Source organism: Dryas octopetala, chromosome 2 (genome assembly GCF_963921425.1).
Source record: "Dryas octopetala chromosome 2, drDryOcto1.1, whole genome shotgun sequence".
Taxonomy (NCBI): domain Eukaryota; kingdom Viridiplantae; phylum Streptophyta; class Magnoliopsida; order Rosales; family Rosaceae; genus Dryas; species Dryas octopetala.
In genome coordinates this window covers 17,630,735-17,701,275 of record NC_141367.1, presented here as the reverse complement: position 1 = coordinate 17,701,275, position 70,541 = coordinate 17,630,735, and the positions used below count along the sequence as shown (strand labels likewise).

The 70,541-nt window shown below is 35.7% G+C and overlaps 7 protein-coding genes and 2 pseudogenes across 11 annotated transcripts; 5 read left to right on the top strand and 4 right to left on the bottom strand.

Moving 5' to 3' along the window:
- Window positions 1-6,193: 6,193 nt before the first annotated feature.
- Window positions 6,194-8,151, top strand: LOC147293611 (Glutaredoxin family protein). The gene is made up of 4 exons (XM_086232555.1): window positions 6,194-6,462; window positions 6,851-6,924; window positions 7,647-7,745; window positions 7,849-8,151. The coding sequence occupies exons 1-4, from the start codon at window positions 6,293-6,295 to the stop codon at window positions 7,926-7,928; spliced, it is 423 nt and encodes a 140-aa protein (XP_086088681.1). The 5' UTR covers window positions 6,194-6,292; the 3' UTR covers window positions 7,929-8,151.
- A 1,157-nt stretch (window positions 8,152-9,308) lies between these two features.
- Window positions 9,309-15,620, top strand: LOC147293609 (uncharacterized). Of its 2 annotated transcripts, none has more exons than XM_086232867.1 (4): window positions 9,309-9,782; window positions 10,082-11,350; window positions 13,926-14,735; window positions 15,488-15,620. In XM_086232867.1, the coding sequence occupies exons 1-3, from the start codon at window positions 9,340-9,342 to the stop codon at window positions 14,527-14,529; spliced, it is 2,316 nt and encodes a 771-aa protein (XP_086088993.1). In that variant the 5' UTR covers window positions 9,309-9,339; the 3' UTR covers window positions 14,530-14,735; window positions 15,488-15,620. The 2 variants fall into 2 exon arrangements, with proteins under 2 accessions (XP_086088993.1, XP_086088992.1); XM_086232866.1 differs by having other exon boundaries at window positions 15,483-15,620.
- LOC147293610 (uncharacterized) lies at window positions 14,804-15,569 on the bottom strand. Its single transcript, XM_086232868.1, has 2 exons — window positions 15,408-15,569; window positions 14,804-15,118 (listed from the first exon to the last, which is right to left on the bottom strand). The coding sequence occupies exons 1-2, from the start codon at window positions 15,567-15,569 to the stop codon at window positions 14,960-14,962; spliced, it is 321 nt and encodes a 106-aa protein (XP_086088994.1). The 3' UTR covers window positions 14,804-14,959.
- An 8,037-nt stretch (window positions 15,621-23,657) lies between the features above and the next one.
- LOC147293608 (defensin-like protein 183) lies at window positions 23,658-24,568 on the top strand. Its single transcript, XM_086231094.1, has 2 exons — window positions 23,658-23,730; window positions 24,240-24,568. Exons 1-2 carry the CDS (start codon window positions 23,658-23,660, stop codon window positions 24,566-24,568), a joined length of 402 nt encoding a protein of 133 aa, XP_086087220.1.
- Window positions 24,569-32,026: 7,458 nt separating this feature from the next.
- LOC147293607 (uncharacterized) lies at window positions 32,027-33,647 on the top strand (annotated as a pseudogene).
- A 5,805-nt stretch (window positions 33,648-39,452) lies between these two features.
- Window positions 39,453-44,772, bottom strand: TBL5 (TRICHOME BIREFRINGENCE-LIKE 5). Of its 2 annotated transcripts, none has more exons than XM_086232478.1 (5): window positions 44,072-44,772; window positions 41,685-41,877; window positions 40,864-41,099; window positions 40,296-40,454; window positions 39,453-39,940 (listed from the first exon to the last, which is right to left on the bottom strand). In XM_086232478.1, exons 1-5 carry the CDS (start codon window positions 44,704-44,706, stop codon window positions 39,598-39,600), a joined length of 1,566 nt encoding a protein of 521 aa, XP_086088604.1. In that variant the 5' UTR covers window positions 44,707-44,772; the 3' UTR covers window positions 39,453-39,597. The 2 variants fall into 2 exon arrangements, with proteins under 2 accessions (XP_086088604.1, XP_086088605.1); XM_086232479.1 differs by having other exon boundaries at window positions 40,864-41,057.
- Window positions 44,773-50,801: 6,029 nt separating this feature from the next.
- LOC147293605 (putative LRR receptor-like serine/threonine-protein kinase At1g56140) lies at window positions 50,802-53,637 on the bottom strand. 2 transcript variants are annotated; one of them, XM_086234167.1, is made up of 6 exons: window positions 53,461-53,637; window positions 53,242-53,372; window positions 52,704-52,917; window positions 52,234-52,465; window positions 51,387-51,537; window positions 50,802-51,284 (listed from the first exon to the last, which is right to left on the bottom strand). In XM_086234167.1, the coding sequence occupies exons 1-6, from the start codon at window positions 53,621-53,623 to the stop codon at window positions 50,961-50,963; spliced, it is 1,215 nt and encodes a 404-aa protein (XP_086090293.1). In that variant the 5' UTR covers window positions 53,624-53,637; the 3' UTR covers window positions 50,802-50,960. The 2 variants fall into 2 exon arrangements, with proteins under 2 accessions (XP_086090293.1, XP_086090294.1); XM_086234168.1 differs by having other exon boundaries at window positions 53,464-53,637.
- A 1,949-nt stretch (window positions 53,638-55,586) lies between these two features.
- LOC147293604 (uncharacterized) lies at window positions 55,587-62,071 on the bottom strand. 2 transcript variants are annotated; one of them, XM_086232742.1, is made up of 10 exons: window positions 61,801-62,071; window positions 61,441-61,693; window positions 61,257-61,321; window positions 61,079-61,143; window positions 59,966-60,052; window positions 59,757-59,887; window positions 58,347-58,452; window positions 56,616-56,844; window positions 56,028-56,233; window positions 55,587-55,764 (listed from the first exon to the last, which is right to left on the bottom strand). In XM_086232742.1, the coding sequence occupies exons 1-9, from the start codon at window positions 62,019-62,021 to the stop codon at window positions 56,188-56,190; spliced, it is 1,203 nt and encodes a 400-aa protein (XP_086088868.1). In that variant the 5' UTR covers window positions 62,022-62,071; the 3' UTR covers window positions 55,587-55,764; window positions 56,028-56,187. The 2 variants fall into 2 exon arrangements, with proteins under 2 accessions (XP_086088868.1, XP_086088869.1); XM_086232743.1 differs by having other exon boundaries at window positions 56,756-56,844.
- Window positions 62,072-66,602: 4,531 nt separating this feature from the next.
- On the top strand, window positions 66,603-68,762 carry LOC147293603 (L-type lectin-domain containing receptor kinase IV.1 pseudogene; annotated as a pseudogene).
- Window positions 68,763-70,541: the final 1,779 nt, after the last annotated feature.

Sequence of the window (70,541 nt, the reverse complement as noted above, 5' to 3'; positions counted from 1 at the left end):
TTTACATCTCCATAGATAGATCATCCTTGCAAAAAATTAGCCAAATCGAAAATCATTCGTCTATCTAACTTTGATCAAATAAATGGACGAACCAAATATTTTCGATGAAACCGTCCATTTGTTTTATCAAAATTAAATAGGCAAATGATTTCCGATTTGGCTAATTTTTTGCAAGGATGATCTGTCAATGAAGATGATCCTTGCGAACGGTTCAGATCGACATAAAACGATTCGTGTGGGCCCCAACAAGGTCATACATCAACATAAATAAGTTGAGGTATACCTCAACAGAAGGAGCCTGTATATATATATACCAAAGGTTTGGGGTTAGCCCAAGTCACGGAAGATAGTGGGAAAATGATTTAGGGATATGATACATCAAAGGTTTGATTTCTTCTAGTATAACAAAAATTAAAACCATCTAGCCAAATCAATAATCAAAATATTACAATATTTAAATTTTTGTTATAAAATAAAGAGAAATATAAAGAGAATAACACCATAGAGAGAAGTAGGGAAAATTCAGAGTCATTTTCTCATTCACATAATGCCTTTATTTATAGGCTCTTGGATGACTAGGAATAAGTCTTTAGGGTCTCCTATTTTACATTAAATTTGACTTCTCTCAATTATCTATACTATTTGCTCTAGATAAATACAGAAGATAAATAATAAACATAATAATTATCTATGCAATTAATGATATTTACAACAATTTTATCAATAAGATCTAGATGTATGTAGAAGCAGGGGTAGACCTATGATAATTATCTATACAATTAATGATATTTGCAACAATTCTATCAATAAGATCTAGACGTATGTAGAAGCAGGGGTAGACCTATAAAGAGGCTAGTAAAGGCAATTGCCCTCACTCATTCTTTGCCACAGCCATGAGTTTTCCCCAACATCTTAACAATTTGCTTAAAGATAGGGGAAAAATGTTTGACAAAATGCCTCAAACAAAGGTTGATAGGGGCAACTTGGCAAGCTACAGGGGCAAAACATGCGTGACTCTAATTCTCTAAACGCTAAAATTTTGACAACTTAAAGAATCAAAGCCAAAACATTTTATTCTGAGTATTGGGCTAAAATTTTTTACAAAACAGTCTGATCATGCTGAACAGGGTTATGAGCAATATCTATGACTGACTTGTTGTCACAATGTAAATTCATCGTCATTTTTTTGTTAACAACCCAAGTCAATCAATAGATTTTTTTAATCAGAGCAACTCACATACCCTAAATGCCATACCTCTATATTCAGCTTCAGCACTTAACTTGGCTACTACTAGTTGCTTCTTATTTCTCCAAGTTCCAAGTATCCTGAGGTAAACCTTCTGTTGTTAGCTGAACCTACCCAATCTGCATTTGTATAACCTTCAACATCTAAATAACCATGATTAGAAAACAATAGACCTTTACCTAAAGCAGACTTCAAGTGTCTCAGTATGCGCTCTACAGCATCCATGTGAGGTTTACATGGAGCATACATGAATTGATTTACCACACTTACTGCATATGCAATATCTAGTCTGGTATGTGATAGGTAAATCAATTTTCCCACAAGCCTATGATATCTCCCTTTGTCAATAGGAGATATATGCACCTAAACACTCAAATAACTTGTGATTCTTCTCGATAGGAGTATCAAATGGCTTGCATCCAAGCATCCCTGTCTCAGACAACAAGTCAAGAATATTTTTTCGTTGGGAAAAGAAAATATCGTGCTTCGATTGAGCTATCTCAACTCCAAAAAAAAAAATTTAGATCTCCAAGCTGTTTTATCTCAAATTCAGAGGCTAAATACTATTGTAAACTAGAAATTTACTCGTGATCATCACATGTGACCATTATATCATCCACTTAGATAATTAAAGCAGTGATTTTACCTAGTCTTCGCTTCAAGAACAAAGTATGATATGAATTACTTTGTCTATAGACAAAATTCTTCATAGCCTTGGTGAACCTGCCAAATCAAGCCCTTGGAGATCATTTCAACCCATACAAAGCCTTCTTAAGTTTACATATCATTCATGTGTCTAAATACTTTGGTATACTAGGGGAGGATTCATATATACTTCTTCAGTGAGATTTCCATGCAAGAACCATTAACATCAAACTAGAGAAGTGGCCAATTTTGATTGACTGCCAATGACAAAAGCACCATGCCTGTATTTAGCTTGGCAATTGGTGCAAAAGTCTCTTAGTAGTCAACAACATAGGATGAAGTGTATCCTTTTGCAACCAACTGAGCTTTGAACCTTTCAATGGATCCATTTGCTCTATGTTTCACTGCAAATAGTAAATATTAATCTACATCGCACATTCTTTTTTCGCTTAGGTAAGAGAACAAGTTCTCAAGTTCCATTCTTGTTCAATGCTTCCATTTCCTCTGTCATCGCTTTAGTCCACCTAGAAACGGCTAGAGCATCTTGCAATTTACTAGGAATAGATATAGAGGAAAATTGATGTACATAAGATGCATATGACTTGGATAACTTGTAGGATGAAACATGGTTATTAATTGAGTATTTGACTTTGGCTTTAGGATCAGGTTTATACATAACAGGAGGCTGACCACGAGTAGAACGAGGTGGGAGTTCATATCTAGGTGGTTCACGTTCATTCTCAAGTTCTAAACTAGACACATCAACTAAATTATTAGAATTTGAATTAGATAATACCTTAGGTGAGTTACCAAGGGAAGATTGATCACTAGTTCCTTTGAACAAGTAGGTACTATCATGGATTTGAGCTTCAGAATCATTAGCAGAATCATGGTTAGGTTGATCACCCAAGGTCGAGCAATAGGTAAGATCCATAGAGTTCTTTACCTGTGTTCCATCTATTGTCTCTGCTTCTTTTAGTACTAAGTTCTTGACTGGTTTTGTCGAGTGCTCAGAAGCTCTCCAGATTCATTCTTCGAACTAGTAAATTCTTCAAAAAACTTAAAGTCCTCACAATATATTCTGAACTTCACCAATTGTCTCCCCATGAAGTGAAGAATAAAAAATGTCTCGGGAGTAAAACCATACGTATTCATGGAAGGTGGCATCCATAATCACATAAAACTTGTAAGAAGACGGGTGATAACACTTGTAACCTTTCTGAGAACTACCATAGCCAACAAAAACACATTCCAAGGCATAAGCATCAAGCTTTGATCATTGGTGTGAGTGCAAATGAACATAAATCACACAACAAAAAACCTTAGGCTCTAAGTGAAGAACGGAAGACAATGGGAAAAAATCAGACAAAGCATCCAATGGTCGTCTAAAGTCTAAAACACTGGAAGGTGTTCTGTTGATTAATTATACATTAGAACTTAAGGAATCCCCCCACAAAAGAGATGGAACATGTCCTACACAAAGTAGAGACCTGGAAACCTCCAAAAAAATGTCTGTTTTTGCACTCAGCCACCCCATTTTGTTGGCGAGAGTGAGGACAAGATACGGGGAGGTAGTCTAGCAGCCTGTGAAAATGATATCTTTCATGGTGGTTCACTAGCCATAATAACCTAGCAAAGAGACACTTTAGATCACAATTACAATGCACAAAGAAACCCTAACACTAGTACACTATCAATCCTAAAGTCCAAACCACTTACCAAAACAGCAAAGCTCCAACAAATTAACAGCAACCAATCCGGTTATTGAACTTAGTAGCTCTTCAGTATCCAAACACAAAACTGACAAATAATTATAAATTGAATTATACCTTGAACTAGAAATTGAATACAAATTAAATTACAAACGTTCAGATATGTTGGACCCTTGCTATTAGAAGAATGACAGGACTAGAGTAAAAAACGTGAGTTAAGTGCATAGAATTCAGTGTGCGGCTGCCTATTGTAGAATCATCGATAACTTGGGTATGGAACCAGTTGTTTCACACTGGGGGTAATGCGCACAAAAAGAGAGAGTGAGGTTGGTCCGATTAGATTTCAGACATGGTTGTTTAAGAGAGCTTTGTGGGTGATTTTCTTTACATAGGCACGAGTGGAATGCTTTCACGCTCATGCCTTTCTTTGTTGGACCAACCTAACCGACGATTTTTCGATGGATAACAATCCATCTTTCTCGCTTTCGGGATTGTCGGGCTATACCCCTTTACATGGAAAGGCCTAAAGTCACTTGCAAGATTCAGAATGTGGGCATCAAGTCTTTTTTGAAAAAACTCGTAGTTCCCCCCAGACCTAGGTTCACAAATGCTAGCTAAGCAGATTCCGGAGAAAAGCCATTTCTATATTTTTAGTAAATCGTGCTAGCTGCAATCACAATAAGGCTTTCCTTGAGTTTTCAATAACTAAAGTGCTAATGACGACCGACCTGTGGAATCGATATAATATTTAATAAAGACATTTATTCCGGCCTTAAGCCCTATTTGGGCCTCTCGATGACATTGCCCCTCTGCTACTTCCCTTTTATTCTCTTGTTCTTTCCCTGTGGTCGTCTTAATGGATAGCAAGTTATGTTAATTCATATCCCGATGTGAAACAAATATGGTACATATATAATAGAAGTTTCTCGTATCGATGAGTAAGCATCAGTTGTTTCAGTTGATGATCCTAAGGAAGTCACTTCACATATGGGCTTTATATTCTCTACGATGTCAACCTTAACAAAAATTAAGAAAGCCTACTTAAAAAACTCTAATTTAAAAAACCTAAATCCCTAATGGAAAATCTAAATTTTTGCATCCATAATGGAAAAATCTAAATTAAAAAAACCCTTTGAAAACACTAATTTATAAATCGAAACTAATAACCCTAATTAAGATATCAAAGCTGAAAAACCCAAATTAAGAAACCAAAATTGAAAACCGTAATGGCAGCAACCCTAATAGAGAAACCCTAAATTTCCTAATTGAGAAACCCTAAACACTAGTACACTATCAGTCCAATGTCCAAACCACTTATCAAAACAGCAAAGCTCTAGAAAATTCACAGCAAGTAATTCGACTATTGAACTTAGTAGTTCATTAGCATCCAAACAAAAAACTGATAGAGAATTATAAATTGAATTAGACCTTGAATTAGAAATTGAATACAAGAGCTCGTCAAAAAGAGCTTGTCAAACACGATAAAATACCTTCTTCTTTAGACTTAACAACTCTTATCTTCATTGGAGCTCGTCAAAGAAAACTCCCCGAGCTATTCATCATCCTTCTTCCTTCTTGACATCGATCTTTTCATCTTCCTCCTTGGACCTCATATGTGCATTGATTTGTAGTTTATGACGACGTTATCGCTCAAGATCGTAAGAGTTTAAGAGTAGGAAATGGTGTGTTTCCATTTTCTTATATCTAGAATTCAAATTTGATGTGGGGTGGGAGAGAGAAAGAGGCTGCGTTAAGAGATAGAGGCTAGGGTGAATATGCTTAAATTTACAGCTGTTAATGAAATATTTACATGGAGAGGATTGTAGACATTTCACATGCCTAAAGGGTTAGAAAATTTAGAATTTCTCCACTAGGGTTAAACAAATAAGTCAACATTTGAAAAAGACTATTTAGTGAAATTTTCCAAAAATAAATGCGTATATAAATGATTCTCACATCCATATGACACTAGTCTCTGTACTTTCATGAGATTTCTACTTTGATCATGTACTTTTATTTTTAGCAATTTTGGTCCTGTATTTTCTACATGATAGCAATTAATTCAAATAGTTTACATCGTTTAAATTGTTGACAAAAAATTTGATGAGGAAGCACGTGCTTTGCACATGAGTGACATTTCAAATATTTTAGTCCACCTCGATGCCTATTAAGTCCCTACTTGTCATTTAACATATTCAATTTGACGTTGAAACTTCTTATTTTTCCATATTGATTGTGTGTAAGGGCGGGTATGAGATTATATAGGCATCTAGGTTTAGTAAGATGTCTAAAATGCCACTCACATGCAATGTACGTTGAATTTTTCATCATTAATTTAAACGATGTTAATGATTTGGACTTGATTGCTATTACATTAAAAGTACAAGACTGAAATTACCAAAATTAAAAAAACATAATCAAAGTGAGTTTTATGAAAATACAAGCACTCAAAGTATCATTTGGCCAAAATAAAAGGCGTTTAAGCCTCGTGTAGGGGTGTGCTCCACAGTGAGTGGGGTCACGTGACACTCACGGTCCTTCGACAGCTGCGTGACTTTTACTGCAGCCTCCTTGTTATAGGCTCGCAGCAAAAGTGCAGTGAAAAAATTCCGAGAGCCCGCCCCAAATTCTGAATTCTCTTACAAAGTGGGCTTCAGCTTGCCGCGCGTGAGATCCCAATCAATCATCAATGGCTTCAGCCAAGACGGTGCTATCAGCAATACTAGCAACAGTATTAGCAGCGTCTCTCTTTTGGACACTAGCATCTTCATCTTCAGCTTCTTCGTCTGAGGCTGTCGCCTTCATCAAGAAGACTGTCTCTTCCAACAAGATCGCCATCTTCTCCAAGTCCTATTGCCCGTACTCTCTTCCCCTCCTTTCTCTGTACTAATTCTTTGTAATTTGAATGAACACCATCTGTTGGACTTAAAACTGCCCATTTCCTATTTTTTTAAATTTTTTTTAATTTATCTGGAATAAAGTAAATCTTCGATTGATCTGTACAGAATGAGGTCTTTTTTGCTTTTGTCTCATTGAATGGCTTCTGGGTTTTAAATGTATGACTAATTAATAGTAGTTTTATTAAAAGTTGTAATTTTTATACAATGTTGTCAAAAATTGTAATTTTTATCAAAAGCTGTAATTTTTATACAATGTTGTCATTGATTTAGGTTTGTATACAACAAAGTCATCCATTTTCTCTCTTTTTTTTTTTTTTTTTGTGTAATGTTATCTGGGCAATTTGCAGGTACTGTAGAAGGGCAAAAGCGGTTTTCAAAGAGTTGAAGCAAGTACCCTATGTAGTTGAGCTTGATGAGAGAAGTATATTCACTTTGACCTTATTACTGAAGTACTGATTGCGTCACGCTGTTTTTGAAAATGATAAAAAGTAAGGATCTTTGTTGGTAAAAATATAAGATGGTGCAAAATAAAGTTCTGGGTAGAAACCAATTTGCAGAAATGACACTTAGATAGACTGGTAAACTTGCTCCTGAGTTCTATGAATGTGTATTATTCATTCTTGTGAATACTTGTTGGTAAAAATATGAGATAGGGCAAAATAAAGTTACTGGGCAGAAACCAATTTGAAGAAATGACACTTAAATAGACTAGCAAACCTGCTCCTGAGTTCTATGAATGCGTATTATTCAATCTTGTAAATACCCTGTAGTTCTAGCTTGCATTAACTTCCCAATTTTGTTCTTAGGATTAGCTTTCCAGGTTTGAAGGTTGGTAATGTAATATAATAGCTTGAATTTGTGTTAAGGACAATAATTTGGGGGAGTGTTATTTGTGCTCCCCACAAGGTCTATTTGTACTACTGCACTCCTGCACAAGAGTGCAGCAATATACTGGGGGAGTGCACGAAGAGCACTAGCGCTCCCGTAATTTGGAAACTGAAAAAAAAGCTTCTTGTAGAAGCACCAGTTTCATGGTTTCGTGCATTTCCTTTGAAATTTGGAAGTGTGTATGTATGCCTGTGTGCATGTTACATGTACTTTTTCCAGGAGGTTGTTGATTGGATATGGCAATGTGTGTTTCAGTTGATGGTCGGGACATGCAAGATGCTCTAGGTGAGATTATTGGGAGGCGTACTGTACCACAGGTGTTCGTAAATGGAAAGTACATTGGGGGCTCCGACGGTAATTGCTTTTCCTTTAAAATATTTGTGTTTCTTCTCTTTGTTCCTCGGAAATGTGATTACTCCAGAAAATTACTAATAACTGATGAATGTGCTGTTTATAGATACTGTTGAAGCATATGAAAGTGGAGAGCTGGCTAAGCTTCTAGGCATTGAGGTCCAGCGGCATAAGGAGGATCTTTAAATTGAATCACCAATAACCAGAAATTGATAGCTATTTTCAGAGAAAATCTGAATGTAGTGCTTATAAAATAACTCCTCCCCTCACATGTTGGGTATGGTAGTGACTTTTACATTTAGCTTGCACTATTGGATTATGATGTTTTAGCAACTCACAGACGATTGCTTCATTGGCATGTGTAAGATTGCTTCATTTGGATGTTTAAAATACTGGTGTGGATTGCAGACATGAATTCTAACAGAAGACGATGAAATACAGTCAGTCAAAACGCAAAGATGTGTCTAGTTGAGTTTATATCATGATCCTCTTGGATAAAAAATGAAAGAATCATCTTTGGTATACAATATTACTTGCAGTTGGTGGCTGCTGTATGCTTGTTCACCTCTGCAATCTGAACCTTCCATTTTTAGTAAAAGAACCCAATACTTACATTTTCCGTATTAATACTGTGGTTATAAAATTAAAAGTTTAAAACTACTTCTATTTCTTTTCTTAATTTTTTTTTTTTTTAAAGGATGATCATCTGGGATAAAAGAAGGGCATGCCCCTGCATCAGTAACATTGGCACTTATGACTTAACATTGATTGAAGTGGCCTTGTCTAGTAAGCATCAAACTTTCAGCTAGATGCCACCAAAAGAAACTCACTTAGATGTGGCACCATGATCTTGGGTTGCCTTCTCTTATTAGGCAGGTATTGCTGTATTAGTAGCATTGATACTTTCAGTTTACGTACACAGGTGCTGAGGTCTAAGAAAATAAAAATAAAAATATTGACATATATTTTGGGGAAATTTTGAAAATTAATTAATTTTTTTTTCATTAAATTCTTTTAACCATTTTGTTTTAAAGATTTATTATTGTTTTGGTAATTTCCTCGAGCGTTCGATAATGTTTTTTTAAAACAGGCGAGTGCTACTTCTTCTGTCGAGTTTTGAGGGTATTTCTCAATGGATTCACCTCATTTCCTCTTAGGATATATAATAGGCTTAGTGGAAGCTTAAAATCTTAGAGCTAAACTATAATATAAATACTGACAAACTAGTGTCGAGCGTTTGGCGCTGCAAAAAATGTTTTACAAAAATGCTTTTAGAAAATGATATCAAATGGCCCTTAGTTTTCAAAATTTCTCCCCAATACACTAGAGTTTGATGTCCCGAAACGAGAAGATATATGAGGTTTGGCAAAACAAACCTATAATGGTAGAAGCATTTCATATTCATTGCTAAATAGTTGCACCCATGACCTCCAACTCAGGCAAGGCAAAGCTAGGAAATATTTTCTTGTCAAATAAAATAGAGGGTTTGTAGCTCTTGCGGTTTTTGTTGGTATCATCGTCTAGGAAAGTCGGCATTCACTTATGAGCAACAAAAATGGAGAAGTTTTGACCAAAACAAAAAAACAAAAAAACAAAAATGGAGAAGCGCAGCAAAAAACGAAGGAAATCGGAAGCAAATGATATTATTAGCGACGACGACGCCGCTTTCGCCGTCTTACTGGCAGCCCTCTCATCTCTCAATCCCCACTCCCTACGACCCTTAATCAATAAATGCTTCAACAAACTCCGCCATTCCGTCCACAGCAACCCCCTCCTCTCTCTGCTCCCAACTCTCCTCACTTTCAGCTCCGCCGCAATAGCTGCCCGTGCGGCGGAGATGGTGGGGTCCTCCGCCCTTCTGTCCTTGGAGATGAACCAGAGGGTTGCTTCCGATCATAGCATCGTCAAAGGCTTGCTCTTCCTATTGGGTAGCTCCGACCCCACGCTCTCAATGGCTGCCTGCAATGCTGTTCTTGATTTGTGCACTACCTGCGTTGGACGACGCCGTTTGCTCCAGTTCTCTGCGCTTCCCAGACTTCTGTGAGTGCCCAACACTTATCTTCCTCTCCTTCATTTTGAGAAATTTAAAAAAGTAGCTAAAATTTGCAACATTTGAAGATACTTAGATATTTTTATAGAATTTTAGAAATATAACCTTCGAGTAGGATTCAAGCTCCTTTCGAGTAGTGTTTGAAACTCCCCTCGACCTCGAGTGGTGCTAGGAGCACTGCTCGCTTGATAGAAGTCTTTAATGGAAACAAAAAGGACTAGTTTTCAAAATTTCCTCTTTCATTTTTTTTTTTTTCAATAGCTTGACTTGACATGGCTTAGGTTCATAGGTTTGGGTTTCTTCAGGTTCCTAAATCTTCAACAACTTCAGTCACTTTGTGCTCTGTCTCTGTGGATAATGATGGCATTACTTCTCTGAATATTGGGTTTAAGGGAGATGAACTTCCTGTATCACTGCTTAATGCTGCAGTTATTCTCATCAACGCCTGTAACATTGAACAATTGGAGAACATCCCAAGAAATCTCTTTCAAGCTTTCTTTGAATGTATGAGAAAGCTGTGGGCGAAAGTGCGTAATGAAATGCTACTCAAAATCCCATTGGAGTTCAGAATGGGGGGACACTTGTATATTAGCAACATTAAGATTAGTCATATGGCTGAAAGTCTCTTTAGGCTTTCCATTTGTACTTCTCAGCTTTTCACTCCTCTGCCTTTCCACGTGATTGAAAGAGGTATATTTGGTTTCACTGGGTCTGGTTTCAAAGATTTTGTGTCAAACCACTGGGAGGTGTCACCCTTTCTTGTGCGGAGGCTGTCAGCAAGGGCTTTATTTGAGGAGGATGACATTTTTGGTCCATTTGTACGGTTGCGAAACTCATTGGGAACGTTTCCTTCCTTTCTTTCTTCTTTCCTTCAAAGGATGGTTTCTTGTCTTCCTATTGCTTCAGACGAATTAGACATCTTTACTTTCCTGGAGGAGGTGAAAAGTAAATTGGGTTGTCCTTTAATCTACCAGCAGGACATTCGGGTTGTTAGAACAGAAAGCCACCTAAAGAAGGAGGTGCATTTCTTTCAGAACAGTCTGGACTCTTGCTGCATAAAAGATCCTCATTATTTTAGTATGGAGGATGTTTTAAAATGTGAAGAAGCATGCAAAGAGGGTTATACAATTGCACTCCGTGGAATGGAGTTCCGCTTTGAGAGTGTTGCTGCTATTGCAGATGGTTTAGCATCTCTTTTTGGTCAACCATCGGTAGGTGCCAATATGTACTTGACACCACCTAATTCCCAGGGCTTGGCTCGTCACTATGATGATCATTGTGTGTTTGTATGCCAACTTGCTGGGACTAAGCAATGGAGAGTTTTTCCTCAGTCAAATGTGCAGTTGCCTCGATTGTATGATCCTCTTGATCGGCTACATGGTTCAGAAGTTCAGAGTTTAACGGCTGAATGCAAACAATTTTTGCTGAGAGAAGGTGATATTCTGTATATTCCCAGAGGCGTTCTTCATGAGGCATGCACGGAGAATGTTAGCGTTGATGGGTCTGCGGGTTATTCCTTACACCTTACACTCGGTATCGAGGTTGAACCTCCTTTTGAGTAAGTACGAGTTGACTTGAGAAAAAATTAAAATCTAATGCTGATTAATTAATCTTCTTTTTTGTTTTTTGTTTAATCAAGTTGCAATTGCCATGGTTTCTTTTGGTAAAATATATGCATGAAATCACTTGCAAATCCCATGCATCAGTAGTCCAGCAGAGTTGAACATAGGACCATTGGTTATCAATCACAGAGTCTCACTGCTTTATTCCTGTGAGTTTGATTTTCTTTTGGACATTCTATCGTAAAAGATTGTGTATTTGGTAGATCTTATTTATTTAATTATTTTTTTATTTAAATATTTCCAGGTAGGATGTTTGTAATCTAGGAGTTTACTGAGGGAAGATAGATACATGATTCAATATGTTGCACAGTATGGAGGGTATGTGCAAGTGCTAATTTTTGGAAGCATATACCAGACAAATAATTTCTTGATTATTTTTCCTTTTAGGCGAAACACTAAACATTTTCAAGAATATAAGGGCATGCAGCAATATTGTTGGTTGTGATATCAATTCCTTATTCACAAAGTAAAGAATAAGATCAAAATAAAGATCAGTGGTCTATGCTAAATATCTTTTGGTCATGAGCAATATTGTTTATGACAGTATCGAAGTTAATTGGTTTTTTGGTATATGTTTATGATGTTAATCAATTTTACTTTTATTTTTGATAACCTCTCCTGAATGCCCAAGTTGTGATATTAATCGATTCCTGTTGAGTGCTGACTGTATCCCTATCTACTATAACCCCTATAGCTTTCATTAATCATAAGCATTTTGTGGGCAATATGTCCATAGAGAAAGAATTTGATTTGCTAGTCATTCAGTTCGTGAGACTTGGGTCACTGTAACACAAGAGTTGGTCAATTATACAAACCCCCAGAAGACTTGGTCCTTTGATTGACAATATTTAGCCTCCTTCCTCTGCATCTTAGTCTGAGATATAGCATGTTGTGACTTAAGCGTGTGATGCGGTTCAATTGGGTATCATTCATAGGTGATACATTATGACATTATATATGCTGATTTCCTCTCTCTCTCTCTCTCTCTCTCTCTCTCTCTCTCACTCTCACTCTCACTCTCTCTCTCTCTCTCTCTCTCTCTCTCTCTCTCTCTCTCTCACTCTCACTCTCACTCTCTCTCTCTCTCTTCCACACACACACAGATCATATAAGTTTATTCAAAATTCAGTTCAAGTTGGTATCATTGATATGTTGGTGATACACCAAACATTACATATGCAGATTTTCCTTTTAATTCATCTCTTTCTCTCTCTCTCTCTCTCTCTCTCTCTCTCACACACACACACACACACACACAGATCATATGTGTTTATTCAAAATTCAGTTCAAGTTGGTATCATTGATATGTCGGTGATACACCTAACATTACATATGAAGATTTTCCTTATAATTCATCTCTCTTTATCTCTTTCCCTCTCTCTTCCTCTCTCTTCCTTTCTTTCTTTCTCTCTCACACACAGAGATCATATATGTTTATTCAAAATTCAGTTCAAGTTGGTATCGTTGATATGTCGGTGATACACCTAACATTACATATGAAGATTTTCCTTTTAATATCATCTCTCTCTTTCTCTCTCTCTCTCTCTCTCTCAGTTCATTTTCAAATTTCTTATCTTTGATTTTTTACTCTATACAACATTTTCATTTTTCTCTTTCCTAAAAGGCCAATTTTAATTTTTAGTCTTTGATGCACATTAATTACATTTGGTGCTTTCTCTTACATTTTGTTACGAATGTCTTCTGTATAGATCGGAAAACCTTTTGATTGCTTGGAGTGATTTTTTTTCAAATATTTCTTGAAGATGAGACTCAAACAATGCATGTGAGCTGATCCACATTCTTGACCTAATCATATGGTATCAAATAATAGGCATCTTTTTCTATGAGGCAGAGAGACAAGTTCATGGACCCCATGTCTATGGAAAAGCTGATGTGTGGACATGTCTTTATTTTATGTAATATTGAAGCAGATTTCAATTTTACCTTAACAGTAAAAGATGTCATAATACTGTACATAAAATAATACAATTTAGATACACGTAGACACACACCACCAAGCTAAGATGGGTGTTTTATATTCTATAGGTCAAGCACACTGCCAACACTAATTGGGAATTAATATTAGTTTCGGCATTTACAACTAAATAATTACTTTGTGAATGTATCTCTGTTTTCACATAGAATATGGATTGAAGAAAGCGTAGTTGATTTGTGTTTCTAATTTGATGGCGTGTGTGTTCAATGCCTGGTCAAAACATAGTTTGAATCCACTTCAATATGCCAAATTTTGTTTTTAGTGTTATGTCAATTTCAAACCCTGTATTGGATCCAAATGGAATTCTTTTAATATATTTCAACAAACCAGTTGAATATCCTGATTGGTCTTTACATATAATTAGAAATTATGATGATTTTTTAATTTTTGAAAAAGAAAAAAACATAATGGTTCAAATAACATGATAAGAAGTTGTGATTTTCACAATCAAATATAAAAAATTGATGAAAATTAGTATTTAACTCTGCTATTCTCTGTTTCGTTTTTTATTACAGGTGGGAGGGATTTGTTCATGTTGCAGTCTTCAGTTGGAATCACTACCAAAAACAAGCTCATAATTCTTTTGAGTCTTCCTCTGGCATTATTCATGATATATCTGTGAATTTGTTGCATGCTGCCATTGTGCTGATTGGTGATTCTGATTCTACCTTTCGGAAGGCTTGCTTGGTTGCTTCAATTTTTTCGCAATCAGATACCCATGATTGGCTTGATTACCAGAAAATTATTTTCTGTCAGCTAATTGGCAAAATTGATACTGAGTCAAGGTTCTTGGAGGTGTTCAGGAGCATAGAATTAGCAATTCAGAAAAACAAAGATCCCTTCCTACGAATTAGATGGCTCCAGTTTCTCAATCTGGAGGAGGAAAGCAGTCCAAGTCATGATCAGAATATGCCTTTCTTGAGAATGAAAAAATTGTTCTCATTATGTATTCAACACAAAGAGGAGGTAGAAGCTGAATTCCAGCAGCTAAAATCAAGGTTTAGTAGTGAGGTGATATTTGAGGATGCAATAGAGAGCTATAAGATACTGCTTGAAAAATATAGGAAGGCTAGAAAGCAATACATGAATGGAATGGTTTCACTGCACCATGAATTATGAGTTATCTTACATGTTAGCTTCCCCCTGGCCCGCTAAATTAACATATTGGCATCTGTCATTAATTATATCTAGTTCCGACAGGATGAGTCCCTGATGGACAGGAATGGATCAGCTACCTCTTGTATGGTGAAATCCAATTCCATGTGTGTTAATGGAGCAGCATTACACCAAAGGTAGCCAGTTTAAGGTTCTATGATAGCTCAAAGGTATGTCATGCATCACCTTGTTGACTTGGATATTATTCTTGTGAGCAACAGCTATGTGAGTACAGGGAAATCATAATTAAAAAAAAAAAAAAATAAGAAAGAAAACATGAATGTATGGACAATTTCCATCAATATTACTTTCTCATTATCACATGTTTAATCTGTTGATGGGAAATATAAGTACATGTCTGCATAAAGCTCAATCAAGAACGTTAATTAATGGTCTATGGCTTAGGATGTCTGGGTGTTGGAGTCGGATGAGTAGTCACTCCATGGTAATCAATCTGATAAACAAGCTCGTCTAAATTATTGTTGCTGCTTGCATATTTGTTTACTGCTGGGATTTCTTGGACTGTCGATGTTTTTGACTCTCCATCAGTGACCTGCATTTAGCATAACCTCAATGATGGTTTTGGACAAAAGTAGAATACAAACAAAATTATTTATTAAAAAGATAAACAGAATCAGATAGTTGCATCGCTGTGCTGACTGTTGAGTAACTGCAAATCATGATTTTCCCCCCTATGTATCGTGTGAAATGAATAACATGCTTGAGAATAGAATTTGGCATGCTGTGTCTGGGCACTGTTATATGCACGTAGTTTAAGTCATATCCTTTTGCAATGCCTGAAAATTTGGGAGCAGAATGTTATTCATGATTGAAAAACCTACCTTGATTTGTTGATATTCGTGTTTGTTGTTGGTCAATGACATGCCTAATTTTCTCATGGGTTGTCTTCCTGGGAGGAAAGTCAGAGAAGAGGAGCTGATGTTATGGGAAGAAAGATAGAGAACAATAAGGAAACAGAAGAAAATGATATACAAAGATTTCATTATTTATACTGCTGAAATGAAAACCTCCTATCCTTGGAGATGGAAAAGTTGGAGCACTAATTAAGTATATATAGAGCATTGCAGTGCAAGAGAGATACTGAGAGAGAGAGAGAGAGAGAGAGAGAGAGAGAGAGAATTATTGATTAAGGGGCCGGGGAAACATGTCTGAGCCCATGCTTGTGAGTCTGTTGCTTAGAAAACAAGAGAGAGAACCAAGATGAGGCCAGAAGGGCGTAGAGAGCTTTGTCCCCACACTGTTTCCAAATTTACTCTCTTTGAAGGCTCACTTGTTGTGGCTTCTAACATCGCACTGTAAAGGAAGTCAGTTTCCCTTTGGTGTTGCACTTGCAGAGTTGCAGGGCAGGTAAAAAGAAGAAACTGAGTTCACGTTTGTGTTTCATATCAAACAAAGCCACTCACGGTTGAAGCATTATCCATGTTTTGTCCTCACCAATAAGGACTATGTTTTGGTCATGTCACTCTTTCTCTATTGTCGCTTCTCTCTCAATCTCTTAGATATTGAAGGCTTTTTTTCTCATGATGCAATTTCTGATGGTTTTATTATCAAATGGAAGAAGCCCTGGCCGTTGATTACTTATATTTTTCCCTGTTAGCTTTTAGTGGGTAACTGACCATACAATGAGTATTCCATTTTTACTACCTGCAGACTGTAGACTCCAACATGTGCTCCTGGAAGATGTCCATTGACTGAGTCATTGGCAGGCAATTGTTGTTTTTCCTTTGGTTCATTTTTTAATCAGTTAAAACTTAAAAGCTACTCTTGCAAATGAATTACTGTACTCTCTCATGGTCCTTTCCCATAAATTGTCCATTCTCCTTGCAAACAAATCACGGCTTGACACGTGTCTATTTCTTTTTCACTTTTGTCTTCTAACAAATCATTATTGTATACGTGGTAGATTGCGATTTGCAGAGCCATGCAGCATTCTTTCCAAACATAATATAAAAACAGTTTTTGTTCTCTACATCTTGGAAAACAGAAAATACTGTAAAAACTAGCCCAAGAGGCCAAGATACTTCAAGGACCATAAAAAAAATGATGTTTTCAATTTTTATTCCAATGAAAGAAATTTGTGAAAACATTTTCATAGAACCTAAACCATCAGATCCTTCATAAAAATAGGTAGACTTGGCAGATTCTTTACCAAGACTTTTTAGTGGCCTTGGATCAATGGTATGAAAGATAGGTGCTTTAATCAGGCTTTCAAACAGGAGCAAACCTGAACAGGAATGCATAAGAATACTTTTTTCGATCAAGAAGTTTCTATATCAATTTAAAATCAAATCTGTCTCCCTGTTAGTATACATGGATGTGATGAAAAACTGATCAAAGGAGAGTTTTGTTCATGTGGAAGCCTCCAGTCAATAAACCAATTTATACTACATTTATTGATCATGCATCACTTATCTCATAGAGTGGTGATGTTATACAAGACTTACTCAAGACTTGTTTATACAGGTGAGTTATGTGAAATGTGTCATCAATAATATGAAGTTCATCCATTGCTATGGTGTGTACCTTTTCTGAACTGTCAGCCCAAACTTATGAAAAATCCCTACATCTATAAAAGTAATATCCTCATCCATCTGCCATAGGGATGTGGCTCTAGAATTAGGCACTTATCATCCATTTCCTTCTCCACCAGACTAATGAGTAGCTTTTCAGAATGTCATTAATTTATTGGCCTATTTTGTGGTCTACACTTTGTGCTAACTGCATAAACCAGAATCTAGTATATTTTCAAAGAATTGTTATATACGTATGACCATCACATAACTTTTTTCGAACAACATACATATGAATCTTATTATATAAAAAAAGATCTTACATATATATCATGAGAGAAATGTCACATGTGATATTTAGTCGCATACAATAATTTTTTGTTCATATTATACTAAAATACAACCTCGAAGTTATAATACTTCCTTGTTTAAATTGTAATCCTCTATAAATATTATAGCTGGCGTTATCCAAGAAGAATGCAACCCAGAATGATCTGTATGCAGTCCAGAAACAGTGTGTACAAAAGCAAACAAGCTGTTATTACACACAAAAAAAAAAAAAAAAAGAACAAAATCCTATAAGGCATACAAAATGTTAAATGTATAGAGGTAACATTTCCGCTCTCAGAATAACCAGTTTTACTACACCTTAAAACACCTTATTTATTTTCTTCCTACCCTATAAAACATATTATACTAAAATACAACCTAGAAGTTATAATACTTCCTTGTTTGTTCATCCTCTATAAATATATATAGCTGGCGTTATCCAAGAAGAAATGCAACCCAGAATGATCTGTATGCAGTCCAGAAGCAGTGTGTACAAAAGCAATCAAGCTGTTATTGCAAAAGACAGACCAAAATCCAATAAGGCATACAAAATGTTAAATGTATAGAGATAATATTTCCATTCTCAGAATAACCAGTTTTACTACACCTTAAAACACCTTCCTTATTTATTTTCTTCCTACCCTATAAATACATTCGTAATACCAAGCCATGTCTCCACCAGAATTTTGATAGAAGTTGAAATAAATAACACATACGAAAAATTATTGGTCTCTTAGGCTGGAATGAAGAACACCAAGCTCTCCCCCATGGCCATCACATCTTGCACTCAGCTTCTTCTCCTTGTTTTTGCATCAGGTATATTGATCAACTCCCCCATGGACATATTGTATAAAAATCCCCACCTTTTACTAACTTTTTTCCCAATCTATGTGACAAGTTGACATATCTGATCTAGTGTACGTGGCTCTTTTTTTTTTTTTTTTTTTTTTCTTTTTTTGAAATATGGTGATGTGTTTAAAATATATTTTGAGTACTTTTGTCTGTTCTTGATCATGTTTTTATTCTTGTATGAACTACTACACTCAACAATTGTTTATCAAATTTTATTCATCAAATGATGTGACATAATTCATTTATTCAAACTTAAAACTATATATTTTGAATCTTATTTATTTATTTCTAACAAGTAAGATACTACTAAATACTAACAAATCTACTGACACATTATTTAATGAATAAATTTGGTGTCGATCTTTAGCATTTTTCATTATTATTATACATATTAATAATATATATAGTATTTTTGGGGAAGTTCATTATAACCCCACATTTACCTTGTTTGGTATCTAATTAATACTATGTATACCATTGTTTTGGGGTTGCTTAGCAAGCTAGCAGCACATATTATGTGGCCCAAGTACAATAAATTACTGAGCTGTAATGGTACTTTTGACACATATTTATCTCACAAAATTGTGATGATATGCAGTTACAATAATGGGGGTGTTGGTGAAGGCAGAAGTATGCTCGGAATTGGTGGGTTCTTGTGAAGGCATCGATTGCAACCAAGTGTGCATGACTAGACATCCTGGTGGCACAGGATCTTGTGATCAAACAAACTCATGCAACTGCTTCTATCAGTGCACTCCTCCACCACCACCAAAGGGAAGATGCAATCAGGGCTTGGGCCGTTGCAGTTCCAAATGCAATCAACAGTGTTGTGCTCAAAACTGTGCATCCAAACATGCTGGTGGTATTGGCATTTGTGACGACAATCTTGGCCCTGCACTAGCATTGTGTCAATGCCAGTATCCCTGTTAGAAATTCTGGGCTAGCTAGCTTCTAATAAGTATTCAATATTTACAAGGATAATATAATAGCTATCTTTGTTCTCAATGAATAAGAATAATCTTATTATTGAGTATTGTGTTTGGCTTGTCATTTTTTTATTTTTAATATCAACTCAAACTTCTAGAATATGTGTGAAGCACCAATATTTTTATTTTTTATTTTTTATTTTTGTGTCGGTATCAATTTTGTGCTGAACAATGACATAATGCTAACATTAATTACGATATAAAAATATGGTACAAATAGTTTTATCTCTTCTGGTTGTTATGGAGACGTGGCTCTAGAATCAAGTACTTTCGTGTGGTTACTCAGATTATCATTTATTGATCTAGATATGTGATCTAAACTTGGGCTACGCAGAGCACCAAGTGTTGCAATTCCTTTTCATTTTTGCTGTGGCTTATTAATTCGTAACATTTAATAAAAGTAAAATCTTCCTCTCATAAATATTTTTTCTTTCCAATATGCAATCCAGAAAAAGCTGTCTACCACTTGCACCTTAATTAAAACACTTTTTTTTTTATTCCTCTACTATAAATTAAGCACACTATTCTTAATACCAAGCTCTGTCTCCATCAGAATTTCAACTGAAAATTGAAATACAGAAAAAATTAAACAGAAAATATTGGTCTTAATTCAGAATGAAGAGCACCAAGCTCTCCCCCAGAACCATCATATATTGCACTCAGCTTGTTCTCCTTGCTTTTGCATCAGGTAAATTGATTAACCCACTTCTTGGTCAATAATATACACCAACATTAAAATAGGGGAGTTGTTTTTGGTTAACCATAATTATATTATTTACAAAAATATGATAATTATGTTTTTTTTATTTGACGTGTTTAATTGATTAACAATCGATATGCCGGGAGCATTTTTGTCAACGTTTGATCATATTCTTATTAATATATATTAATAGTATTTAAATAATTTTTTATTCATATGTTTCTAACTCTTGGGTTCGACTCAATTAAGAAGTATCGAAGTAAATCCAGTCTTTAAATGCATTTTCATTTACTTATCTCTCAAATTAAATTTTGTAATTAGACGAGGATTTTTGTCTATTTGTCCATCTTGACAAAGATTTTTTTTTATTGTATTCTTCCTTTTTCATTAAAATGCAATAATCTCTTAACTTGTATAACCATTGGGTTATTATTTATCTTTTATCCCCGTTAAACAGATTAATCTGTTAACTTGTATGACCATTAGATTATGCTTTAACGAGGTCAAGTCGTTCAGATTTGTTAATTAAAGAGAAGTAAATAGGAGGGAATAAAAGGAGAGAATATTATTAATCTTACTCCTGTTTACTTTTTATATTTTATTTTTCTGTTTGCATTATCATCCCATTTTACCTTTTTTTTATTTTATCAAATGATATTAGGAGAGAAGAATTTGAACTCAAGACTTCGGATGTATGCATATATACTGTTTACCTAATTTTGTGTCTATAGTCTAACACTCTAACTAATACTAAATGCTATATTATTATGTGACCAATTAAGTACAAAATAATTAAAGAGCTCTTTTTTTTTTTTGTCATACAAAATAAATAGCTCTAATGGTTGTCATTTTATATTACAAATGGTGATGATGCATGCAGCTGCAATAATGGGGTTGCTAGTGAAGGCAGAAACAATCTCTGAATTGGTGGGTTCTTCTTGGGAAGGCACTGATTGCAACCCAGACTGTAGTGGCAATAAGCGCCATGGTTGTTGTCCATGTCCATGTCCACCACCACCACCACCACCACCAAAACCACGTCAATGCAACATGGGCTTGGGTCGATGCAGTTTCCAGTGCAATCAACAGTGTTGTGCTCAAAAATGTGCAGCCAAATATCGTGGTGGTGTTGGAACTTGTGACGACAGGCTTGGACTTGCACTTGCATTGTGCCAATGCCAGTATCCCTGTTAGAATAAAACGAATGATATATAATAATAAGTGTTTTTTTTCTTTGGGTCTGATATACTAATAAGTGTTGAAAATAGGTTTTGATGAATATAATAAAGGCTTATTTGCATATTTATCCCTTGATTTATAGGTTTTTTCTTACTTTGCCCCCTCACATTTATTTGTCTTATATAACTCCTTGAACTTTTATATCGTTTCTCATATTGTCTGATTCCGTCAACTCCGTTAACACCACCGTTAGAAATGTCGACGTGGAAGGGTATTTTGTCATTTCAGCCGTAAAATATATTTAAAACAATATTTAAATAATAAAACTTTAAATTAAAATAATATTTTAAAAATAAAATCTTTACAATTCAATTCAATTAAAAAAAAAAAAAAAAAACCAAACCCCTCCCTCCCTACTCACTGCGCAGGCCGGCCACCCCTCCCTCTCCACCCACTGCACATGCCCTTCTCTCTCTCTCTCTCTCTCTCTCTCTCTCTCTCTCTCTCTCTCTCTCTCTCTCTCTCCCCTGCACATGCCAGCCACACCTACCCAGCCCCAACTCCACGCAACCAAGCCCCAGCCCCGCCCCACCCAGCCTAACTCCGCCCAACCTCACCCTCCCCCAATCTGCTCTGCCCTCGATCTGCCCCACATAGCCCAGCCACGCCCAGCCTTAGCTCGGCCCAACCTTTCCCTTACCTAGCCCCAGCCTCACCCTACCCATCCCCATCCCAGCCCAGCCCCGCCCTCACTGTGCCCTGATTCGCTCCACGCAGCCCCGCCCTCACTCTGCCCTGATCCGCCCCACGCAGCCCAGCCCCAGCTCGACCCACTCCCATCCAACCCCTCCCCCTCCTCCTTCGCCTCCCCCCCAAGCCCTACCTCAAACCCACAATCTAGAGAAATTTTTCTTTTTTAATTAAAGGTTTTTATTTAATTAAAATTTCAAGTTTATATTTTTAAATATAAAAAATGTGGGAGGGTTGCCAACATGGCATATTGGGTCCCACAAATTACCACATAGCATAAACATGACAAAGATTGGTCCTTTGTGGCTGAAAAGATGAAATTATCCCGCCACGTAGATGCCACCCACGTCAGCATTTCTAATGGTGGTGTTGACGAAGTTAACGGAATCGGGCAATGTGGGAAACGGCATAGAAGGTTATACGAGACAAATAAATGTGAGGGGACAAAGTGAGAAAAAACCTCTAAGTCAGGGGGTAAATGTGCAAATAAACCTATAATAAATAAGCTTTTCTAAAGAGGATGTTTGCAATTGTATAGAATCATGTCATTCTATATATAGCCACAAAAAACCACTTCGAATTTTGCTTGGCAAAAAACCCAAAGTCAGCCCTGAGCATACAACAATGAGGAGATCGCTTTGAGCCCCCAAATTTCAGGACCAAGTTGTATATATAGCCCTCAATCTATATATTATGTTAGGTCTATGTAATGTGAAAATGTTATATGAACTAGGGGTGCGAATGGGTCGATTTTACAGGCCATTACCTACCAACCGACTCATTATCGGCCAGTCGATAATCTACCAACAATCGACCCACCAAGTTGGGTTGATAATACCAACCAACCCATCAAAGTTGGTTCATATGTTGGTTTTGAAATTGATCCAATGTTAGTCTAATAATTTCAACCGACCCACCTATATCGACATTATCTGCAACTGACTCGCAACCAACCCACAATGGGTGGGTTGGTTGTTGGTTGTCAGAAATGGCCTTATCGGCCTTGTCGGGTCGGGTTGATTGTTTGGTCGTTATGCAACCGACCTGACCCATTCCCACCTCTTTATATCTCTTGTCAATGTCGGGAGAGAAATAACAAATCACCTAGCTATTAGTTTAGTAATATTCCGATTTTTCTTTCCCCAAAATAAAAAAGAAAAAAGAAAAAAATAATAAAAATAACTCAATTCAAAGAAATCCATCTATTCATTAAATCCACATCCCAAATACCCAATTAACTTAATCAAATAAAATAAAAATTATTTCATCAGAAATTCAGAAGCAATATATCCTGATGAAATCCTGTGATTAGGTGTACAAAATCCAAAAAGGTATACCAAGTGAATCGAGGTAACATTTTCCAGATTTGGATCTTATTTTTTGTTTCAGAAAATGTGTATTTGGGTTTTTGAATCCTAATCAGAAAATGTGTATTTGGATCTTATTTTTGTTTGGAGCTTTTTTTTTTTTTTTACAGAAAATTTATAATTGGGAGATTTTATTTCAGAAAATGTGTATTTGGGTTTTCAGTATGCAATCCTGATTAGGTGTACAAAATCCAAAAATGTATACCAAGTGAATCGAGTAACATTTTCCAGATTTTTTTCCTTCGAAAAGAAAATATAATAAAACACCTTCCTTATTTTATTTTCTTCCTCCCCTATAAATACATTCTCAATACCAAGCCATGTGTCCGTCAGAATTTCAGTTCCAATTGAAATACTAAATTAACAAATAAATCAAAAATATTGGTCGATCTTAAGAATGAAGAACACTAAGCTCTCCCCTAGAACCATCACCGGTTGCACTCAGCTTGTTCTCCTCGTTTTTGCATCAGGTAAATTGATCAACCCACTTAATGGTCAACAATGTAGACGAACATAGAAGAAAAGGATATTTAGGGGGATATTGAAACCTCACTTCTAATAAACCGGGTTACATTTGATGTTGCAAAATGCATGTTTTACAACTCAATCTTGGTCCCTTTAATCCAACCTCATTTTTGTTGCACCTAATTAGATTTCGGACTAAATTAAAATTTTAGATTAAAGTCTACAAAATACCTCAAGTCCAATTGAGCCAAACCAGTCACCACGGGACATCATGCTTTAAATACATATATAATCATGTCCTATGTTGTACATTAGCATCGATCTCTTATTTGATCAAGTTAACTTATTGTATATCTGTATGTCATGCAAACATATTTAATCGTAGAAAATTTATACTCTAATAGTGAAATTCACTGTATTAACTTTCAAAAATGAAATAATCATTTGTATGTCATGTATTTTTGCCATGTGTATGTAGACATTGATGTTATATAAGTGGTAACATATGTTGCAGTTGCAGTTGCAGTAATGGGGGTGGTGTTGGTGAAGGCAGATACATGCGAAGAAGTGTTGGGTTCTTGTAACGCTGTGGACTGCAACGGAGTGTGCACTTCAAAACATGCTGGTGGGAGGGGAGCGTGTGGGCCGGATGTGACATGCCACTGCTATTACGAGTGTCCGCCACCAAAACGAAACTGCAATAATGGGTTGGGCACTTGCAGCCAAGATTGCGGCCAAGAGTGTTGTAATCGGAACTGTGCAGCCAAATACACTAATGGTATTGGCATTTGTGCCAGTCTTGGAGCTGGAGCTCAACTGTGTCAATGCCAATATACCTGTTAATTACAAATTAATGTCATGAATAATAAATATATTCTTAATTCCTTGTCTAGATTTTATATGCTGACGGATGAATTAAACTAATTAAGGAGAATTAATTATGTTTTTTTTATTAATCAACCGTCATTTATGCAGTTTTGAACTTATTTTATCGGAGACGATTGAATGTCATTCACTAAACTAACTAAATAGTTATTAATAGCATTAAAGTGTATTCCATGTGTTTGAAATTTTTTATTTTTTCATCAATCGACTCTCTAAACTGTCACAAATGGGTTGGTGTTGGGCTTCTGCATGCGTCTGTACAGCCCGCTAAAAAATGGGCTTGGTCTAGAAAAAATTTTGTTTGAACTGTTCTTTCTAATTAAAACAACACAGTTTTTGGTCTGCAAATAGTCATGTCTTTTCTTAACAGTCACATTTTCATCTATAAACACAGTTCATTGTGGCTTGTGTTCAACCATCTCTCTTTTGCTCTATTAAATCTATATTTTTAAGAAAGTTCTACATATTCTTAATTTGACTCGTATAGTTTGGGATACTACTATACCATAAGAGTGAAATCGTTGTATTTGGGAGACAACTACCATTAAACCATAAAAACCAGTGTAGGCGTAATTTATCTTATGAACATAGACTAGTTAGTTTATGTTGTTTTGCACGTCTAGACTTTATTATTAAAGATAACATAGTTCTCTTCACGCGGTTGAAAAACCTATAATTAAGTTAAAATTTCATTCTCAAAAGCCCAACATTGTTTTTATGATCGAAAATAAAAGCCTTAACCTCTAACAATTATACCCAAAAAAAAAAAAAACCCCACTTCAAGTTCTGCTCAGGTCTTAACTTCTAATAATCATATCCAAAATTATTTGTAATGATTTTTATGAGTATCTACTGAAAAGAAAAATAAATGTAAATATATATAATACGTTAAGGGCATCATTTTTATGATTCGTCCGAAGCTCCTGAAATATCAGGGACAAGCTGGACATTAAACAAAAAAAAAAAAAAACCTTTCGCATCTCTCTTTCCTTTCTGGATTTTGCAGTAGCTTGCTAAATTATTAGCATTTAATAGAGGAAATTAATGTAGAATCATCCTCGATCTCATAATATTTTTTCCCAGTATGCAATCCAGAAAAGGTGTACAAAATCCAAAAAGGTATACAAAGTGTAATTGAGGTAACATTTCCACTTCCAGCCTGAATAAGCTAGCAGTTTTACTACACCTTCCTTCTGAAAAGAAAAAAAAATAAAAAAAACTTTTTCATTTATTTTTTCTTCCTCCCCTATAAATACATTCCTAATACCAAGCCATGTCTTCATCAGAATTTCAGCTGAAATACAGAACAAATAAAAACAGTTATTGGTCTTAAGAATGAAGAACACCAAGCTATCCCCGAGAACATTCACATGCTGCGCTCAGCTTCTTCTCCTTGTCTTTGCATCAGGTAAATTGATCAACCCACTTCATGGTCAACAATGTAGACGAACATAGAAGAAAAGGATATTTAGGGGGAAATTGATACCTCACTTCTAATAAATCCGGGTTACATTTGATGTTGCAAAATGTTTTACAACCCAATCTCTGTCCCTTTTATCCAACCTCATTTTTGTTGCACCTAATAAGATTTCGGACTGAATTAGAATTTTAGATGAAAGTCTACCAAAATACCTCAGCCCAATTGACCCAAACCGAAACATGAGTCAGTGAGTCACCTCGACATCATGCCTTAAATACATGTATAACCATCCTATATTTGTTGTACATTAGCATCTCTTATTTGATCGAGTTAATCTATAATATGTCTGTATGTCATGCAAACACATTTGGTCATAAAAAATCTATGTACACTCTAATAGTGAAACTCGCCGTTAACTTTCAAAAATTAAAAACGTATTTGTATGTCATGTATTTTTGACATGTTTACGTAGACATTGATCTTATATAAGTGGTGACATATGTTGCAGTTGCAGTAATGGGGGTGGTGTTAGTGAAGGCAGATATATGCGTAGAAGTGGAGGGTTCTTGTAACTTTATGGACTGCAACGGAGTGTGCACTTCAAAACATCCTGGTGGGAGGGGAGCGTGTGAGCAGAACGCGCCGGGGGTTGTGACATGCCACTGCTATTACGAGTGTCCGCCACCACAACGAAACTGCAATGCAGGCTTGGGCACTTGCAGCCAAGACTGCGGCCAACAGTGTTGTGATCGAAACTGTGCAGCCAAATATACTAATGGTATTGGCATTTGTGCAAGTCTTGGGGCTATAGCTCGATTGTGTCAATGCCAATATACCTGTTAATTTCAAATGTGATGAATAATTAATTCCAAGGATATAATAATAATAATAATAATAAATATGATGACTGGTGAATCAAACTAATTAAGGAATATTAATTGTGTTTTTTTTATTAATCAACCGTCATTTATGCAATTTTGAACTCATAACCTCCTCGGACAAAAAGTATCATTCACTAAATCAAATAGTTTTCGCCATAAGTGTATGTCTTCAGTTTGTTTGAAACTTTTTATGTTTTCATTGATGGACTCTATAGAACGTTACAAATGGGTTGGTATTGGGCTTCTGCCTGCGTCTGTACAGCCCGCTAGAAAATGGGGATGGTCCAGAAAAAGTTTTGTTTGAAGTGTAAAGTGTTCTAACTGTCTAATTGAAACAACACGGTCTTCGCCTTCAAATAGTCAATTCTTTTCTTAACAGTCACATTTTCATCTATAAACACGGTTCATTCGCTAGTAAATTTCAATTTCTTTCATTGTGGCTTGTGTTCAACCATCTTCTGCTCTATTAAATCTATATCTTTAAGAAAGTTCTACATATTCTTAATTTGTGACTCATATGATTTGGCGTATTACTATATCATAATGCCATATTTACTAATCCCTAATCAAATTAGGATAAATTGAATTGATAAGGAATTTGAGGAGCAATAGATTCTCATTGAAGCTGTTTATTAAATTATCTAGAATCAGAGTAGAAATTATATTATGTGGACATTTGATTACTAAAATGTCCTTGTAGTAAATAAATAATTTTATATACTAGTTAATAATGTGAAAGTATAATGAGAAAAAAAAAAAATTGAATTCTTCCAAAATAAGGAATCAGAATACCACATCTCACCCAAGAATCCAATTCCTCCAAAATAAGGAATTGAATTCGTGATATCATGTAGGCTCCACTTGTCTTTTTATTTCCATATAATTAGTAAACACAGGAATCGGAATCCAACTCCTTATTTTGGAGAAATTGAATTATGATTCCGGATTAGTAAACATGCCATAAGAATGAAATATATTGTCATATTTGGGAGACAACCACCATTAAACCATAAACACCAGTGTGGGAGTAATTTATCTTACAAACATGGACTAGCTAGTTTAACATTGTTTTGCACGTTTTACACTTTATTATTAAAGATAACATAGTTCTCTTCACATGTTTAAAAAGCCTATCATTAAGTTAAAACCTCATTCTCAAAAGCCCAAAATTGTTTTTACAATTGAAAACAAAAAAAAAGCCTTAACCTCTAACAATCATACCCAAAATTGTTTATAACGATTTTTATGAGCACCTATTGAAAAGAAAAATAAATGTGAGGGATCCCTTATTTAATACTAAATGAGGGATCCCCCTGTGAGACCCACATGAGTGATTTTGTGTCGATTCGAATTGTTCATTTTTTACATCTCCATTGATAGATCATTCTTGCAAAAAATCGACCAAATCGGAAATCATTTACCTATCTAACTTTGATCAAATAAATAAACGGTTTCATCGAAAATATTTGGTTCATTTATTTGTCCAATTGACCCAAACTAAGACATGATGGGCTGCACATCACTCTCACATTTAGTTTAGTGCCAACCTATCATGTCCTAGATACATAATTATGTCGGATTCAGATCCTCTAGTTGTTTTTGCTAATTGACTTTTAATTATAACCATATATTTATTACCTAAGAGTATGAAGAAAATGATGAAATGAATTCGTAGCAGTTTTTTTGGTATAAATAGAGTTAAAAAACCTTTGAATTTATATTACATGATTAGAATTAAAACAAATAGAAACAAGATAAGGAGAGAATTCAAATCCAATTAATTATGTCTTATATTGTACGTTATCATCTCATGTTTACCCTATTTGGTGCCTAATTAGTACTATAGGAATTGTATTGTTGGTGAAGGCAGAAATATGCCACGAATTGGAGGGTTGGTGTCATGGCATGGATTGCAACGCAGTGTGCAACTCAAAACATCCAGGTGGGAAGGGGTCGTGTGAGCAAAACGCATGCCGGGGGTTGTGACATATATGCCACTGCTATTATGAGTGCGGTTCTCCTCCGTCGCCACCAAAACGAAACTGCAATGCAGGCTTGGGCACTTTCAGTTTCCACGGTGTTGTGATCAAAATTGTGCAGCCAAATATCCTAATGGTATTGGAATTTGCGCAGCGCTTGGGGCTGGAGCTGCATTGTGTCAATGTCATTATTCCTGTTAAGTAGAAATATTTTTAATAATTACAAACATCATAATAATAATAATAAAATATATATCCTTGATTCCTTGTTTGAAAATGAAATGGAAAGGTTCCGACAGGGTGGGTGGGAGGGGAGGGTAATGGGGTGAGGGTGGGGGTGAGGGTGAGGGTGGGGAAAGCGATTGGGGTACATGTAGAAGCTCCCTTCTAAATGTTATAGCCCAAGTTTTCAGGCCTCAACCTGCCCATGATTAGTTCTTTGGGCCTTGGGTTGTCATTTCAAAAAAAACAACAAAAACAAAAAAAGTAGGAAATAATAAAAAGAGGGGTAATTCCGTAATTCACAAGTGAGCATACTATTTTTATTTTTTAAATCTAATATTAGCAATACCCTAGTGAAAGTACATATGACATTTCTTATATATATTGGTTGACAAAAGAGCTCTATAGTATATATAACATATTTTATATTTTTTGGAAAATAAAATAATTAATTCCAAATATTTTTATAAGAATTGTTATTAAAATAGAAAAGTCTAGAAAATAGAAACTCAAAAGACAACAAAAGGGCTCAAGCCAATTTTTACAACGAGCAATAACCTCGAGCTGTTTTTAAGAGAAGAAAATAGACTCGAGTTGTTTTGGACAGCGAAAAATAGGCTGGGCTATTTTAGACAGAGAGCACAAAATAATAGTGATAAGAGATTGATTTAATTCTCAACAAACAATAGTACCAAAAAGACCATCAGAAGAGCTTCAAGGAAGAAGTCGTTGTACATGAGCAGTATTCGATGTTTTTTGTTTTTGTTTTAGTTTTAGTTTCTTTTTTTTTTAAATTAGGAGATAATTATTTTATGAATCGAGTTAACAGGGGTTAAGTTGCTGTTAAGTAGTGTGAAGTGGAAGACACGTGTCAAATAATTAGCAAAGGAACATGAAGGGGATAACATATGTAAGCCCGACTATAGGGGGTGTGCACAAATATCACCTATAAAAAAAGGTTTATAATTAACCACCTATACTTTTACATAGATGACAATGTTGCACATACTGTTACATTTTCTATTAAATTTGAAATTTTTTTTCCAAATTCTCATTTTGTCCATGAGTACAATTAAAAAAGTAAAATTTATTTTAGAAACTATTTCTAAAATCTAATTATAAGAAAACTAATTAAAAACTCAAAAAAAATAATAAAAAAAAGATATACCCACCCAAAAAAATCACACCGCACCCACGTACCTATAACCGTTGGCGGCTCTTCTTTCTAGCGCAAGCCCACCTAGCAGCCAGTCATCCTCCTCTTTCTTTCTCCATATCCCTCTCTTTCTTTCTCTTTCTCTTTTTTTTCTCCCTCTCTTTCTCACTCTTTCTCTCATTCCCTTTCTTCCCCTCTCCTTCTCTTTGCCGGTGCTACCATCTCTACCCAGTCGCCGGCCAACCTCAAAGCTCATACTTTGACATAGTCGCCGACCTCCAGGTAGGTCGCTCAGATCTGGGCAGATGAGAGAGAGAGAGAGAGAGAGAGAGAGAGAGAGAGAGAGAGAGAGAGAGAGAGAGAGAGAGAGAGAGCTAGGGCTAACATGCCGGCAGCTGGGTAGTTGGGGTGGGGTGGTTAGCCGAAAAGAGGAGCCGTCGGTGGTAGGGCCAACAGCTGAGAGGGTGGGGTGGGGGATTTGTTAATTTTTCATTTTTTTAGTTTTTTAATTAAACATTAATATTTTAGATATATTCATTAAATAAGTATTAGTGGGTCAAGTGAGCAAATTAGGAGGGTGTATCTAAATTTTTTAAAAAAAATTCTTAAATGCTCTATGACATGAATTGACTAAAAAACCCTTGAAGTTAATAGAATTTTTCACAGAAATAAACGGTAGTGGTAGATTGTCACCTATAGAAAATATTGGGTGGCAAAAGGTCAAAAAAAAAAATTTATGGGTGGCATTTGTGTACACCTCTTATAATCTGGGTGATATTAGTGCAAAAAAAACCTATATTATACTATATGGCCTTTATGATCATGATAATGATATTGCCATTTACCAAAGAGTATCACCATCAGAATCATTTATTTGCAACTGTTACATAGTTACATGATAATTACAGAGGTCTTAACTCTTAACTCATGATGTTAAAAGTTAGGCTCATGAGCTCATCCTTAATTTGAAAAACTAATATTAATGCGTAGAGCAGTGACCAGACTGGAGTTGTATTGTGGGGGCCAGAATATTAATTGCCCTACTTTTTTGATAGAATCATGTTCCCCGTTGGGTGGTAATGATTTGGATTGAACTATATTTATTTGTATTATATTGGATTAATATTATACTATATACTAAAAAAATTAAATAACGCTTAAATCAGGTTATATTGGATTACTGCAACCGACCGACTATCAAAACCACCGATTATGTAAAATTTATTTTATTTATTAACAAATTTGGTAGGAAACGTAATATTTCTGCAAATTATATATTGGACATGAGTTTTTCCTTCTTCTTCATCATTGGACATGGGTTTGAAGAGAAAGAACTTGAACCAAGATAAGACTAAGGATTGTTGTTGACTTGTTGTAATGGGGAAGGTCAATTTTATGGAAAAATAAAAAGGGTACGGTAGAGATTGAACTAAATGTAGTTTCTCAAAGAAAAATCATTAATCCATGAAATTGGTGAAGTCAAAGATAATATGGCATTAAAAAGTAGGTTTTGGTTTCCGAAAAGAGAGTCAACATTTTAACGCATTCCTTTATTTTTTCATATTATACTTCCTACTTTTCATTACTAGTAATTACTACCTACACATAATTATAGAATCAAATATGAGTAATAACTGATTGAATTTTCAACTCCCCTTTTAAAATCTCTATCAAATCCCTCTTAGCTCCATCTCTCCCATTTCACACAATTATACTCATCTCTCTCTCTCTCTCTCTCTCTCTCTCTCTCTCTCAAACATGGGTGATGATGAAGAACTATGCAACACAAGGCTCCAACTTGGACTTGGTGTGGGTGATCAATTATATGCTCCAAGGCAAGAGATCAGGAAGAATAAGGAAAGGCCTAATTTGGTTTGCTTAGACCTCTCATTTGCGCTATGCCCAAAAGAGGAGGTTGCTGCTAATAACTTGGATAATGATCACATGGAAAATGGATCGAGTGTGAAGACATTAATCGACGAAGACAACAAAGAATACACGAATGATAGGAAAAGTAGTGATCATACCAATAACATGAGCATGATGAACACCAACAAAAATGGTGCAAGAAAGAAACTGAGGCTCACAAAAGAGCAATCCACCTTGCTAGAAGACAGCTTCAAGCGCCATATCACCCTTAATCCGGTATGTGTATATATATATATATATATATAATGTTAGTGTTGGGTCTATATAAGAGTATTGCTATTGCGACCGATCTCAACTGACTATGTTGTGTATCATCTCTCTAATAGAGATATAATTTACCTATGTAGGTCCCTTATATAAGTGAGTTTTATCTTTATTAGAAAGATGATACACAAGATAATCAGTTGATCAGATAATAGTTTTATTCGGATGTCAGACTCTCTCCCTCATAAACCCAATTTTATAGACTAATAATGATGATATACATGTGAAATTGTGAAGACTTGCTTTGTGAAATATACATTATATTTCAATATATTTCTTATTTATTTATTTATTATGATTTGGTTGTTAATTAATATTTGGACTAATTTATGCAGGCCCAGAAAGAGGCACTTGCTGAGCAATTAAATCTGAAGCCAAGACAGGTTGAAGTCTGGTTTCAGAACAGAAGAGCAAGGTGACCATCCGATATATGCTTATTTGTTTTTTGGGCTTTAAAAAATATAATAAAGAAATCACTTACATAAGCCTATTAAACAAATTTTTTCTGAACAAATTTAGTAAACAAACTTTTTTCATCCATATTAAAGAAAAATATATTATTTTGTGAGACGATAACTATGTGACCCATGTCATGATTGAAATATGAGTTAAAGATAGGAGATACAAGCTCTCGACTGAGAATTTGACCACATATTGATCTTTTCTACTAGACCTATTTATATTGGTTATTTACAAAAAAAAAAAAAAAAACAGAGTGAGTCACACACACATTAATTAAGTGATATCTATGTATGAATAGCAGGACAAAGTTGAAGCAAACAGAAGTGGACTGTGAATTCTTGAAGAAATGCTGCGAGAGTCTGAGTGACGATAATCGAAGGTTGAGGAAGGAGCTGCAGGAGCTAAAATCATCACCTGCATTGTGCAATAATTTTCAGACAATCCCAAAGGCCACAATGCTCATGACTATGTGCCCATCTTGTGAGAAAATGGTAAAAGCTAATCATCATCATAAAGAAGAAGCTGCAAAAAAGTAGGGAATCTCAATGTGGTTCGAAAGAGCAATAAATTGGAGAACGGCTTTGACGGTACAAATTTAGGCAAATTCCATGGATTAGACTTGAGAGATCATTGTCATAGCCATAGCCATATACAAATAGGTGCAAGAATTATGCAACAAATTATTGAGGATCATGTCGATCAATCTCAACAACTACCCACATGACTAAACTGAACAATTATATATGTTTGCAATGGTTCTACTAATTATAGAAAAAAAAAAAAAAAAAAAAAAAAAAAACAGAAAAAAAGTAGGGTAGCTAGCTAGAAAAAGAATTGATGTTATGTTATAATAATCCTTTACAAGGATTTATTTGATTTGACCCAATTGGTGACTATGCATGCACTACTCTTGGATTTTGACTGAGTTTATTTTCTCACTGAAGGCATAAATCTTTCTATTGTTACATATGTTTACTTGTGCATATGTTCGTATTATGTATGAAGATCTCAATTTTTCTAGTCGTTGATCAAGGAAACACTGCAAACATGTCTCTTTTAATCTATCTTCTTTTCTTTTATGGTATTTAAGTTTCAATTTGAACTGTTAAGAAATGTTTATCCGACTTCCACTATGATCAAGTTAGCTATGTAATCACATTATTCTTTTAATTACTTCGCCATACATAAAAATGTGCACATGCATAAATAGATTAACAATGAGGACTGGGAGCATCTCCAACATCCTCTCTATCTTGGCTTCTTAGTTAATTTGGAGAAAATGTTGAAAAAATGTATGCTTCAGCAATCTCTCTAAAAGATTTTCCATTTTAGTAAACCACTTTTTGGATCTCTATATTTGAGGAGTGATAAAGGCTCTCTATTCTCTTTTCTAAAAATAAAAAAACTACATTTTAAGTTGCTCTCTATATCCTTTCAAGTATATTAAGTCTTTATCTTAATTTAAAAAATAATTAAATATTCAAGACTAACTATATTAGAGAGTATTGCTGGAGCAGCTAGTCACTTAATATTTAGCTATTTTGACTAAATATTCAAGACTAACTATATTAAAAAGTGGCTAGCTAAAATAATATTTAGCTATTTTGACTAAAACTTAGCTAAAAGATAGAGCATTACTTAAGACAGAAATTTTCCTGCAGGACGTCCGTTTTTTAACTAAAGGATGGACGCATATATTTTATGGTTTTTTTTTTTCACCATTTGATCTTAAATTTGGTAGAATTTAATTATTTAGGGTAAAAATCATCACTCAAGACCCATTCCTTGGTTTTAACTCTCATGATTTTGAGTTCTAGCTCCTTGGTTAGAAGTTAGGTTTTAACTCTCGAGTTTTGGGCGGTATCGAGAGTTAAAACCTAAAATATAACTTTAAACAATCAATCTATACTTTAAATATATAACTATTTACCTTCACATGTTGAACCCTGAAAAAAAGTAGCCTAAAAATTGACAAAATATCATAAAAATACACATATCCGTTCTTTAATTAATTTGTGTTTCTTGAGAATTTGTGTTACTTGAGATGCTCTAAGATTTTAATTAATTAGGCATAAATTTTGGGATTGATAGGCGCAAGTAATGAGAAAAACTTTTATATGCTTGGCGCATTGTGTTAGACTCTTGCAATAGTGGGTGTGGGGATTATAGTGTAATTGCAATATACTATAGTTGCATCTTCTTTGTCGATCGACTGTTGTAAATCATTTTATCCTTTAAGTTTTAAAACCGACATGCTAAATATTATGAGAATATTGAAAGAGACTCATGATCTAAGTGTCTCATTATTATTCTACCATCTAACTTATGCCTTAAAGGATGTGCCAAACCAAAGTATTCAATGTAACAGTTTCATTAGAGTACCCAACAGCAAAAGCATTTGTATATCCCAAACCTACTTTGAGAAAAACTACTCTAGTGAAGACAAAATAAACAATAATAAAGGAAGTGACGGAGAAATCCTCGACACTAAAGAGCTCTCTGTATGTTAAAATCTAAATAAATAAAGTTCTGCTCAAGCATTTAATACTACTTTATACGTGTTTTTGTCCTCGAAAAAAACTGCAGCTAGCTTTAATGACAGTCTCTAGGAAGCTTTATGTGTCTAGCCTTTACTCCCCATTAAATTGGTAAGTATAACTTGTGCTCCCTCCCTCTTACCAAAACGTGATGGTAGTAGAATAATAAATTTTTGTAGTAAGAAATGAAATAATTGAAGAAAAAGGAAGTTATACATGACGTTCACCAATATTAAGTGAATATATATATATACAAGAATGTTATAAAATTAACTAGTTAGTAAGTTAATACAAAGCTAACCACTATGTTGGGCCCATCACACAATGTAATCTCAAAATCTGAACTGTCTATTTTTTAGGCCCTACTTCAAAGATCATCTCTGTAAAAAAATCTCCAAATTCAGAAATCATTTAGTCATTTGATTATAGCAACAACTATTTATATGCTTTTATCGAAAACACTGATCGTCTATTTATTTGATCTCAATTAGATGACTAAATGATTTCCGATTTAGTTGATTTTTTGTAATGATGATCTTTGAAGTATAACCTAAATAATGAACGGTTCAGATTATGAGATTAGTTATGTGGTGGTCTCAAAAGCATGGTTAGTTTCGTATTAACTTGCTAACTAGTCAGTTTTAAAGCACTCCTATATATATATTTATAGCAAAATAGTTTGATTGATAAAGAATATTATTCATAATTTGGTTGTAAAGGTTATAGTATGGACATCCATAATTTTTATGGATAAATCCACCATGAGGATTTAGACCAATCGCATGCTTACACGAGGCGTGACAAGGGTCCCATGTGGCATGTTGACTTTTCAACGGCTGACCCAATCACCACATCATATCTACGTCATGACCCGTGACCTAACCAATGACGGCACTGCTTCCACCAGCACTAGTACCCTACATTTCCCTTTAGTTAATTAAGGATAACAATCACCAAATTGAGCACGATCTAGACCATTCTACCGGCATCGCAAGGCAACTTGCACGGTTAGTTCGATTTGACTGTGCGAGGTACTTGCCCAACCCGATCACTTAGGACTTTACTTCATTATGATGTTAACGGTCCGCGGTGAGTGATATGGCTCGGATCGGATCTATCCTGGGTGTCGTACCAAGTAACTCGCCATTCCAGAATATTAGGATATTATTCAAGATACACTTAGCCTATGACCTGGCATCTTACACCATTTGACGATTGAATTTTGGCTCCACCAACTCCCACAAAAGCATGCTTACGTTAAATTCTGCTTTCCTGGGTGGTTGTGCATATTACTATTCTAAGCTGGTGACGTGTCCTTATTTCCACCTCTCATCAACATGCAGGTAAATATTTTTTTTGCCTCTACTTTGCCTATATATTGAACCCTCTCAGCACATGATAAGGGGTCACAACCTAAACACTTACACAAAACTCTTTGAGAGAATACCCAAAAGCACTTGATTGACTTAACCATCGGAGTACAGTTGGCTAATACCATATCGATGCTACTTCCGGTGACTTCTTGTTTATGCATGTTACTTCCATTGAAGCTTTCAGCAAGATAGTTCATCCAGACCCTTGAGACCATCTACAGAGAAGCTAGTCCAAACAGAAGACTTAGTCAAGTGTTGCATTTACTCACCCAATTTTGCATCAACACATAACATGCATACACACTTTTGATTGTTGGATATGACAGATATATTTACTTTTTCATAAGGTATAAATTTGTGGCCGTCTGATTTGTGTGTATGCAGTACGGATGTGTGTGCCAAAGAAAGCCTCTAGTTTGATATGTAAAATAGCAACGTACCCAATTACAAGATTAAATACACGACGAGATTTGCGCTAGTCATTAATCAGCAATCACCATGATGTGGGTTGTGTGCTAAATATGCAGGGGTGGCCACCAAACCCAAGATCATTTACCATCATGCCAATCCCATTCAATTTTTTGTCATATCATTATCTTTAAGCTCTTAAGTGATCATAAGGTAAAAGCCCTCTTAAAGATGTTAAAGTTCCTAAATTTTTTCCAATTTTTTCCTCTTTTCTTTGATTTTTTTTCCCATGAAGGTAAAAGCTCTTGAGTGATCATAAAATAAAGGATAATGCCTTTGAGACTTTCCCAAGTGACCATATTTAGTTGACTATATGAGACGTCATCTGATGTATAGTCAGCTTTTAATGGTGGTCCTAAAACCTGACCATATATAAGTTGACACCTCATATAGTCCGCTAAATATGATCAGTTGAGAAAGTCTCAATAGCATTACCCTAAGGTAAAGGCCCTCTTAAGTGATAATTATCTGCAAGCTAAATCTGTAAGTGCATTTGCAACCTAAAATCTGCATCAGCAACCTAAAATCTGCATTTACAACCTAAAATAGGCATCAGCAACCTAAAACATGTCATTTGCAACCTAAAATAGGCATCAACAAGCTAAAAAGATGCATCTTCAACCTAAAAATATGCAAATGCAAATGCAGATCCACTGAGCACTCAGAAGACTACTGAGCGCTAGGTAGTATATTTTTTTGTGTTGGCGCGAGCGTACATGGAGATATTGGGCTGGAACTTACGTTTTTAATTGACTGGGTTTGCAGTTTAAAATTTTTCAAAAACAAAAATTTGGAGTGATTTATTAAAAAAATAATGGTTCTATTAATACTTCTCATTACTTTTTATGCCCCTTTCAATATTCTTTTCAACAAAATAAGCATTTAACCCACCTTTTTAACATTTAAAAAAACTAAATGTTAAAAAGGAGGGTAAAATGGTCAACTCTGCCTTTTCTTTGGCGGCCTCTCTCTCTCTCTCTCTCTCTCTCTCTCTCTCTCTCTCTCTCTCTCTCTCTCTTTTTCTTTGGATTACTAGGGTGGTAGGTGAGGTCGTCCGCCACCCTAGTGCTTGGGTGAGAGAGCACCTCTCTTTCTCTAAAGAGAAATGATGTTGCAGGGGATGGGAAAGCAAGGAAACAGAGTTAGGGAGGAGTAGTCCCTGGTGGGGAGGCGATCTTGGCAAGCCACTAGAGGAGGAGAGTTTCTCTTTATTTATTTCTACAAAAAAGGGTTTTTAGTTTTACAAAAATTATTCTACAAAAAAAGTTTTACAAAAATTAAAGGGAGTATGATGACTAAACAAGGAGGGGGTTTTTACCAAATTAGGGACTTTTTTTGCCCCTACACCTGATGCCCCGAGTTTGAATTCACCTTCCGCAGTTTGAATAAGAAAAACTACTCCTATCAAATCAAACTGGATACCACGGATATTGTTCGCTTCCTTTGAAATAGTGCACTACCAATTTTTTTATTTTTATTTTTATTTTGATATCTTTATTTTTGGATTGGTAAAGTAGAGAAACCGAAGTCCACCCTATAATCATTTCAATAATGTGTTTGACTCTTGTTTGGTAATTACGAAGTTTAAAAAGGGGCAACCTGACCAAACCGTACGTTGAAAAGGAATTCTCCACATATGATTCTATATTTGAACCCCATGTTTGATGGTAAGCATGGAGTTTGGTGCCTTGAGCTTCAAGCAACTGTAGAATTCCATTGAAATCTTGTAAGATATGGTCAGCTGGAAAAAGAAGCAGAAGTGAAGAAGGAAGACCAGGAAATAAGTAGACTCTCATAACAATCATTAGAAAATTTCTCATTACCTGCTACATCTGTTCTTTTACCCAAAATAAAGAAAAGAAAAGTGGAAAGTAATAATAAACAAAAGGTGCAAGACTTGACCATTGTTACATGAGATCATCACAAACTTTTGTTAGTATAATCCACACCATCCAGGGTAACCTTTGGATGTTTACATATGTAAAGACATGACACGAGCACCCTTTCATTGTACATTGATTTGGATTCAACATAGTATTAGAAAAGGTGTATCATAAAGATGGGTCGAGTTCATATTGGAAGAGTTGAAAGTCTCCGGGTCTAGAAGGTTAGCATAGTCTCACATCGCCAAGGTGCTTTTTGGATGCATGGTGTATAAATACATGGATACCTTTTCTTATAAGTCGGTTTTCGAGAATGAGTTCTACCCATAAGTTTAACACTTTCGTAGTCATCCAAAGAGAAACATATATTCTATATGTATAAAGTAATTAGTCTGTATTAAATTTGGAAAAGCCTATGAAATGTTACCCTTTGGTTTGGTCTGCTGAAAGACCAGTGTGGCGTAGATAAGCTCATTCCATGCATCTGGGACCCCAGGAAGACACCAATGGCTGCAGTCTTGCTTCCTTGTGGAAACTTTTTTACCAGCAGTTGCATTCTTGCTGTAGATTGATGGATGGCCATCCTTGCGGAAATTGGTCAACCCTGTCACATTCAGTACTTTCACTGGAACTCGCATTTCTTTGATTTCTTCATCCACTATCTTCATTTTCAACGGATAGCTATTGAGTATGGCCCCACTGAAGGCGGGTTCTTTTTCCCCATTGCATGACCCACCTGAATCCCAATCTCCACCTCTGCTTTCAAGAGTTTGGAGTGAGAACATAGATAAATCAAACACTTACCCATAATGAATAAATTATATATTATTTCTGATCAAGTCAAAAACTTTATCCCAGACTTTGGTTCTGTTTCTCACTACAGCAATTTCAAGTGGAAGGACCTCCAAAATCAACCACCACCCTTCACTCCACCAAAAGATAAACAAGAAAATTCTTCAATCATCTTTTAATCTTCTCTAATTGAGATTTTCACAAAGAATGTTTCCTAACACACAAAAGGAAAATTACTATAAAACTCTCTTCCAGTTGTCTCACAGGAACTGAACAAAGATATGAAAAGAGAAAGAAGGATTAAACAGTTGAAATATACCTGAAATGGGAAGAAGAGTATCCACGATAGAAAACCAACTGCTTTGATGGATTCACATTATGATCAACCCAGTTACCCCAGGTCCTCAGAGCCCTCCTATAGGCCTCAGATGAATCAAACTTTGGATACAGATGATCTCCCTCTTTATAGTAGTTTACCCTGTATCAAATAACTGTCATATTTTCTAGAGTATTCCCATTAATTTTTTTACAGAAGAAAAATGGCCAAAAGAAGAAGAGATCCTATACCACTCAACGAGACTGTGTCAATTCGTTGCAATGTCTATAAGCTAATTAAGTAGTTTTCCTGATATGAGATACAAGGATAACATACAACTGATCTGCATTTGAAATGTTAATTATTCTTATTGAATATTGGCTATATTCACATTCTGTGGATGATTTTATATTTTATACCCAAAGAAATGAATGATTTTATTAGCGCCCAAAAAAAAACCAAAGTTGTTATCAAAATTGAATGGTCCAGAAAAGCATATTTCGATTATGCAAAATAAATGTAAGAAAATACATTAGGTTACATAATATATGAGATAAGCTTGCAGACATACCCACGAGCAGTCTTTCCATGAGTCCACCAGTGGCCAGTATTAAAGACAAGAATATCAGCCCGCTTCCAACGTTTAGCTGTCTTGTCAATTTGGTCTATTGATAGAGTTGGATTTGAATTCCCTTGCCCATTAATGCGGACTCCTTCCTTCACAAGGAAATGTGACCTCACAAATTCCACCGTACAGTCATAGTCCTTTCCAAGATTTTCAGAAAACTTCACAATCAGTAAGTGTACCTAATGATCCATTGTACTCCTACAACTAAGTTGACCTTGAAATGAGTATTGATTGCAATTCTTTGGGTTGAATAACTAGTAAGGGGCAATTGGGTTTATTTTGATAATTTCAGCCAAATTTAAAATATTGTAATGTCATTCCTAAAACCAAATATGTAGTAGTGTCTGTTAAATGTAGTGCTCCACAGGACCACAAGGTAAGCTTTTAACCAAATCTGGAAAAAGTTAATTTAGAATGAGCAAACATGCACCCGGGCATGCATGTGTGAACATGCACAAATACACACACACACATTTAATACACATGCAAACACATATTTAATACACATACACACACATATTTAATATATTCAATGAAAAGCAAGTCCTAAGGAACATGAACTATACGTGTCAACAAAACCAATTTGGCTATGGGTAAGCTGCCAACTACACTAACTCAACAATCAATACTTAAGAGCCACATATAATTCAAACACAGAGAGAGAGAGAGAGAGAGAGAGAGAGACATGTTATCAAGCAAAAACTTACACAACTGCAAAATGTATGTGCCTGAACTGGAAATGGGGAGCACAATGATCTAAATACCTTGAATTTGAAAACAAAATAGCCTCTTCCCTTAGTTATTTTGTGGCCATTGACCTCATACATTCTGCTCTTATCATGCAAACCTTCACGGAGGAGGCAAAGGATTGACTCAAACTGGTTCCGGTTCATGGAATCTCCTACCAGCATCAACCTTTTACCCCGTAGTCTTACCAAGAAGTCTGTTGCATTAAACCTACGAGTGATGGTGAGCACAGAAACAAAATGTATTCCCAATAAATTGATAAATTTTCATAAACAGGGAGGCAAATAGAACTAAAAGATGGGAGGCCAAGATAATTATTGAAATACTGAAATAAATAGATACAATGGTTATCTTCAATATTGAATCACTGAGAGCACGCTACAACTGCCGTTATATTTCACTAGGGCTGGAAGTGGAACTAGAGTCTAGAGGCATAATATTTGAGGACAATGTAAACCTCAAACTTACTAAAATTGTACCATTCAGAAGTCAGAACTAGGAAAGTAGGAAGAGCATAAGCTCTTTAAAATGGTCAACAGGCCAATTCAACTAGTAGAATTCAAAGAACCAAAGAGAATAATTGAGATATCTCTGGAAATGTTTGCAAGTCATGTACCAACAACTCAACTCAAGAAAAAATCATCTGCAAACAACCCGTTCTGATGAGAAACAAATCTCAACTTTCTTTTTCAATTTGCTCAAACAATTCCCACAGCCCTTTATATAAGCAGCAACAGTGTCCTAATGAGAAACAACTAGCTCTCTATGGCGTAATGGCACAGGCCTCCTTGAATTTTGCAAGGATGTGTTTCAAGTCGTGGTTCAAATCCAGATAAGGGTAGATGTGTGTCATTGTCATCCTTGGTTGTCCAGCCCAGGGCCCCCACCATTTGGAACGAAATTGGGGGTGGGAAGACTCACTATAAATGATTTGAGAGAAGATGGATTTAGTGACAAAGGTTGTCTTATCTGCCTGACATATCAAACTTTATCGTGGTTAGTGGTTTTTATTCTCAAATACATATAGACGAAAATGTTCTCTTGCCAAACTGTGTCTGGATCATTGATTATGTTGATTTTTGCTTGAATATGTAGTCCAGATGTTCTAGAGACAAGGCTAAAATAATAAAAGGTAACTGAACACATAAGGGTGCATTTAATTATAAAGTTACTTTGGTTTGAATAAACAAAAAAAAAAAACCTAGATATGATGTATTTGAAATGACTCAACAGAATGAATCATTAGAACGTCTTTCTTCTATTTTTCTTATAACATTATATTTAAGCAATTAAACTGTAAACTGAACTAAAATCTCTAGCTTTGAAATCTCACATTGCAAATGGAGCCTTATTTATACCTATGGAGTTTTGAAATCTATGGAACCTACTAAGCAGTTTCATGCTCCTCTTCCTATCTTTGGTTTAGGTGCCATTCTAAGAACTTCATTGTGTATGGAGCCATGTCATAAATTAGAACAAGGGGTAAGGTTAACAAAATCCTGAAGAACCAAAAAGAAACATGAGGAATGTACAACGGTTGATCACCACCTTGTATATGTGTTATATTAGTAACAAGACCAAGTTATCCTAAAACTTGAACCACAGTTTCCTAATTGAACACTATTACCACTTAATGTGTTAATTTACAATGACACTTTCCAATTGGTTTTGTACAGACATTAAGCTGGCTCCTAATTCATCAACTAACTTTACATTTGAAATATTTGCATACTCACTACTGTTTCTCAGCAAATTGGTGATTTCCTAAAACTATTGTAGTCAATTAATTCGACCTAGCCTCAAGCCTGCCAGCTTGATGGGGACATATCAGGCTGTTAATGAATTTAGACAACCTTCTAGGGATGAATTTCAGTTAGGGCTGAGCTGATCAGAGCAAATTTTATGCTATAAGGAACATTTAGTAGTCCTTTTCTCAGAAACAGTTCTTTATGGAACAAACATATTTTCTAAGGGATATGTTTTTGTGTTGTCCTTGTCCAAGACCCACAAAGTTTCCTGAACCTCATTCTAGGATCAAGATTCTTTTATCAACACAGTTGGCATCCTAATGGGACCTTATATTGTGATTGAGCGTGGCCTGTAGTCAAGTCTGAAGCCTTGGTGGACATTCAAATTAGATAGTATGATGTTATTTCAGATGGTGAATGGAAAAGACTACGACTTTGCAGTTACTTGGAAGCCATTAGACATATTCTACCTAAAGCAGATCCATGGAAGCTATATGGCTTAGCAAAGCAAGTCGTTATCACAGGCTATCTCCTAAAGGAAAGCAAATGCAGTGGGGATACACAACCACATTGAACCAAAATAGCCAAAATGGCAAAACTCATGATACCCACAGAGCAAGATTAGAAAGATAACGAATAAAGCAGGACACAGATACCTTGGAAGATCACAGCCCTCAGGCTTCCACCGCCATTTCAGATATTCAGAGTCCCTCCTTCCATTGCTTTGGCAATCAAAAGCTTCATCAACATAAGGGCAAGAACCCGGTTTGTAAAGCGGGTAATGCTCATCTTTCACCCAAGTTCCCACATACAAATCACACCCAATTTCACCCATTTCACCAAATGGGTTCTCATTTTCATGACCTGGGTCTTGCTCATTTTCATCATTGGACGAATCCTTTGGCTCAGTTTTTGAATTTGGTGAAATGGGTTGGTGGGTTGGTGGGTCCACTTGTTGTGTAGAGGTGGAGTTGAGCAAGGAAAGGCCAGAATTGGTGCTTGAAGAAGAAGGAGAAGGAGAAGGAGAAGATGATGAAGAAGAAGAAGCAGGTGGGTCTAGTGTTTGTAGAGAGGTGGATTGGGACAATGAGAGGTGGGAATTGTTACTTGAAGAAGAAGAAGAGAAAGAAAAGGGGATTTGGAAAAAGAGATCTTTGTAGGGAAAGAGAGAAGGCTCAAGAGAGCGTTTGGAGAAGAGGAAAATGCTGAAGAGGAAGAAGGTGATGAATAGGAGAGTGGTGAAGGCGTGACGGTTCTTTTGGGGAGAGGAATTGGATGTTGCCACTGCCATTTGCTAGTCACTGGAGAGTGGAGGAGACTGCATCGGTTTTTCTGTTATTATTACGAGGGAAAGAGAGAAACAGGGTGATTGGGTGACCTTCTCAATGGGGAAACGAATTTTGTAATGAATCTGAGCTCTTTCCTTTTTTTTTTTTTTTTTATTTGATTGCAAAATGTAAATCTTTCCTTGCTTTCATTCATTCTTTTTAATTTATTTTTTCCTATTTCCTTTTTCTTTCTCCTTCGAACTATTGTTTTGCATTCATATTTGGAGATCATAATTAATCATGAGGATGCTTGGAAAGTTTGTATGTAAAGTGTATGTGGAAGTGTAAATTTGAATCCTTTATTTTCAGGTTGTTTTATACTATTGCCTTTACTTGGCTACAACATTTCGGGAGGAATGTTTTATACATATATATATATATTTAATTATAGGAAAAAAAAAACTTATCTATGACAGTTGTATATATTTTTTGTATCTATCTCTCTCATCATTTAATCTAGCACGTAATGAGAAAGATAGACACAATGTTGTATACACCCGTTACATAGAAGCCTTTCTTTTGATTATAAGATTTTCTTTTAAAGGTCAAAATAAAAAATACAATGATAATTAACCCAATTCATCTTTTAAGAAGGACATGAACTATATACTCATTATGCAACAACTATAAGAAATGCATAAACATGTCTAAAGTTCATAAACCAATATAAAACACAAAAATTCAACCTTACGGAGTCACAATATTCACTCTTGTTATATTTGTCGTTACATAAATTTGAGTGCCTATTTTTTAAAAGGTGAGTTTATTTATCATAGCTAGGTAGACCTTTTTAACATTTGAAAATACTAAGTGAGTTGATTTAATATTAGAGGGTGTAAAATGGACTTTAAAATCATTTACTTTTGATTATATACATATATTCTTTGATAAAACAAATGTAGAATGAATATTATTCAAATTTAGTATTGTAGATTGAATTGTTAATAATTTGGAGATCGAGTGCTTGGCAACTTGGAGATGTTGTTGGTTCTCCACTTCTCCTCCATCCATGGTGGTAAAAGCGGCAGTGACACCATTAGGGGTGGAGCATAAGGCCTATGTTGGCCCAACCAGAAATGCCCTTTTTCTTATGTAAATTTGACAACCCATCAAGTTTTAGCCAACTCTAAACTCATTTGTAGCCCATTTCAACCCATTCACTCAAAGAAATTTATTGTCCAACTTACCTTAAAAAACTCAACTCTAAATCCTAGACCTCATCCCGCTTTTAATACTCTAGCCCGCCCAAATTTTTTGAGCTGGATTTGCCACTGGACACCCTTTTTTCTGTTGTTTTTTGGAGACTTAGGTTCAGTATTGAATTGCTGTGACTTAAAAAGGAAAAACTACTTTTGCTGCATGTATGGTGAGATAAAAGTTGTTGTGAGATAAAGAAGCTAACTATTTGGTAAATTATATTTTTAGAAATGTTGTGAGTGTAAAAGGTAGCATTAAAGTATTTGATAAATTATATTTTCAAAAATGTTGTAAGTATAAAAATGTTTTTCCACACAACAGGTTTGAAAACCACCACCCATCCTGCTTTTTCTCAACCCCCAAAAACATCTTTTCCACACCACAGTTTTGAAAATAAGCAGCTTTCATTACTTTTACAGTTTTACTAAACACCACAACCCCAAACTGGGCCAGCCTTATAATTAATATTGATTCATACATCCAAGTTGCTCTTGGTAACTCTATGCTCACTAAGCCCCCTTTTTGTTATGCCACTTTTGTTTTGTGTTGTTGGAAGGGCTGGTAGTTTAAGATTGGGGATTCGGGCTATACTTGTTGGTTCATATTACTGAACCTTTTTAGTGTACATCTTTCCTATTAACCCCAAAGCATGTATGTTATTGTTGACAAAAAGGGTTATGAACTGATCACAAAAGTTGGGATTAACTCCAGCCATTACGGCACACACGATTTAATTTGATAAATGACGCGATAGTTAGTGATGATTGTAACCCCTATATCATTTCTATTCTAAGTATAACCTCTGATGAAAATGGTCAACCTTATTATAATCTAATTGATAATTATGTGAAAACTAATGATACTGACTGAAACAGGTTACGTCCCCAACGCCCTAACCTACAAGCCTACAGGGATGTTTAACGAATATTAAGAATGAACCAACCGGCAGAAGACATTACAGTCATTTACAAGGTTGTCTGAAAGAGACGACTCAACTGATCGAGGCTCTATCGATCTCTTCTTCACCATTGATCAACAAAAAGAGGGTAACTAAAACCTGACACTTTTGATGTAACATCTATTAATTGATCAATTAAAACCCTAATCAGCAAAGCGTGATTTACAAGTTGATGTGATGAGAATTGAAACAGGTGACGAGTCCTTGAGAGTCATTGAGTCATGACTACCTACCATTAATTAGCATCTGCATGCCCAACACAAATCTTTGCTTGCAGCTCTCCTTTTCTCAGTGTCAGCTTTTGACATATGCATGGCTTTAATAGCTAGCTGGGAGCTGGTCATGGAGGAGGGAAGGAGAGAGAGAGAGAGAGAGAGAGAGAGAGAGAGAGAGAGAGAGAGAGAGAGAGAGAGAGAGAGAGAGAGAGAGAGAGAGGGTATCGCCTAAAACACACTAGAGGTTAGAGTGCATTGGGGGAAGGAAGGAAGGGTTAATAACTAATAAGGGTATGCATGAGAGGCATCAGCTAATTAATAGGCATGCAAAAGAATGTTGTGCTTTTGGGCTTTGACTCAGTCACTCAGCTCTCTCTTATTTAAACTTCAAAAACTTTGTTCAAATTCTGTTTTGTTTAATCTTTTTGTCATAAAGTCCAACGAAAACTTGCACAGAGAGCATTCAATGAGGTTTGGTGAGGCATTCTGATCAAAGCTACAGATGTTGATATATCGATCAAAGCCCTCTTTTACTGTATATCACAGATACCCTTAGTAAATGTCCCTCCCCTACAACCCTCTAATTAAATTTTTACCCCATTTTTTTCACTTTTCTTTTTCTCCTCTCTCAAATATCAATCTCCAAAATATATTTCATATCCCCCAATTCCTTTTGCCTCTCTCTCTCCCTTTCTCAAAGGTCGCTTTAATATGTGTTTTAGTGGGTCTAATAATTTCTTGTCCTTGTTCTCTTCTAGGTTTCTTGTATATATATGATTCCAAAACTCAATTTCTTCCACAGATCATCAGTAGTACTACTGAAGTAGCTAGCTTTGCGATTACCACTACACATTGCAATGAGATTGGCTGAGCTTACAATTTTTGTGTGTCTCTTGTTCTTGGCTTGTAATCTTAGATCAAATGCAGTTGCAAGGTCCAGCTTCCTCACTCATGATCATCAGCATCATCATGATGATGTTGGAAAGAGGAATAAGATGATGATCAGCTCATCATCATCAAATGAAACAGTGGCAAAAGCAGCTGCTTCTTTCAGCCATTTCTGCAAGTCCAAGGGACACAAGTTTTACAAGTACTTCTTTCACTCTGATGATCAGAACAATACCACCTCAGACAACAAGAGGGTTGTTCCCACTGGTCCCAATCCCTTGCATAACAGGTAAAAAAAAGAGTGAAGATCGATCAGCTATTTAGCTAGCCTTGATGTGTAATAACACCTTCATATATTAATTGATCGAGTATTGCATCCTCATTCTTCAATGTTGATGCTTCTCTCTTTGTATTTTTTTCTTTTCTGTTTTTGGTAAATTGCTAATGTTATTAATTGATATAAGAATGAGTTTTGTTCTTAATCTCCTATATATCCAGTTTTGAGGGGTACTGAATTAAACAGATTGGTTTACGTACTTCTCTATACTATTACTAAATGTGTCTTTTGTTTTTTGTATAACTGTCTGCACGTATGTATCTATATATATATATACGAAATGTCTACCGTACATACTTAAGTTTTAGGTAACTTTTACAATAAATTTAAAAATAAAAGACAGTAAAATCATTATTAGTGTACATTCCTCTATTCTTATTGTTTAAAATTCAATTTATCTTTCCTTCCCTCCTTTTCTTTATCCAAACATTTCCTTTTCCATCTTTTACACTCACCACATTTCACAGGCACTATGCATGTGTGTGCATTTCTAGTAAAGCGAAATGAAAACCAACCAACATTTTATCTTTTGGAAAACTATTTAATTGCAAGTTACTACACAAGACCATTATGCAAATGGCTTAATTTGGAGCCTTCAAAAATGTTGGTTCTTTGACCTATATATGTAGCTCATTCATCCTCTTATCTAGTTATCTGTATTCTTTTTGTTGGTGGGGTCCTAAAGAATTGTAGGGAAGAGTTCTATGCATTGTCCAAAAGGAAAAAGAAGTGCTTCTGTTTTGATCCAATGCTAGAATTGTGTAAACATGTTTTCCTGATATGGAAATGGCATTAAATTTGGGTGTTAAAAAGAACTTAATTTCTCTGTAACAGCTGCTCAACATGCCAGCCTGCAATAAATTCAAAGCTACTTTTCTTCTAACATATAGAATAGATCTTGTTATCCTTCCCTTATTTTGTCTTCTTTGACTTGTCATCTAGTAAATAGTAGCTAGGGCCACCTTTTTTTATTTAGTCTGAAGAAGTCAATTTTCTTATGCAATATATTTTATTGTGGAATTCTCCTCTCTTTGTATTCTCATCCCTTAATTGTCTATGTAATGAGAGGCTATATTTTGGTCGTTTCCTCTAAACGAGACATAGCAGTGTGGGGGGAGACAGCAGTGGGGTATGGGGTGCAGAGGTAAAAGTCAAAAGAGGTTTTGACAGAGTAAGATGTTGGGGTTCGTGTAACAGATTTGAACACCCATTTATTAATTCATGGGAGAGAGAAAGTGAGAGAGAATGATTTGGTTATGATGGTCTATTGTGGTCAATGTTCTTTCATTTTTCATTTTCATTTGACTAATTACTCATTTAATAAAATTAATGATTAGATTATAAACGCCTCGTAATTGTATCAATTTTTGATAGAAATGAAACCCGCTTGGCCACTTGTGTATAAACAAGTTTCGTCTGCCTTTATCAGCAATGCACCTACAATGTGATTTAAAAATATAGTTCTTCTAACATTTCTATAGGAAACTGCAACAATAGTGAGGAATTCTACTTTCAGTCAACCACTATTGACTATTGACTATTGTCACTGCTGTTAGTTTCATATTATATTAACCAAACAAGAAGAATTAGACAGACCTTCCTCTGTTTTCATTTCACTAATATGAATTTTGTTAATTGGTCAAAACACTAATATGAATTATCCCCATTTTCCTTGGCTACCATTATATCCTCAAATGGAGAAAAGGGCTCACACAGTCACACCCAAAAAAAGTAGAAAAAGGGTCGCCTGCTCAGGCTATTGGTCCTTTTGCTGTATGTCAGACTGTTGGTTTACAAGAAGCTTATGCTTTCTTTTAGGACCAAAAAGGTGACCCTCAATTACTAATGTAGGTGCAAAGAACAAGAAAAAGCTGCAATTAGTTGAAATTTATTTCTCAAACCAAAATATGTACAATTTCAGACACCATGTCAAGCCAAATATTACTTCGTTTGATCCATTTTATCTTTAATATTAAACCAAACCAACACTTCTCTTACTTGAGATAATCTACATATGAATAATTGACCTTAAATTGAGTATGGAAACGAGGCTTAGAAAGCAGGCTTACAGTTACATAAGTTGCACAACAAAAATTATAACCTTTTTGGAGTTTTCAAAATAAATATTCCAAAACTAAGATTGCAAGCCATCCTGGTTAGGAAGCTGAAACATCTGTAATGTTATACATATATAGCAACACAAATCAGAACCATTGTTCAATGTTCACTCATAGCACATGTAACATCTTTTACATCTCCCAGCTGGTGCAAGTAACAAAAAGATATTTACCACCACTTCAATCCCTGTTGTAAACAATAAAAAAATTGACATATATTTGAAAACTAGGGAAGGGGCACAGGGGGAACCAAAGAAAGCTACTTTTCAAATGAAGATTCTACAATACAGCCACGCATTTAATATAGTCACACTTTTGAGTTTTGACCATTGGATGTCGACGAGTTTACTTTTCCACTACTAAAGTATAGATTCCCCACTATTAGATGAGTTTGTATGCCATATAGATTTTCAACCATTGCATATTTAGATGTTACAATATGCATGAAGAACTCATACCATTTAAATTTTCCTTTGAAAGACAGGAAGCATGGCATTCATTGCCCTCAATTTGGTGGTTTGGGTAATGAGGGGGAGTCATTCTCAATGGGGGAAGGGAAAACCTCAGATATAGTATCCCAAGAAAGGCTCTCATGTTTCTTGCGTCTTCTTTCCAAGAAGGCTGGTTTCATAGGTGTTCCCATCATTTCAACTTTGCATGTTAACATTGCCACAACCTCTGACATGGGGGGTCTCTGATTTGCATGAGGCTGAAGGCATAAGAAGGCAATATTGATTGCTTGCAAAACATCCCTTTCCACAAATCCATCTTCTTTCATTTTCGGATCTACAAGATCAATCACCTTCGACCTCTCGTATAATTTCCATGCCTAAAATTTTAAGTGAAATTATTAGTGACTAGATTTCAAGCCCTGCTAACTGAATCACTAATTGCTATATAAATAAGAATTAATGAAAGGATAAATGCCTACATATTCAGGTAGGTATTGCATTTCTGATGGTAAAGTAGGATCTGTGTTTTTTCTGCAGCTAATTATTTCAAGCACAAGAACTCCAAAACTATAGATATCCGCCTTTTCAGACAATTCTCCTCGAATAGCATATTCAGGTGCTGTATATCCTCTGAACAAGCAGATAAGAGACGGTTAAAAACAGAAGGTGAAAATATCAGAAAAGAATGCTCTTTTACTTCACATTGCCCACCAGTTGAATATGCACCAAAAGCATATTCTTCACATCTAGTAAAAATCATCACTACATCAGATAAGTCAGATGGTTTTCTCAGGTTACTAACTTTAGTTTTCACATGACCAAATGTTGACTTATTCTTGATGAGGTAAAATCTTAAGCATATGGTGAATATTAGAAATGAAATGAAGTCACAAATGACACAAGTGTGAGAAATTTTTCTTTAGTTTGTTTATCCTTTGGCTCTTGGGCACGAAAAAAAAAATGTAAAAGTAGAAAAAGAATATTTAGCATGGTGGAGCAGAAATGGAGATGCAAGAAACTTGTGGAGACAGTAGAGGAAGTAATGGTATGAGTAGTAAGTAAATAGCATCAATGAAGTGCTAATAACAATATCACTAGTGGTAATGAGTCATGACAGCAGTAGAGGCATACTAGACCTTTTTGAGGATTGTTCTACCTGTGGTACATAAAAGTATTTTTCTTTCAAATATGACGAATTATGTTGTTTTTTTATTTGTATTTCTTCTTTTCTGTGGGAGAAGAGATCCGATATGCATTACCAAATTTTAACAAATGCATAGATTATGAAGGGGATTATGAAATATATATCATATTGGGTGGACTTACAAAGTTCCAGCAAATGTAGTACTGAGATAAGCTTGGTCTTCAGGGAAGAACCTAGCCAGCCCAAAATCTCCAATCCTTGGTTGAAATTTTTCATCAAGAAGAATGTTGCTTGCCTTGATATCTCTGTGAATAATTCTGAAGGGGGAATCCTCATGTAGATATTGTAACCCTCGAGCAACACCCACAATTATCTGGAACCTAGTGCTCCAGTTAAGGAACAGATCAGTTTTTCCTGTTTTACATTAAAAAGAATCATAAGTAAGAATCAAAGTTTAATGATTTTTTGCACTATGTCTAGGTAAGTGTCAACTTTGTGTATTCAGTTAAGCTTCTCTTGGCCAAAGGAAGTAGATACATGTTCACATCATAGTTGTAAATACAGGTTCTAACATATGTCTGCAAGATTAAGTGGTAAGTGGAAACAACCAATATATAAATGAATATAAGTCAAGGTAGTCAAGAAGTAATACCATATATTATGAGGTCCAAGCTCCTATTTTTCAAGTATTCATACACAAGCAGCCGCTGAGGCCCATCAGAGCAACATCCGATAAGACGAACCAAGTTCCTGTGTTGGACGCTAGTGATCAACCTTACCTCTGCAAGAAATTCTGATTCTCCTTGTTGGGATTTTTCTAGAGACAATTTCTTAACTGCAATTGACACACCATCTCCTAATTTCCCCTAACAAAAAGATAAAAGCACTTCAGAAATAAGGACTCCCATATGTGCTTCAAGCCCCCAATAATGAGTGCTCAAGAAGCCAAACTGAATGGTGATTTACATATAAAGGTGCAGAAAGAAACAAAAGTTGCATTTTAGTTTTTTTCCAAGCATATTGTCATTTCAACTTATCATAGATATTAAATGTTTTTCTTCTTAACATCTGATTTTGAAAATTTAACAAACAATTAATGCCTTCTGACAACCATATCTTGCTCTTGCAGCCTTGCCATCTGCAGAAAAAATGAAAAGTATCAAATAGGCTTCATTGGTTCAGCAAAGTACCCGATAGACAGGGCCAAATCCACCTGCTCCAAGGAGATAACCAGGATGAAAGTTCTTGGTTGCCTTCTTCAATGTCTGGAAGTCAAAATAGCCTATTGTTCGAAGGTTCCCACTAAAGACATCTCTCGGTGCTGCATCAAGACAGAAAAATATTATAATTGAGGTCTCATCAAGATGTTGGTTGTTAGTTTCTGAAAATTGAAATTAAATCGATAGTACCACCTGTTTGTCTTCTGGCTCGAGTTACCAATTTCTTCATCTCTTCTGATTTGATTTTTCGAAAGATAAATATAAGAATTATCAATATTATAAGCATGACTATCCCTCCAAGGAAAAAGAATAAGGCTGGAGACTCCGGCTTGGCTGTGGAATTCATTATCATAGAGGGTACTGGAGGAGTTGCTACAATCAAAAAAATTGTAAAACTGTTAGTATTTTGGAATTTGATAAGATGTACTTATAAGAAAGAAAGAACTAGGCAACCGGATTGAGTCATTCTCGTGCATGGATCTGTGCATGTGAACAAATGATGGTAAAGCACTAACATATGGCACTACATGCACTTAGAAGATATGGATTATGTTAAATGTACCATACTAGAATAGACGTACAATGCGGCAACTCATATTTAATCTGAACCTAAACTCACTCTATTAGAGGGACTGAATGATAAGACAGAATATGTTTAGATGAAAGAGTGTAAAATGGTTTTTCTTTTTTACATGCCAAAGATATTCTAGTGATCTGATGCTACTGGTGGTTAACTAGAAATATAAAAGAGTTTGTTGGCATGAGCATGTGGAATCATTGCATCCAAAAGGCTTCATCAAGGAGAAGCTTGATACAAGACAATTACAAATGATCATATCCAAACAGTCCATTCAGTTTTAAGTTGGGACAAGGCTATAAAACCCACTTGACCCACCTGAGTTGCAGTCCGATGTTACACATGGACACCCTATGGTTACTCCCTTGTGATTCACTCACTTATATTGGACTGCTAAACTGAATGACATTTGAATGTTAGAGGCCACAAAATGGTTACATATTTTTGTAAATTTGATGATCGATAATGTTTCCTCCATAGTGTCACCCACAATGGATGTTTTGTAGGTTAGTTTGTTGAGAATGAATTATGGTGCAGAGTCTAATTCAAATACCAATGACCTCTTCAAACTTGGGTCTGTAAGTACTAATATATAACTGTGACAAATGTACAAATTAACATGTGGAGTATGATCTAACTACCTAGAACTTGTTGGAGCATATATATATGCAACAACAAACATGTTTTCACAATTTTACATAAAGCAAAATCATTACCTTGTAGTGCTCGGCGAGACATGTTAGGCAATGGTTTATACGCTGCAGCAGAGACAATGTAAAAATGGGGTGTTGGGTGTTGCTGCTATTGCACTATTGCTAGCAGCTTAGCAACCACAGCAACTACCATCATTCATTGCTTCTCTTTCTTTCTTTGTGTTATTTTTTCTTTGCATTGGTGAATGCTGGGGGGTGAGACAGAGACATATAGGGACAACATAGGATTAATCGAGGGAATGGAATTTCGGACATTACAATATGTGGCATTTGGTCTCTAATGGGGACGAAAATCCTTCTTTCCACTGCCAAACGACAAGCTTAATGATTTCAATGACATACTCAAAACTCAAGTATTGGTACTAATAATATTATAATATGACAATTTCTGTTTGGTAACTCCGGGCTTTGGATTTTTTAAGAAAAAAATTAATTCTATTTGTTACGACCAAGAGTAACTTTAACTCTTAAACAAGTGTTAGTTTCAGTTTGCCCTTTGAATTTTTAAATCTCAAATCTTCTCAGCACTTAGCCCCAGTAAGGACTTAAGGGATATTACGAGTACAAGAGGAATTAAATTAGGATATCCACGTACACAAGGTGATCGGAGATTATTATGTATAATTCAAGTTAAGGTGACCTATTAGTGGCTCTAATTCCGAGCACATCCCAAGCCTTGAATATCCGGAAGACAAAGCGAAACCATAGAGGTAGGAAAGTGGTCCTCAATATTGACTCAGAGAGTTGTGGGAGATGGCTCAGTACAAAACATTTCTCAGAGCTAGAGATTTGCTATAGAGAAGTAGAAACTTTGCCAAGCCGAGTTGATAACTGAGCCATCAAAGTTGAGTTAAGCAAATCCTGGGTCTAGAGATTTCCAAGTAATGCAAGTGTCTTCTTTGCCTCTAACGGTTTCAATCTTGTAATTGGCCACATTGCTTTAACCTTAATAAAGGTTCAAGTTGTTAAGTGAAAATAATTAGTGTATGACATTTAGTTCAACCAATGTGAGACTAGTGCTCAAGTTGTATGTACATTTGCAAATTCTTTATGAATACATATAGATGATATCAAGTGTACAACTAAAGTGATAACTTAGAGGGTAATGTCTATTTTGTACAGGCTCAATTCACCACTTTGTAATCCTGTTTTACTAGGGACAAAGCATCCACCTGGTTCAGGTTCCATAGCCAAGCCATCTACCTGACAAAAAAACAAGTAAATGTAATGACTGATAAAACAACAACAAAAATAATATACTAATACTAGGTTCACCACAACTTTTTCCAACTTTTAGTTACCAAATGATATGGCATGCAATATTTCAATATCCTACTTGTTAAATGAGGCTTGGAGTTGGACAAAATATGAACAAATGGAAAACTACGATGGTTTTTTTTTTTTGGTGAAAAAACTACGATGTTTTGGTGTCTCAAGCATTACTCACAATATTAAGGATTCTTTACCTCAAACTTTTGCCTCCCATGAAATGATACTTTGATAGGCATGTCGCCACACCACAGGCCATGGCGAAACCTTACTCTGCTACCATCCCACTAAATCAAGGTTTATGAACTAAGTAAATGTTTCCAGCGGCCTTCATAACATTCCTCCACGTGGGTTCCTTTAAGGCTCGAACCCTGTCAACTGAGGATTAGCTTGTTCATGTTTCCTGGAGCACCCAAAGAGCAACTTTAGTTGTCAACCCTTTCTATAATTTAACGCATAATGGCACTAGGACACTACATTTTCTTAAGAAAAAAAATATATATAACTTTAAAAATCAAATTGGACTCTTGAATTCTGTTCATGGATACACAGTCGTAGCATCTGTCATTCATACAGCGTAATTAGAATATTTTACACCCTAGACACAAGGGTTTCCCTGGCACTGTATCATTTAACAACCTTCAAATGTGCGTGTTTGTCAGTGGCTAGTGTGTTTGCATCTGTATGTGTTATTTATATTTTATAATCATGATTTTCATTCTTTTCTCTGTATAAGAAAGTAAATGCATTTGAAGAACTGATACCTTATTCTAGTCTATGACTACCTTTTGTTGTTGTGAATTTCATGACTTCTAGGAAGATGATAGAAACTATGACTGCTCAAAATATGCTCTTGCCATATGAGATTGGCATATTCTGGATGATCAACAAAAGGATTTCTATTGTGTTGATAAAACTTGCATACTCTTTCGTTTCTCAAATTCTCTTCTCTTGAAGGTGGATCAATCTCATTCCACTTTAACAATGTAGAAAGCAGTCCCATCTCACTGTTTGCTACAACATGCACCCACAAAGTTCAAGCCAATCAAGATCTAGGCTCAAAGCAACAATGCACTCTTAATTCCCAACAAATTAGAGAACACATGTATTCAAGAATCTGAAAAAACAAATAGAAACTGCATTCCTCCACCAACATTTAGCTTCAAGCTTAGTCTCCATTATGAATAAAATGGCTAGATCCTTGGCAGTCATGTTAAATATGGTCTATAGAGATGCAACACGAAAATCACATTAACAAAACTTTAGTGGCATTACATAAAATTTTTCATTTAATCCTTGATTCCTTAAGAGTTAACCTTGACATTGTAAATTGTCAATATTACACCAAGCTACACAGCTAAGTCTTGTTCTTTATTTTATAATTTCACAGGTGTGAGAATTCAACAAGTCCAAGATTTGAAAATTTTGAGACTGAAGTTTTATGTTCCACAAGTTCTATACTTTATGAACAACTGTACTCATGTGATAGAGATATGGTAGCACCCATATTGTGGTATGTTTGGTTTCCTATTATACACATCACTATATTGGTGGCAAAGAGGTTGGCTGTTCTGATCCATCAAGGGTGGTTGTGTTGGTCTTCTGGAGGTGAAGACAATGAGGTTAAATCAAAGCTAGGGAAAATGTAGAACAGCATAACTGAACAGGTGACTGACTGTACATCAGGATAATAGATGAAATGCAACAATGTTGAAGGAATGGTGACAATAGTTGCATGATAGAGACAAGGTAACTTCCGTGGAGGCAGCAAAAGTTCATATTACTATTTGACTGCAGTCGTAACCGCAGTTATGGCGGTACCAAGTGGAGGAGCATGGTGATGGTTTAAAATGGTGGAAATGAAAGCAGTGGTAAAGAGGATTTTGAACTGGACCTGCTAGGTGGCAAGGGCTTAGTGACCATGGCAGTGGAGACCTATATTTCTTTGAACATGGGATTAGACGAGACACACAAGAGCAGATATCAATTTTCAGAGACATTTTAACTTATCATGAATTAGAAAGAAAACAGCACATCTAACTCCAATGAAGTTCCTGGTTTCAAAGTCCATGCCTTTAATTTTTTTTAAAAGAACATGAGGTAAGAGGTCATGTTACCATACTGATCTAAATAAGATTCTAACAAGTGATTCAAATCAATTGTGACATGCTTAGGTGCATAAGACAGTGTATCTTGGGGGTGGGGGTGGAAGCTACGATGGGGGTAGCCACAGCAACTACAGAGTAACTATAGCATAGAGGTTGGTTTTTCTTTTTTGATAGCTACATAGAGACCGTGTTACAGAACAATGAAACACCTGGCACTTATATTGAAAAATTCTGTGTGAATAAAAAGATTGGGATGCTTTAAAATAAATTTTACAAAAAATGGGTTAAAGCATGTCTACCTTCACTAGTGGTTTCTATTTCTAATGTAAACCCAAGTCCAACAGTTAAAGCATGGAAAACATCACAACTCAAACTACTCAGAGGATTTATGTTTTTCATTAAACTTACAAAGTTTTGGAGAATCTGAAAGGTGGAGAACTGGGCCTCCATCCGGTTGACGAAACCCATAGCACACTGCCATGTACATCAGGGCCCTTGCAATATCTCCTCTATGCTTAAGTGGCATGACAGAGAAAATCATTTAAGTGAATAATATTATATGAAACTGACTGCAAAGTGATTTAAACTGAAAAGAAACTTTCTTGCCCAGATGGAGTGACAACAATTTGATTTGAAGCCCAATAAAAATGAAAAAGGAAAAAAAGGAAAAATGAATGGGTAAAACACAGGAACCTACAAGCTTTCTGGGGACTTTCTACCAACTTGTGAATTCTCTTCAAATAGTTGAACAGAAAGAAGTCAGGTTACAAACCAAAAGTCCAAGGTACCAGGACTGAGTTTGATCAGGAAGACATCAGATTTCCAAACTTCAAAAAGAACTCTAATATTTGTTGGAACAATTTGCAAATCAAATATGAATCCAAATTCCAGAAAATTTTAACACAATTGAGGGACAATAACTAAAATGGATGTAATGTCACAGAATATATATTTCTTTTTATATGAGGGGTTACTATACCAGAATAAAATAAACCTTGTTAGCATGAATAGGTCTCTTGTTGAGCCCAAACTGCCAAGGCACACATGTCTATAACATCCAAGTATAAGAGTTGTGTGCTCATGGTTCCCGCATTGTTGGAGACTGACTACCCTACGTTTACATTGGAGGGAATCGAATCCTGGACCTAGCCTAATCGTAACCCTTACCCCACCCACCCTCACCACTTGGGCTAATCCCAAAGGCTTGACTGCCAAGGCACACATGTCTATAACATCCAAGTATAAGAGTTGTGTGCTCATGGTTCCCGCATTGTCGGAGACTGACTACCCTATTTTTACATTGAAGGGAATCGAACCCTGGACCTAGCCTAATCCTAACCCTTACCCCACCCACCCTCACCACTTGGGCTAACCCCAAGGGCTTGACTGACTACCCTATTTGGTACAACTCTTTCTGGTTTTGCATCTACTTCTTAAAGGACCCACGGAACATTTTTTAATAGAATCCAAATATACTTTTGTTTCTGCTTTCTCAAAGTTGCTTACGAGCAGCTGCACGTGAATGCTTCCAACAACAGATGTTGGCTCTGGATTCTTGTTTGTAGAAAATTATCCAGATCCTATTTGCATTCTTCCCAATATTATTATTCTCCTCAACTATCCCCTTGCTCCCTCTTTCTTCCAAGTTTGTCTAATCTCTACTGCCCCCATAAGTTTCCAATATTTGGTTATAAACCAAATAATTTTGTTACATTTTCCATCAGATTTAAAATATATAATACAGGATAAAGGGCTAGCAAACTTATGCTAGTGAACATTAAAAAATTAAGATATGCCAAATTATAGTAAAAAGAAAACCTGTTTAGGTGGTGCCCATCTGTCCTTGTCAGTTTCCGTGTCCAAAGCAGCTTCTTTGTTTGCTGGCTTCAAACATTTAGCTGAGTTAACATTGCATTCTCCGTAGTATTTGTTCCCCCTGGATGAATTGACTGCAAAAAACTTCAACTTTTACTTCAAATTTAAGAGACCTACTTTTCACTTACATACAGGGCAGTGGCCCATCTTACCATTCACATCTGCTGGGCGAATGTTGTGTATATCAGTCAAGGATGGACCATGTTTTATCCCAAAAGAACGAGGCCATAAATGTTCCCCTAAAAAAGCAGCAGAGTTAACATTTAATTATAAAAAAAAAGGTAAAAAGGTCTCTGAGATTGTTATATCTTGCACTATACCCAATAGAATTCATACTTTAATCAATCAATTATACGATTTTTCTCATAATCAATCAATCAATCAATCTCTCTCTCTCTCTCTCTCTAGTAAATTATATAATATTTATGTCCTTCAATCTGTAATTCTATCTTCGTGCTGCAAGCCGCTCTCAGTATGTTTTTTAACCAGAACCTGATGATTGAAGCATCCCCAGTAAGGCTACAACTTCAAGAGAACCTAAAGTCATTCAACCACGTCTCTTGCAAAAAGGCCCTAAGGTTGTAAGTCTAAAAGTTATCCTGCGCACTTACCCTTAGCAGTAAAGTCATTTTGAGATTTTGAAGATGGGCTTCTGGTAACTATCTACTTGTGTTTCACCTATTTTTCTTTCCTAATAAAGCTTAGAAAATTGTTAAAATATAAACCAAAATAAGCCATTTATTTTAATAACTTGTTACAAAATTAAGTAGCTCAAAAGTCTTAACATAACTATCCCACCAGTTACATGACTTATGTTATAAACTAGGTATAATTCAAAAAAGTTTTGCTTTTTCCAACCATGACCAGTGATGCTATAGTACTGTAGCATAGTCAGCAAAACTATAGTCTAATGACTGTAAGACAATAGATATGCTTGCACATATCTAAACCAATATTATGAGCCATTTATGCACGCACATATCTTCAACAACTTTCTACAATTTCCCCTTACCATCTACACCAATGTTCTTTATTTCAAGTTTCGACATTTCAAAAACAATAGATATCTTAGGTTTCAAAGTATATTCCTTCCAGTACCATTAGTGAGCAAATTACACCAGGTGGATGCAGCAAATCTTAATAGAAAAACCACAAACCATTACAAGTATAAGCATAAGGGTTGGAAAATCGGAGCACTATGTAATTGTAAGAATTCAAGATCAAATCACAGAAGCTGCAGAAAATCTTATTCAACATTGACTCACTATTCCATCCTTCTGGTTTTCCAGCTAACGACTTGGGGACAACCCTCAAAGAGTAAACTTCAACTCTGCATAAAAAATAAAAAAAAGGATAAGTGAATTGGTAAGACTTATAGGATAAATGTAATGAATACAAATAGAAAACTGCAGAAAGAAGAAATCAGATTTGATAAGCCCATACATCCCTGATGAAGCTTCTGGGCTGTCAACATTTGAAGCATCAAGAATCTTGAGGGCATTCCACACCTATTTCGATAAACCATTGGGTCAGGCTCCTTGAAACCAAGCACCAGACTGAAATTTAAGAAACATATCAGTTGTATTGAAAGTAAGAGCACAACAGGCACATAGTAATTGCTATATACCTCTCTGTAGGATAAAGACCGATGCCTAGAAATGATGGAATTCAGTTTTTTCTTGAGTGATTTACCCTCTAAATGCTCCACATTTGCATAGTAATTGTTAACATCTTCACAAGCATAAGTAAAAGAAGTAGTAGATGGATAATCATAGGCCTCAGCATTGGCCACAAGATTGAGACAGAACAAGTAAAAGGAGATGATCTGAGAAACCCATCTCCATGAGATATTGATGCATCTTGTGCAATCCCATATGCCCCTAGAAAGAATGTGACAATTAGACACTACCCACTACCATTTTCAGTTCAAGTGTCAAGAAGTAATAGAAGAACTTGAGATCATAAGCAAGGTTACTGGGTCACTGACCTTGTATAAATGGTGGGAGTGCTTGGAGAGGCCAAATTGTTGTCTGGGATTCGATTATGGGAAGCGAACTGGTATCCATGTTTTTGTGAAACAGAGGAGGGACGATTGAATTTGAAGTGTTGGCGGCTCCGGAAGAAGGTGGGTCTCTGCTTACACTCTGCAGTGCTGTCAAGGACTGATTTTCTGCAGTGGAATTTGGTGGCTGCCACTGGAGACTGCATTCTCCGAGTTTCGTGACCCCAACTTCTGGTGCTGAAGTTTAAGGCCGACTGCCCGAGTTTCCATTTACACTTTTAACACTTCACACTATTTAGTATTTACACTCCTAAAGTCCAACTCCAAAGTTCCAAACCAACCAGGTGTGCAAAAATACCGAAAAATTGGATTTTGATTCGAATTAAATCGATCGGATTGGTTTGGTTTTTTTTTTTTTTTTTTTTTTTTTTTTGAATAACAAACCAAACCAAACCAATAATCAGCGGTTTGGTTTTGGTTTTTAATATTAAAATTTTTTATTTTAACCAAATCGAACCATCACTTATAATATATATACATTTTTATATATTAATTGGTTTATATATGATTTTAATACCCATTATAGAGTAAACCAAATTTTCTATTATAGTTTAGATATGTTTTTATATGTTTATTATAGTTTATATACTTTATAGTTTATTTAGTATATAGTTTATACCTATTATAATTTATATATGTTTGTATATGTTTATTATAGTTTAGTAAAGTTTATAGGTTTATAGTATATGTTTATATATGTTTATAGTATAGTTTATACTTTATAGGATTAGTCTATAATTTATAGTTTGTATATACTATACTATTAGGGTATTTATATGCTAAAACAATTATAGTTAAAGATATATGGTTTAGGGTATAGAGTATAATAGTATAGGTAATTTGTATAGAGTATACTAATATATGGTATATGAGTATATGCGATAAGGTATAGGGTATAGGGTATAGGGTATGGCGTTTAGGGTATATCAGTTGTTATTTGGTTTTCGGATAACCGAATCAACTGAACCGATATTCTCAGTTAAACAAACCAATTGGTTTAGGTTAGGCTTGATTTGATTTTGGTTCTCAAATTGATCATTTCAAAAATATTGGTTTGATTACGATTATACTTTTGTAGTTCAGTTTTTCGAACCGTGCACACCTTGGAAATTGACCACAGTCAAAACCAATACTTAAATACAGCTAAAGTTGTGGAATATTTCTGGTAACACATCTATGTGTTTAGGACATGCGATTGAAGGCCATTTCATAGATATAAATATTCCAAATAATTTGGCTATGTAACTTTAATTATCACATATTTAAATAAAATATAGAGAATGTTATGTTGTTCAACTATTAATATTAATTTGAATCATTAATCAGTAAAAAGTTCAATCTATTCCGCCATCCATATTTGAATTGTACAGCAGGCATGCAGAATATTTCGATCAATAGAATTTAATATGGGAGATAAATTCCATGATATTTTTCTGTCTTGTGCCAAGTCCCTTTTGTTCCTTCATTAAGGATGTTTGGACTTTGGGGCATTACATGGACCCTGTGTAATGGACCACTCATCGTGATATGGGTTGCCATAATAAAGGCCTTCTGTTCTACTGGGCCTAGCACTGTCACACGGTATCCAAAAGTCTAGTAGCATGTAGTAGATTGTTGAAAGACTTTCTAGACTTTCCCCAAACTATTATAAATGAAATTATTTTTATTATCTCAACTAACTATCTTTATCTATAAAATAAAACCTCTTCATAGTGATACTTTATTGTAATAACCTCCATCTAGTCATAAAATTTTTTGGTCCCAACTTGGGACAATTATAAATAGCAATAACCTCCATATTGTAATAAGTTATAATTTTTTTTAGATCCTATAAATATGCAATGTCACAATAAAAATTTAAGATGAAATAAAATATTTCTTTAAAGTTGTCTGAGACAATTATTTATTCTTTAGAGTTGCTGCATTGGTTGTACACTTGTATTATATGTATTTATAGATTTACTTATAGAGAGAAACATTAAAGAGAGCAATGCAAAATGGTAGACTTTCAAGATCACTCTTTTATGTACCTAACAACTACATACTTGCAGTACTAGCTATTTGAGACGAGGTGTCTCTCTTTTCCTAATGTCTCATCTTGGAAATTGGCATGCTCCAATCTTTATGCAGTACTTTATATCCATACAATTTTCATTAAAGATAACTAAGTCAAAAAATAATTTTTGTAACTACACCTCTATTAAGTAATAATCTCCTTATAGTAATAAAATTAGTTTGGTCCCAACATTATTACTATAGAGAGGTTTTACTGTACTATTTTCTTAATAGAGTTGAGACCAGTGGCATGGGGGCATGAGCCGCATGACAAAGAAAAAAAGTGCGCTATTGAATATTCATTACAATGTTTTCATTTATAATTATCAACAATGAGCTCTCATATTCTGAAAATGAAAATGTCGTATTACAATATTATTATCAATAGCCAATCCTAAAACTAAGAGCCCAAAGAGGAAGAACGAGATTGAAGCTCATGGAACAGGTGTCATGGAACTTGGTTCACTTCACGCTATTGAAGACTGCTGTTTTATTGTTTTAATTTAAACTACTCAAAAAAAGTCATTTGGAACAGTTTTATTTAAAACAAAAATAAAAAAATAAAAAATCTAAATAGCATAATGCGAGGTCTCTCTCTTTTGTCTTAATTGATAGTGGGGTAAAAAACTATGAGTAAAAACCAGCTTATTAGGGTCGTGCGAGCCTATGCCCCCAATGTGGCTCCACCACTGATAACAAGAAGTCATCGACCATAATTTGCTTTCTATATATCTAAAATTGCTAACTTTCTGCAATATATGATTTTGATTTTGAATATGCAAGCAAAGAAACAAAGTAAATAAGTACCCTGTTGTTGGACAAGAATAGGAGTGGGGCAAAAGAAGATCTTGACTCTCAAGAGCATTAATCATATCTGGCCATGATATCAAAAACTCAAATATATATGAGATTGCCTTTCACAAATCTCTCCATCAAGTTTCCTAGCCATCATTAAATATTGGTGGTGAATGAGGGTTTCATGTTCAAACTTGTTTTTCTTTAATTATTTTTTCCTTTATTAAGTGCTATGAACCTACCTATATAACATTTGATTGACTCGAGCTTAATTTCTCTTTCACTATCTTGATAGATTGTTTATATTATATAAAGCATGTATTACACTATTACGTGAGGGTAACTCGGTTGCAAATTGGGTGCTCAACCTATTCGTCAATTATGGACGTTTAACTTTCGTGCTTCCTCCCAGAGCTTCCATCCTAGTGCTCAGAGTTGAATTATTTTTGCTAGTGGAAAAAAAAGAACAGAAAAAAAAAAAAAAAAAGCAACAAAGTTCTAAGAGAGTGGCTCCTATGTAAGATTGGAATTAGCCAATATTCTGAGAATGTGGAGTAATGCCATCCTCCTTAGTGATAGAGATGGAAGGGGCGCAAGCAATGCTATCTGTCATGATCGAAAATAAAATTAGAGTTGACAATTAAACAAGTCTCATTAATTAATCAAATAAATAAATAATGTTTGTTATGGCCTAAAAAAATCAGAGGTCTGGTCCATATATTTTCTCTTGTCAAATATATTTCTTATTCATTCAAAGATGCCTAACAGAGTAACAGCAAAACTATAAATAAAGCAATAGCGGTTCCAATCTTGCATGGAAATTTCGAACATGTTTCCTTAGGTCTCTGTTTCACACTTTCACTTTCACTTTCACTACATTATTGTTTTTGGCAATCACTTTGACTACATTTAATCATTTGAAAAAGAAATTTTGCAATAAACGTGAAGCATACTGTTGGGATTCTTGCAGCAATTTAGTTAGTACAAATGACAAGAAAAATTAAAATAAATAAATAAAGCACACAAACACAACACAGAGATATACGTGGTTCCCTCTTAACTTGAGGTACGTCCACGGGACGTGTTCCGGTCTTTCTTTACCATTGAGAAATATTGAAAATAACAGTACAAGCTAGAACCACTCGTGTTTAATATCCCAAACCCGAGCCCTTAAACCCTTATACACCCCTCTCAGCTTACCCTCTCAAATACGAGTAAAGAGAACTCTCTCTATAGCTTGTAGAGAATGATTTTTCGGATTTCCTCAATGCACTGATCTGATGCATATTTATAGGCACTTAAACTCAATGGCAAATTTGTGAATATCATGGCATTTGTAATGCCAAGTCAAAGTCTTCCTCATTTTTAGTTCAATGTCTCCTGCACTACTGTTGCAATTTCAGCTGTGCATTAATGTGCAATCTGAAAATTGCTTCCTTGCTTTCAAATAAGGCTGCACCACCCATCTGTATATAGCTACCTAGCTATGGCTAGCTACTAGATGAATTAAATTGAGCCACACCAAGTGTGGCTTGGCTGCCACCGTCCAACACATACAAACCACGTAAGGCCATGGAAAATATCTGGGCTGAACTTGACTGTGCAACTGATATACTCATTTGTCCACGATGAATGGCCTGGACAGTGGACCAACCAGTCACTATATTAGGAGCCAACTAGTTGCGTATGGAGTTCGGAATTAGATAGCCTGGATCAATGTTTAGTACATAAAAACAGACATGTTTCATTATTGTGACAATGACGGTCCAAGTAGCAACTACTTAACCGATATTTCTTCTCGAATGTCGGCTGCAATGATGGATATATATATAGGACTTGGATGCATATGCTAGACTTAAAATGAAGGATATGTGAAAGTTAATGGCAGCCATGTTTTTCAAGCTTGCAATACTCCTAGTACTACTAAGCTTAGCAGCAGCAGCAGCTGAAGATGTGAGTTTCACCTACAATGGTTTTGGTTCTGCAAATCTTAGCCTAGACGGCATAGCACGAGTCACACCCAATGGTCTTCTGGAACTTACAAACCACACTAGACAGAAACAGGGCCATGCCTTCTACCCCAACCCAGTAGCCTTCAAGAACTCATCATATTCCAATGCCACTGCTTTCTCCTTCTACACCACTTTTGTCTTCGCTATCAGCCCAGAATACCCAACTCTGGGCGGCCATGGAATCGCTTTTGTCATCGCTCCAACAAGAGGGCTTCCGGGAGCTCTTCAAAGCCAGTACTTTGGCCTCTTCAATGAGATCAACAATGGAAATGACACCAATCATGTTTTTGCTGTGGAGCTTGACACCCTCCAGAGCCTCGATTTCAAAGATATCAATGACAACCATGTTGGGATTGATGTTAATGGCTTGGAATCTAAGAAATCTGCCCCAGCAGGATATTATGCGAAAAACAAGGAAGGGTTTCGGAACTTAACTCTCATCAGTGGTCAACCAATGCAAGTTTGGGTGGAATATGATGGTGCCCAGAAGCAAATCAATGTCACTTTGGCTCCAATCAATGTTGCCAAACCCCAAATTCCACTTTTGTCTTTTAAGTATGACCTTTCCCCCATCCTCCACGAAACCATGTATGTTGGATTCTCCTCCTCCACTGGGTCACTCCTCACATCCCATTATGTTTTGGGCTGGAGCTTTGAGATCAATGGCCAGGCTCAAGACTTTCTACACTCACCACTTCCCAAGCTGCCTCGGATAGGAGGTAAAAAAAGGTCTAAACTTTTGACCATTGGTGTGCCTGTGATGTCTGTGAGTTTGGTTTTGCTGGCAATTTCAGGTGTAGTTTATGCCATAAAAAGGAAGAGGAAGTTTGCCGAAGTGCTTGAAGATTGGGAGCTCGAGTATGGGCCTCAGAGGTTTAAATACAAAGAACTATACATTGCCACAAAAGGGTTTAGGGAAAAGGAGCTTTTAGGAACTGGGGGGTTTGGTAAGGTCTATAAAGGCATATTACCAACCTCCAAAATTGAGATTGCTGTGAAGAAGGTCTCACATGAATCAAGGCAGGGGATGAAGGAATTTGTTGCAGAAATTGTCAGTATTGGTCGGCTTCGTCACCGGAATTTAGTACAACTCTTGGGCTATTGCAGAAGAAAAGGGGAGCTACTCTTGGTGTATGACTACGTGCCTAATGGAAGCTTGGACAAGTACATTTATGCGAACCCAGTGGTCACTCTCAGTTGGAGCCAGAGGTTTAGAGTCATCAGAGGGGTGGCTTCAGGGCTGTTCTATCTCCATGAAGAATGGGAACAAGTTGTGATTCACAGAGATGTGAAGGCCAGCAATGTATTGCTAGATGGGGAATTGAATGCAAAGCTAGGAGATTTTGGGCTTGCAAAGCTATATGACCATGGAACAGACCCTCAAACCACTCACATAGTGGGAACACTTGGGTATCTAGCACCTGAGCAGACAAGATCAGGCAAGGCCACAACCAACACAGATGTGTTTGCTTTTGGGGCTTTTTTGCTTGAAGTTGCTTGTGGAAGAAGGCCAATAGAGACACAGGGTCCAAACCAGGATGTGATCTTGGTTGATTGGGTTTTTTCTTGTTGGAACAGAAGTGACATTCTTGAGGCAAAAGATCCAAATTTGGGCACAGAGTTTGTAGCTGAGGAGGTAGAGTTGGTGTTGAAGCTTGGGCTGCTGTGCTCACACTCAGAGCCTACAGCTAGGCCAAGCATGCGCCAAGTTGTGCAGTATTTGGAGGGGCATGACATTGCTCTGCCGGAGTTGTCACTTATTGGGCTCTCTTCAAGTGGGTTAACTTTTTCACACCATGAAGGTTTTGATGACTTTGCAATGTCATATGCGTCTTCTGTGGGCAAGAAGGGGTTTTCACAAACATCATATGTTGCAGAGTCCACACTCTCAGGTGGTCGCTGATACAAAACAATTGGGATTCTCTCACAAACCTGGATTCACTGCCATACAAACACAATGGATATGTTTATATGCACCTTTGAATGTTAAATGTTACTTGGCCTCTAGTACTTCTTTTTTTTTTTTTTGGCCACTGGCCTCTAGTACTTCATTAGTTTTGTGAACGACATATGTTTGTGTACTGATTTGTACATATACGAAAAAACTGCTTCAGTCCAAGAAAAAAAAACCTTTCCATTTGAGAAACTGGTTCCTTGTTTGAGCAAAAGATTCCATAGCAGTGAGGGAATGCACGACGTTTTTTTTTTTTGCTACGATTGCAAGTTGTCTCAATGACCTTTTTCTTTTTCTTCTTTAAAGTTAAAACAAATAATCACTACTATTCCATTCAAATCTTGTATTTACTTACATTTGGTAATCAAAAAGTAGGTGGGGGCACAATCAATAATCAAATTCATTTTTCTTCATCAATCACACTCTTTCGGGAAGACTTGGTACTGATTCCAATTCCATCTGGAGTCATAGCTTCATACTAAAATTACCTTTCAAAAAAAAAAAATTTGAATAAAATATAATGCATTTTATACAAGGGTATATTAGTAATTAAATTTATTTTTATTCTGATTCGTAATCATCATGATTTGCAAACAACTTAATAGAAAATGACTCAGCCCCACTCCTATTCCTTCTCTTCCCGATTTGTTTTCCATTCTCATTTTATGTTAGTAAACTTTAGTGTAAAGGCTCTATGAGTTTTGAGGCCTTTGAGTCTAGGCCAGACCAGCCAATTAATTAGAGAAAAATGACTAAAATTTATAATATGTTGTTCGATCCATCATGCAAATAAAAAAATTCCTAAACCTAAGTTTTTGGAAACTGAGAATTAGTGACAGTCATTTTTATGCTATAACACGAGTGGATGTGACTTTATAAACTTGAATTGTGTGTTTTATGTTAGTTTTATTAATTTTTGACATACATAAGGTATATCAACAAGTATCATTTTTTGGTAATTACACATTTATGTGTATAGAAGGTGTGATTAAAGGCCATTCCATACATATAAATATTCCAAATAATTTGGGTATGTAACTTTAATTATCACATATTTACATATAATATAGAGAATATTATGTTGTTCAACTATCGATATTAGTTAGAATTATGAATTAGTAAAATAGCTCGATCTATTCCGCCGTCCAGATTTGAATTGGACACATGCATGCAGGATATTTCAATAGAATTTAATATGGGAGATAAATTCCATGATAGTTTTCTGTCTGGTGCCAAGTCCCTTTTGGTCCTTAAGGATGTTTGGACTTTGGGGCATTACTTGGAGCCTGTGTAATGGACTACTCATCGTGATACGGTTTGCCATAATAAAGGCCTTCTGTTCTACTGGGCCTAATATTGTCAGATGGTATATAAAGGTCTAATAGCATGTAGTAGATTGTTGAAAGACTTTTTAGACTTCCCCCAAAATAATATAAATGAAACTATTTTCTTAACAGAGTTGAGACCAGTGGCATGGGGTATGAGTATGACAAAGCAAAAAAGCTATTGAATATTCATTTCAATGTTTTCATTTATAATTATCAACGACGAGCTCTCATGTTCTGAAAACGTCATATTACAATATTATTATCAATAGTCAATCCTAAAACTAAGAGCCCAAAGAGGAAGAACGAGAGTGAAGCTCTAGGAACAGAGGTCATGTTACTCGTGTTCACTTCATGCTATTGAGGACTGCTCGTCGTTTTGAACAGTTTCATTTAAAACAAAAATAAAAAATCTAAACAGCTCTTTCTTTTGTGTGGGGTAAAAAACTATGAGGAAAAACCAACAAATTAGGGTCGTGTGGCCCTATGCCCCCAATGTGAGTCAAACAAGTATCACTGTAGAAT

Bases quoted from the DNA above. Each gene is read 5' to 3' on its own strand.
- LOC147293609 (XM_086232867.1), top strand. From the start codon at position 9,340: ATGGAGAAGCGCAGCAAAAAACGAAGGAAATCGGAAGCAAATGATATT. The intron at 9,783-10,081 runs GTGAGTGCCCAA...TTAGGTTCATAG, and splicing joins TCTGCGCTTCCCAGACTTCT to GTTTGGGTTTCTTCAGGTTC. The intron at 11,351-13,925 runs GTAAGTACGAGT...TTTTTATTACAG, and splicing joins GAGGTTGAACCTCCTTTTGA to GTGGGAGGGATTTGTTCATG.
- LOC147293605 (XM_086234167.1), bottom strand. From the start codon at position 53,623: ATGATAATGAATTCCACAGCCAAGCCGGAGTCTCCAGCCTTATTCTTT. The intron at 52,918-53,241 runs GTACTTTGCTGA...TCTTTTTGTTAG, and splicing joins GATTTGGCCCTGTCTATCGG to GGGAAATTAGGAGATGGTGT. The intron at 51,538-52,233 runs GTAAGTCCACCC...CTGCTTGTTCAG, and splicing joins ACTACATTTGCTGGAACTTT to AGGATATACAGCACCTGAAT.
- LOC147293611 (XM_086232555.1), top strand. From the start codon at position 6,293: ATGGCTTCAGCCAAGACGGTGCTATCAGCAATACTAGCAACAGTATTA. The intron at 6,463-6,850 runs GTACTCTCTTCC...GGCAATTTGCAG, and splicing joins TTCTCCAAGTCCTATTGCCC to GTACTGTAGAAGGGCAAAAG. The intron at 6,925-7,646 runs GTATATTCACTT...TGTGTGTTTCAG, and splicing joins AGTTGAGCTTGATGAGAGAA to TTGATGGTCGGGACATGCAA.
- LOC147293604 (XM_086232742.1), bottom strand. From the start codon at position 62,021: ATGCAGTCTCCAGTGGCAGCCACCAAATTCCACTGCAGAAAATCAGTC. The intron at 61,322-61,440 runs GTATATAGCAAT...TTATCGAAATAG, and splicing joins GGTCTTTATCCTACAGAGAG to GTGTGGAATGCCCTCAAGAT. The intron at 59,888-59,965 runs GTAAGATGGGCC...AGTTTTTTGCAG, and splicing joins TCGCCCAGCAGATGTGAATG to TCAATTCATCCAGGGGGAAC.
- LOC147293608 (XM_086231094.1), top strand. From the start codon at position 23,658: ATGAAGAACACTAAGCTCTCCCCTAGAACCATCACCGGTTGCACTCAG. The intron at 23,731-24,239 runs GTAAATTGATCA...CATATGTTGCAG, and splicing joins TCTCCTCGTTTTTGCATCAG to TTGCAGTTGCAGTAATGGGG.
- LOC147293610 (XM_086232868.1), bottom strand. From the start codon at position 15,569: ATGAAATCTTTGTATATCATTTTCTTCTGTTTCCTTATTGTTCTCTAT. The intron at 15,119-15,407 runs GTAGGTTTTTCA...TGCTAAATGCAG, and splicing joins ACGAATATCAACAAATCAAG to GTCACTGATGGAGAGTCAAA.
- TBL5 (XM_086232478.1), bottom strand. From the start codon at position 44,706: ATGGCAGTGGCAACATCCAATTCCTCTCCCCAAAAGAACCGTCACGCC. The intron at 41,100-41,684 runs GTATTTAGATCA...ATGGATCATTAG, and splicing joins ATTTTGTTTTCAAATTCAAG to GTACACTTACTGATTGTGAA. The intron at 40,455-40,863 runs GTATGTCTGCAA...TATTTGATACAG, and splicing joins CATGGAAAGACTGCTCGTGG to GGTAAACTACTATAAAGAGG.